Source organism: Rhinopithecus roxellana, chromosome 7 (genome assembly GCF_007565055.1).
Source record: "Rhinopithecus roxellana isolate Shanxi Qingling chromosome 7, ASM756505v1, whole genome shotgun sequence".
NCBI classification, from domain to species: Eukaryota; Metazoa; Chordata; class Mammalia; order Primates; family Cercopithecidae; genus Rhinopithecus; species Rhinopithecus roxellana.
In genome coordinates, this window is record NC_044555.1 from 101950907 (window position 1) to 102022995 (window position 72089).

A 72089-nucleotide genomic window follows, 5' to 3' on the forward strand; every position below is an offset into this window, starting at 1 on the left:
CAAGGATTTGAATTTCATCTTTGTCTTATTGTTCAAACAATCCTTTAGGCTGTCAGAAATTTCGTCATGTTTCCTCAAATGACAGACCTAAAGAGCAAGGCTCACAGTTGGATTACTTTCTGCATGATCAATGCCTTAAAAAGGCATCGACACACCAATTCGCAGTTTGACTGCCCTGAACCCCAAGTCGTGAGCTGGGCCTGCAGTACAAGTGGGTTTTCAGAGAGGAGGGGACACCCGTTTTCTCCTGAGTTATTAGACCGCATGTCTTTGCAAGTTCCCTTTACGTGGTAGAACCAACCAAACAGGCCAGTGCACATCGAGGCCCTTCTGGGAGTCTGCGCAAGGTGGGTGGGAGAGGGATGGGTGAGGTTTTGTGTGCTGTCTAACTCTGTTTTTGCCCCAGTTGTCTTGTGGGCTACTTCACTGGACTCTGAGAGAAGGGTCAGACCCTTCTGCTTCAACCCCAAGTTACCTCGTCAGACCTGTTCAGACATCTGCTTGCTCAAAGATTATCCCAACCAATGTTTTCAACTGGGAAGTTATGGAGCTTCTTTTCCCCTACAAAATGTTCCCCAGAAGAGAAAGGGAGAAGGAAGGAAAGGCAAAGTGCTCTGACCTGAAATAGGACAGTAATCCTCCTCCACATATGTCTGTTCAGGATAGCCTGGCCGTTAGCCTTAGGAGAGCCTAGTACCTGCTGCAGACTGGAGTGGAGGGACAAAGTCAGAAGTGTTGCTCGGGCCAACCCTTTAACATCCTGTCTGAGCACCATCCTCTGAGGGCTGGGGGGAGGATTTATCCTCTCGTAAAACTGGTTCTGGTGAACCTGGAACTTTATCTCACTCCAGTTAGAATTCCAGTTCGACCAGCACCTATCAGGCTGCCATCACCTTGAAGAATGGTCTGGAGACATGAAGATTCCCTGAAAATGACATCATATAGTGAAAAAATAGAAACAGAAGAAAGCCAAGGGTGCAGGGTTGGCTCAATTGTTTTTTTGAGATGATTACTAAAAGATAATTTTGAATTTATTTCTGATACATTTTACTCATACTGGGAGGAGGCAATGCATGGCTAAACATGCTGTTCACTCAATAAAAAGGCATCTTATGTTACATTCGTCCCCCTAGCTTTTTATCTTGTCTTTCTTTGTTAACAGGAACCTTATACATTTTTTGTATAGATGTGTCCATCTTTTCCTTTAAAAATTCATACTTAAAACAATAAATGCTTATAGGCCTTCTATTTCCTGAATGTCAGCAAGCATTCACCAAGATTTCCTGCCAATTATTATGTACTTAATATTTGTAATAATGAAAAGCATATTGTATTACTAGTGGTTCTCATTCTTCAATCCGTATCATTATCACCTGCAGGAGTTTGCAAGCTATAATTTTACAGCCTACCTCCAGAAAATGTGGGTCAGTGGGCCTTATGTGGGGCCCAGACATCAGCATTTTCAAGATACTCCCCAGCAGATTCTGATGCAGGTGATTATGTGAGATACTTTGATAATAAAACATTTAGAGTACGATCTATTCTCTACCCTGTTTCTTCTTGGAATTGCTTGTCATAACTCTAGAGAAATAAAAATACTTGTAGATTATTCAGCGAGTAATCTGATTTGGACAAACCTGCTAGCTCTTAGTAGCAATCAAAAAATCAATTAAATATTAAAACACAATGTGCCAGTTAAACACCTACAAGTATCCATATGTGGGATACCAAGAGGAAGAGGTAGTCTTTGCTTGTTCTACAGGGGAAATATAATCTCTAACATTTATATAATAGTATTCTACTTCAAGTATATTTATAAGGTTCTTACCAACTTTGAAAGTTTTTTTTAACCACAGGTCAACAGGAGAAGAGATGGAATTAAGGGGACTGTTCCTTAGATCTGTTCCCTGCATCACTTTGTGCAATTTATATATGTTCCCCAACAGTCTTCTGAACTAGTAAGGCCTGCCCAGGAGCCTTCAGGAAGAGATCATCCCAAGAGGACAAATCCATTCCTTAGACTTAGAGCAAAAACTGTGATTACAACATGATGTCTTTGACTCAAACTTATACCCCAGTCCAAATCCCAAATGGAGTCATCACATCTGACTCCTGTGGAGAGGAAGGGTCTTGTGATTGAAAACAGAAGGGGTTGTTTTGCTAAGGGCTCCTAAGGACGTTGTGGCCCAAGCAACCCTAGAGAGGTCCCACCTGTGTTAAGTATCACTATAAAGCAGAGAGAAGCTTTAGAAGACAGTGAGAGTTCAACCCACTGAGGACTCCAGGGAACTCGGTGGAGTTTTGGCCCCCAAGGACTGCAGTGCATCAGCAGGAGTGGGGCCAGCAGAGAGCACAGCACTCAGCAGAAGAGGCAGCAATGTTGAGCAGGCATGGCAGGACCCAAGGGAGGAGACAGGGTTCACTAGCAGAGGACTGATAGGGAAGCCCCCACCTCTGCCTACTGGACTTGTTCCTGAGTACAAGTCACGTCATGCCAGGCCCTCCCTTAAATATTGGTGCTTCTATAGTGGGTTGGGATTCCGTATGCATGGATGGGAACGAGATCCCACTGAGCACAGCTGTTACTGCCTCATTTCTTCCCCACTGCAGCCCCGTGAAGCAAATATTTTCCCCATGAAAAGACTGAGTCTTAAACGTGTGTATCTGTAATAATTGCCAGTTTATTCCTCTGGCTAAGAGATCCAGAGGTAATTTGAGGTTTACATTTCTTTTTTATTGTTCTTTCATCAAGAGTTTGGATGCCCCCATTGCCCTCATAAGCTGGTTGCAAATTATTTGACTCTTACTTGTAAAAAAAAATCCTTAATTCTTTTTGTGTGTGAGACACGTGTTCATTAAAAAGCACATATAAGCAAAAAGAATAAAAAGAAGAAAACAAAATTTCACACCACACAGAAATAAGCTTGGTTAAGTTTTTGATATATGTTATATGGATGTATGTATACACACACGCACACACACAAAGTTTGGAATTTTATCCTATATATGTGAGCTGATATTAAATATGCTGCTTTGCCATAACCTGTTATGTTTTACTTTACAACATGGAATGAACACATTCCCATGCAAATGTGTGAAAGTTTCCAATTGAAAAATAGACCTGGAAAATGGGTCAAAATCCAAAATCCAATGAGATGCTGGTACCAAGAAACTATCTAAAACAAAATTTCATCAGATTATTAAAAGTAAAATGGAGGTCAAAGATACATCAGAAAATGCTAACAGAAAGAAAGCTGGGGCCAGATTTTAATATTAGGCAAAAATGAATTCAAGGCCTAAAGCACACAGGATAAGGACGGCTGCGTGAATGTCTTTGCTTCCAATGCATCATCACAAACTTGTTTCTTACTCTTCTTATCTCTTCCCTAAGCCTTTCAAGCTCATCTACTCCTCTTATCATTTCTTCAGGGTTCAAATGCCTAACGGGTGTGTCCTCTTTAAATCCCTGGCCAGGCTGATTCGGCTCTCCTCTGGGGTTTCCTTCTGCCTCCTGGCTTATACCTTCTTCAGAAGGTTGAGGATTTCCTTCTGCCTCCTGTGGTACATCCTCCAAAGGGCGATCTTCCTCGGCCTTTGGCATGTTCTGTGGTTTTCCCTCATTTTCTTCACAAGACTTTTGCATATTGAGTATTTTTAATTTCCTTTTTGAATAAATTAATCCTAGAAAACAAGGAAACAAAACTACTAGATTCCAGGCAAACAGACCAGCAGCCAGAGTACGGGGTCCCCTAGCGACTGGCCTTTTCTGACTCAGTACCCTAATTGTCAAAAGTTTTCCAACTAGAGAAAGCTGGATCCTCAGGCTCGGAACTCCCCTGACTCCACCTCCCTTCCCGCCCCCTTTCGTTCCAGCTCCATCTTTCTCCTCCTGCTCCTGCCCACCATCTTCCCAGCAGGCCCTGCTACAAGCCTCTCCTAATACTGAAATGGGAGCAGTACGGAAGCAATTAACCCTTCTCCCGCCTCTGGTCTCCAACACTCCCGCCCTTCAGACTTTCCCAAGCCCTCTCAACCTCCAGCCTCTCACCTGAGACGGTTGGTCCAGTCTCTGGTCTCCCCTCCCAGTTCAGCGTCTCTTAAACCTCCCCCTCCCCCGCCTCATTTCCGCTGCAGGCTCGGCACCGGCCTCCGGCGCTTAATCCGGATGGGGAGGGGCTGCTGCGACCCCGGGATGTGCTTTGGTGTCACTCACACTTCCACCCCCACCCAAAGAGACACGAAGCAATTGCACCTTTACAAAAACTGACCTGCAGGGATTCAGGGGATTTTCCTCTCTCTTCCCTCACCTCGATTTGTGTCGCGCCCAAAAAACCAAATATCCTGCAGACAGACGGGAGTGTTTGGTGAGCAGGCTAGTACCTGGATCACGGGTCTCTTTCATGATTCTAGGCTTTGTTGGTGTAAAGTTTCCCACGTCCTCATCCTCGCCCTCCTTTTATGGCAACCCCGCCCTCATCCGTGCCCACCGTTTTTCTGCAAGCAGGGAATAGGAAAAGCAAGTTTCTTCCAAACAGTTTCTATGCCTCTCTCAGGACCCTTAATTAACTACCCTTCTCTCTCTCCACCCGCCATCCCCCACCAAACAGCCCCAAATTTCCTGCACAAAATGGGAGTTTGGCGGAACAGCAGTGAGGAAAGCAGTGCCGGCTTCGCTTGCTTTCTGCTCTCGGCCTCCTCGACCCCAGGGTCTCCAGGTCAGCACCCACCTTTATACTAACCTGAAAGGATCTTGGGCACTTTTCTCCTTCTCCAGCAATAGGGAGCTGCTACAGGGAAACAGGCCCTGGACTATAAGGACTTCTGCACACGTCGACTCCTGGTCACGTGAGAGTCGCGTCATCACTGAGCTCGAGTCCCCAGTTACCCCTCCCATTAACACTGCAGCCCGCCCGCTGCGTTCCCTCCACTTGATACTGTCAATCTTTTTTCGTATTTGCCAATCAGAGACAATAAACTGTTATCTTCTCCCTGGAGTATTTATTCGCCTTTCTCAGATTACCAGGAGGATCAGCCTTTTAGGGGTAATCGATCATTTCTCCTTCTTTGGGGAATCATCTCTTTCTCCTGCTCCCAATACTCCCACCTCCCCTCCTCCAAGACCCCTACAGTCCACCATTTCCCCTGGAATCCTATCCAGCATTGAAATGGACAAAGGTGGTAGATCGGGAAGCGGGGCTGGAAAAGAATCTAAGGTTGAAAGTAGAGGATTTGACTAGTCCTCTTGAATAGCTTTCTGTTGTGTTCTATGTTTTCAGCAATCAGCGTACTTTTAAAAATGGCAACAGAAAACGGATGCCTCATAAGCAATATGTAACACTTAATATGGAGGATAAATTAGTTATATCAATGTGTAAGACTTTGGAAAAGTTTTCTAATGGCTGGAAATGAAATGACAGTATTCACAACATATTGATGTGTTAGAATTTTTTAAAATCTTACAAAATGGCACTTAAAAAATTGACTCCCAAATTAATGTGTGGAAGGAGGCCCAGTTTTCTCTTGTTGGCAATTTTGTATAGGTAATCTACTACTCTTTCTATTTCTGGCAGAACTCAAGTTATCAAGTGTTCGATGTCTGATCTTTTTCATTGATGACCGCTGGTGGCATCCACTAAGGTTTCACTTGGAGGCTTCAGACAGACTTCCTCCCCATTTCCTCTGTAGGATTCAGTATCTTGTTAATCAGATAAGTCCACAGAAAAGCTTGCTTTCCACTGAGTAAAATTATTTTGGAACTCAAAGAAATATGTTTCTTGGAAAACATTTTGTTGTTGGGAAATATATACTCATGAAACACTCAGAAAAGAAAGAATTCCCTGTATCTCACCATCAGGCATGAGGCTTCTTTGCATGGCATTTTCATTCATTCATGGCACTCTTGAGATAGTCTGGTATCATCCACTGTGTCCCATTAAAAGAACTATTGACATGCATAATTGTTATGATTAGAAAGCAAAGAGAACAACCTTGCTGTAAAAACTAATATTAAACAGGAAACTGATATCCCTGCAACTCAGAATCCACTGGTACTTGGAAGGATGGTGGTTCCTGGAGTGGCATTCTGGCCAACGGAGCCAGCTGGAGAGTCAGAAGAAGGCAGAGGGGGTCTTTTGTCTAGGGTGGTCACAGCAGGATACCTCAGTCAACAATAACACCCACCAGAGAAGAGAAAGGAAGGGTTGGAAAAAATAAATATTTTTTGGACTTAATGATTCATAGTTGAAGCATGACAAATTTCTTCCACACTTGAGGGATAAATGTTCTATTGTTTGAGAGAGAGCTTTTTAATATAAATATAACTAGCAAATTATAAAGATTTAATCATTACCTGTCACCAAATGTTTCCACTCTTTTAAATGTAACCAATTTAGTGAGGAACAACTCTGATCTTTTAAAAGAAAAATTATCAGCAGCAAAATGGACTTTGTGTGTGTGTACACTTCTGTGAAGTTTAACCAATGTATAGATTTGTTTAACCACCACTGCAATCAGATTACAGTTCAATCACCCCCAGAAACTCCTGCATGCTGTCTCTCGTAGTCCTGTTTTACTGCCTTCCCTAAACTCTGGCAACCACTAATATATTCCCCATTACTATACTTTTGTCTTATTCAGAATATTATGTAAATGATTTCATTTTCAAATTTCTGTGCACTGGCTTCTTTTGGGATTGGCTTCTTTCACTCAGCATAATGCCCTGAACATTCATTTAAGTTGTTGCATGTATCAATAGTTTATTCTTCTCTTTCTGCTGAGTAGTATTCTGTTATTTAGCTATTCCACAGTTTGCTTATTCATTCACCTGCTGAAGGACATTTGAGTTGTACCCAGCTCTAAGCAATTATGAAAAGAACTGCTATAAACATCCATGTACAGATTTAGCCCCTTATTGCTTCACTTCTGGACTTCCTGCCTCCAGTGCCTCCCTCTCTCACTTTAATCCACCTTACACATTACCTTGTCCCTGCTTTCAGTGGTCATTCTCCTGCTCAGTGACCCTGGATGGTAACCTCACCACTCACCACATAAATCCTACACTCCTTATCTTGACATTCAGCCTCCATCAGAATTGAGCCTCAGGACATGTTTCTAGCTTCATCATCTCCTTCTCTGCCCCATCCAAAATAAACCCTTACTTCAGTGTCTACAGAAACGGTGAGATCAAATTAAAAATTTTTTAAATAATAGTATTAAACCCTTAGTCACTGTGCCCAAGCATGCCTTATACTTTTCTTTGTCATTGTTTGCCATTTTCTTCTTCCTGATTGCCCTCCTCTTCCTCCTAGATCCTGGTCCTGCTTGTTCTTAGAGACCAAGACCTAATCATCCAGCCTCTGAAGCTGGAAGTGATCTCTCCCTCCTCTGTCATTGCTGCACATGAGATCTGCACCTTTCATGTAACCCTTAACAAAGGTTACCTTGTGCCTTTCCGTGTGTGTGTGTGTGTGTTGGGAGTGGAGGGTATCTAACCAGGAAGATGGTCAGATGTGAGTTGAGGGTAGGGAGCAAGGATCAGGCTCCAGCTATTATGCTTCTTTGGTGGTTCTAGTACTGTTAAACACTGGGTCTCTCAGGCATCTCAGGGTCTCAGAAAGAGCTATTTGCCATTTGGCTCACAGACAAACTTCATTTTGCCTGCACAAAATTGAAGCAGAAGTTTTATTGTACTCTCTTTTACTTATTCTGCTTTACACATAGCCACAGCAATACTAATACCATGTTTATGGAGCTATTGGCAAAGGTTATTGACCTTGTCTTCCTAAATACTCACAGTAGAGATTAGTTAGCTCACTGGTACACACCTGACAAAGAGTCAGGTGATACAGGCCTTCACCTTCATCCTTGTTGCTGCGCAATTTCAGTGTGTCAATATAACACTCAGCTACCTTTGAAATTAAGTCAATCGAAGTAGATTTCAAATATAAGTAAATTTTTGAAAATAGCATTCTACTGAAGTAAAAACTGTATCTTTTTAAAAAGGAAAGAAAAAGGTGTACACATTAATTTTAACAATAAGGGTATGAGTTCTGGAGAGTAGAAACCCTGGGCCTCTGAGCCAATCAATGTCCTGTTTTTGTGCACCAAGAGAGCACTAGAAATAGTTCCAAAGTCCAAAGTCCTCCAGGTTATGTGAGAGGAGGAGAAAGCAGTCAGCATTTTACCATTCGAGTATCCAGAAAGCTCTTATATAAGACCACAGTATCCAGAATAGTGTTTTCTATGTTCCTTCCATAGTCTTGCGTTCTGATACTCTATATTTACCAACTCCTCCTGCATATTTTTTTCATTGCTGTTTCAAGGCTCATCCCATAGAACTTGAGCTGACCATTCTCATCTATCACTTCTTTAGCATGATCTGTATGGCTTGAAAGTATCACTCCTTACATGGCAAAATCTTCCCCAGATCCAAAGCTTTAGCTACCAGATCCTAAGGTGTGCACTCCAGCAGCCTCCATCTGAGATGATTTGCCCCTTCAGAATGAAGGCAGATTCAGTACATTCCATCACTTTGCACAACCAAGGGTAGCCACGTTTTGGTGCAACTGGTACACACAGAGCCTGGGCTTATTTCTACTTAGATTGTGCTCCAGAAAGAAGAAACTCTTCTGCTATCCCCCATCACCACATTCCCTGATATAATGGTATGTTTTTCAAGTTTGGCAACAATACATTTCACAAATTCTGCAAAATATCCAGAAAAGTCATTGGCCACATTTAGGTAAGTGAATATAACTTGAAGCACAGCTTTTATGATACTTACGATCTTTTCCACATGATTCTGCACACTGTCTGAACTCACAGCTAAATGCTGCATACATTGTAGATGATTGTGGCAAGAAGTTTCTAGTTATCCAGAGCATAATGCTTATGAATTGCTATGAACCTAAAGTGCTGTGTTGTAACTACTGCCATTTCAAATATCCCTGAGTGGGTTTGCTTACACTTATTTTTCTGAGACAGATTTTCCCTCTGTTGCCCAAGCTGTAATGCAGTGGCATAACAACTCGCTGCAGCCTTAACCTGCTGGGTTCAAGCCATCCTCACGCTCGGCCTCCCAAAGTGCTGGAATCACAGGCCTGACCATCATGCCTGACTGCTTAGACTTTTAATATGTAACAGCATGCTCAAGATCCACCTCAGCAAGATTTTTGAGATTGCTTTTCTTAAGGCTTGAGGTCTGCATCTGTGTAGAGGATCATGCTGGGTTGGTGGAGAAGCACATCTCAGCTGGCCAGGCAACTCTTTCCTGTGGCAGAAGCACAGTTGTGGGGGAGAGTGTGCTGTTGCTGCAAATCAGGTGCTTCTAAAAATTCAATTTATAATGCAAAGAAAGCTTTGCTGACCTCTTGATTCTGCATTAGTTGCCAGTGCCACATGACTCTTTAGACCCCGTATTTACCCATCCTAATACTTCCACCCTGTTTTGTTGGCTTTCTACTGTGTATCCCTCACTAGTCTCGAAGTGCCACAAGGACAAAAACTATATCTGGTTCAACTTTGTAAACCATTCCAATGTGGAAATGTCATGTTGGTGGAAAAAATTAAAATTTCCATTAATATGGGAATTGTTAAATAAATTAGAGTGTGGAAATTTTTCAGATATAAAAAGGAGTAAAATTATGCACATGTAGTGACATGAAATTTTATTAAAGCTATATTTTTTAGTGAAAAAAGTGGCAGAACAGTATTTAGAGAATAGTTCCATGCATATATACATATAACACATACATATTAGTAAGTAGTTCCAATTTTTGATATAAATATGGAATTGTTTCATTTTTTTCTAGAAATTGCTGTCAAGTGTGATCTGTCAAACCCCCCTTTCTCACTAGATAATAAGTTTCTTTAATGACATGTTCATGTTCACTTACTTCCTCAACTATTAGGTCACTTTCTTTCATTTAGAGTTTTATTTTGAGTTCTTAAGATTCAGTCTGTACCAAAGGCACCCAAAGAGAAGGAAAAAAAAGTCTGGTCTGTTTTTTGAACGTTTCATTTTGAAATAACTTTAGCTATAAGGAATGCCGCAATTTCCATATACCTTACACCCAACTTTGCCCAGTAATTATGATACATTTATAAAAACTAAGAAGTTACTGTTTGTGCACTGCTATTAAATAAAAATGATTCATTCACCAGGTTTTCTACTAATGTCCTTTTTCTGTTCCAGGATTCAATTCAGGAAACAGTGTTGCATTTAGCTAATATGTCTATTTAGTCTACCCTGTGCCAGTTTCTTAGTCTTTCCTTGTTTTTCATTACCTTGACACACTTTAAGAGTCAGGTATTTTGTAAAATGTTCCTCAGTTTGGGTTTTCTGATATTTTCTTATGATTAGATTGGGATTTTTGATTTTGAGAAAGAATACTACAGAGGTAAAGTGCCCTTTTCATCTAATGTCAGGATTATATGATATTAGAACGAATTATCACTGGTGATGTTAACTTTGATCATTTGGTTAAGGTTCCCTTCTGGGTTTCTCCACTTGTAAAGTTACTACTTTTCCCTTTTCATACTACTCTTATTTGTTAGAAGCTAGTTTCTAAATGTAACCCATACTAAAAAGGTGGGGAATTAAACTCTACCTCCTGGAGAGAGGAGTGTCAATGAATTTGTGAATACATGCTTGAAAACAACTACAGTAATCAATAAATATTTGGGGGCAGATAATTTAAGACTACGCAACTATACTGTGAATTTTGCCTGCAGCAATTACTACTATGATGTGCTGATGGTGATTTTTTAAAATATCCCTCATTCCTTTTACATTTAATATTTCAAATTACCCTGTAAGAAGACTTTCCCATTCTCCCCCGCCCCACTTATTTATTGATACAATTATTTCTTTCTGTTAGTATGACTCACGGATTTGTAAAAATTCTTTGGGCTATAATCCAATACTATCATTTGTTATTGCTATTGCTGTTCAAATTGTTTGAGCCTTGGCCATTGGGAGCTCTTTCAGGTGGGCTTTCTTTCATTGTTTTTCTGTCTCCTTGCCTTCTGGCACTGCAAGATGTACCAGATTCATCTTTTATCTTCCTTTTCCCAGCCCCATGATCAACCATTTATCCAGGGAGTCTTAGTTACTTTAATTGGATAATCATATCTAGTAATTAAGATCTGGGCATTGATTGTGCTGGTTACTATTGGGGTGTCATTGATTCTAGGACTTCTCAGTTGATAGAACAAGTAGATACATGTGTACATGTATACTAAACAGTTTATACACACATACTTGCACATATATTAATTATATATACACATATATAAGCTCATACTGACACACTGACTCTAATCCATTACCACAAGTATTCATTTAGCTTTCTCATCTCTTGCTTATTTTCACCTTCTATCTCTGGCAGTGAGAAACCTGGTTCTTCTTGTCTGTCATTTATTTACTTATTTAATTCTAGTGTATAAAGTAGTTTAAAATGGCTATCATGTACCCCATGAGAAATAAAATTCCCAACCAGAATACAACATTATGTACAGTTTTTTTCTTGAGCTTTACAGTATGCAGTCAAAACAGTGGTTTCCAAAGCAAATTAGGTCAGCTCCTTTTTCCCACACCCTTTTTAGTGAAGTTATGTCATACATCTGTGATACAGTGAGATTCATGTGCCACAGTATGCTTTCCATTTTGAGTTCCCCCTACATTTTTAATTGACATAAAGCAAAAGTCACCTTTCATGTTTTGGCGGTTCTGTGGAATTCAACACATTCACAAAGTCATGCATCTACCACCATAGTATCTATACAGAAGAGTTTTAGTATCCTGAAATTTCCCTTGTGTGGTGCTTTTGTAGTCAACCCATCTTCCCAACTCTACCCCTGACAGCCTCTGTTTTGCATCCCTATAAATTAGCCTTTTCATAATGTCATGTAAATGAAATTGTACAATACACATCCTTTTGAATCTGGCTTCTTTCACTTAGCAATATACATTTGAGATGCATATTTGAATCAGTAGTTTGTTCGTCGTAATTACTGAATAGTATTCCATTGTACAGATATACCACAATTTGTTTATATTTTCACCAGCTATAGAACACCTGGGATATTTCCAGTTTGGAGAAATTATGAATAAAGCTGCTATGAACATTTCGGTACAGGTTTTTATATGAACATACATTTTAATTTCACTTGGGTAAATACCTTGAAGTGGCATTGCTGGATTGTATGGCAATTGTATGTATAACTTTATAACAAATTGTCAAAATGATCTTTAAACTGGCTGTAACATTTTGCATTCCAAAGAGCAATGAATGAGAATTTCTTTTGTTCCACAGCCTCACTAGAATTTGTTATTTTTTCATTTGAGGATTTTCATTTGTTTGTTGACTTTATAGCATCCTAAGTGTACAGTAGTATCTGTCTGTGGTTTTAATATGTATTTCCCTCATTACTCACGATGCTAAGCATCTTTTCACATGCATATTTGTTGTCTGAATATATACTTTAATGAAGTCTCTGTTCATATCTTTACTTCCCATACCCCTTTTTGGGGTTCGCTTTTCTTTTATTGGGTTTTAAGAGTCATTTATTTCTTCTGGATAAAAATCTTTTATCAGATATGTAATGTGCAAATATTTTATTCTAGTGAGTGGCTTGTATTTTCATTCTCATAACAGTGTCTTTCATGGAGCAAAAGTTCTTAATTTTTATGATATCCAGTTTTTAAAGTTGTTAGCTTTTGGTATTATATCAAAAAACTCATCACCACACCTAAGATCATATAGATTTTCTCCAATATTTTCTTCTAGACATGTTATAATTTTACATTTTACATTTAGGTCTTTGATATATTTGATTTAATTTTTGTGCAAGATATTATGTATGAGATAAGGTTCATTTTTTTTTTCAGACAGATGTTTAGTTGTTTCAGTGTCATTTGCTGAAAAGACAATTCTTTCTTCATTGAATTACCCTTGTGCATTTGTCAAATATTAGTAGACTGTATTTGTATGGGTTTATTTCTGAGCTGTCTCGTTTCATTGACCCATGTACCTATTATTTTTCTGTTTGCAAACCATCTTGCTTAATGTAGCTTTATAGAAAGTATTGAAATTGGTTAGCGTGTGTCCTCCAATTTTGTCCTTCTTTTTCTGTATGTTTTGGTTATTCTATTTCCTTTGACATTTCATTTCAATTTTGCAACTAACTTGTTGATATCTACAAAAATGCTTGCTCTAATCCCATTACTGGGTATATACCCAAAGGAATATAAATCATCCTACTGTAACAACACATGCACACGTATGTTCATTGCAGCACTATTTACAATAGCAAACACATGGAACCAACCCAACTACTCATCAATGATAGACTGGATAAATAAAATGTGGCACATACACACCAGGGAATACTGTACAGCCATAAAAAAGAATGAAACCATGTCCTTTGCAGGGACATGGATGAAGCTGGAAGCCATCATCCTCAGCAAACTAACACAGGATCAGAAAACCAAACACCACATGTTCTCACTCATAAGTGAGAGTTGAACAATTAGAACACATGGACACAGGGAGGGGAACAACACACACTGGGGCCAATTGTAGGGTGGGGGCAAGGGAAGGGAGAGCATTAGGGCAAATAGTGACGCATGCGGGGCTTAAAACCTAAATGATGTATGTTGATAGGTGATGCAGACCACCATGGCACATGTATACCTATGTAACAAACCTGTACCTTCTGCACATGTATCCCGGAATTTAAAGTAAAATAAAATAAAATAAATAAAAATTAATTTAAAAAAGAAATACTTGCTCTGATTTTCATTGGGATATACACCAAATTGAGAAGCACTGACTTTTTAATAATGCTGACTCCTCCAATCTATAAACACAATGTTTCCCTCTTAAAATGTCTTCTTTAATTTCTTTTGATCAGTGTTTTATTGTTTTCAGTAAATAGGTCCTGCACACACTTAGTTAGATTTACACCTAAGTGATCCATTTTTTGGTGCTATTGTAAATGGCATTTAAAATTTTTTTTAATTCTAATTTTTCATTTTTTGTATATAGGGATAAAATTGACAGGTTGACCTCATATCCTGTAGCCTTGCTAAACTCACCTAAGAGTTCTAGAATTTTTCAAGAATTCTTTAGGATTTTCTACTAGATAATCATGTTGTCTGTGAATCCGGTTTTATTTCTTCTTTTCCCATTTGTATGTTTTTTATTTGTTTTTTCTTGCCTTACTTCATGGACTGGAACTTAGATTACTGTACTAAATAAAAGTAGTGGGAAATTTTTAAAAATCCAGATGGGAAAGAAAGAAGAAAGATGATATCTGTTTGGAAATTATATGGTCTTGTATATAGATAATAATAAGGAATACACTAAATTTATTGATCTATAGATTCAATGCAATCCCTATCAGAACCCCAACTGGAATTTTTTTAAAAGAATTTGACAAGCTAATTCTAAAATTCGCATGCCATTGCAAGGAACCCTGAATATCAGAAAGTTTTCAAAATAAACAAAACAAGAAGAAACAAAGCAGCAAAGTTAGAAAGAGTCACACTTCTGATTTCAAACTTACTACAAAGCACAACAATCAAGACAATGCAGTACTGGCATAAGGATGGACACTTAGATCAATGGAATAGAATGTAACCTGTAGATCAATGGAAAGTATTAGTATTTTAAAAATATTAAATCTCCCATCCTTAAACATAAGTTACCTTTCCTTTTATTTAGATCTTTAATTTCTTTCAACAGTGCTTTGTAGTTTTCAAGTTACAAATTTTGCACTTCTTTTATGAATTTCATACCTAAATATTTTATTCTTTTTGATGCTATGGTAAATTGAATTGTATTCTTAATTGCATTTTCAGTCCAATTATTGATTCCATATACAAACACAATTGGTTTCTGTGTGTTGATTTTGTATGCTACAACATGCTAAACTTGTATATTAATTTTAATAGTTTATTAGTTTATCCTTACTGTTTTCTAAATATTAATACAAGATCATGTCATCTCCAAATAGAAATGTTTTCATCTTCTTTTCCTATCTGAATGCTTTTTCTTTCCATTTTTTGCCTGATTGCCCTGTCTAGAACCTCCAGTATGATGTTGAATAGTCATAAGAGCAGATATTCTTGTCTTTTTCCATATTTTAGGGGGAAGCATCCAATGTTTCACCACTAAGTATGATATTAGCAGTGGGATTTTTGTAGATGCCCTTAATCAAGTTGAGAAACTTTTCTTCTATTCACAATTTGTTGCGTGGTTGTTGCAATCATGAGAGGGTGTTGGATTTTGTTGAACTATTTTCTGCATTTTTGGAGAACAGTGTGGATTGTTTTTATTCTATTGATATAGTTAGCTTACAGTATTTTTTCAGTGTTCAAATTTTATTTTTAATCTTGTGATTAGTTGTTCTATTCATTATTGGAGAATATTGAACTCTCCAATTACTGTGGATAAATTGTCTTTTTTTTTTTCCTGTAAATTCTGTCACTTTTTGCTTCATTCATTTTGGGACCCAGTTGCTAATTGCATATGTGTGTAATATTCTTGCATCTTTCTGATAGATTGCATCGTATTTCTGATTAAATACATCTTATCACCATAAAATATCACTCTTTATCTCTAGTAATTTTTTATTTTAAATTCCATTTTGTCAGATAATAGTATATCTACTCCAGCTTTATTTTTGTTGTTTACAGTATATATGTATATATGTGTGTGTATGTATATATGTGTGTGTGTATATATATCCTTTTACTTTTAACCTATTTGTGTCTTTGAATCTAAAGTGTGTCTTCTGTAGACAGCATATAGTTGGATCTTTTTAAAAATCCAGTCTGACAATCTCTGCCTCTTGTTTGAATTGTTTAATCCTTCACATTTAATGTTATTATTAATATAATTGGATTTATGTCTGCCAACTTACCTTTTGTCTGTCGTATGTCTTCTGTCTTTCTTGTTTCTCTTTTGCTTTTTTCCTGCTTTTTTCTTGCATTAAGTGACTATGTTTTGAGGAAGCATTTTAATTTCTTTAATAATTTTTTCATTATATTTTTGGAATTTTTTTTAGTGGCTTCCCTAGGATTTGGCATATACGTATTAACTTATCAGAATCTACTTCAGATTGATACTAATTAACTCTAGTGAGATATAGAAACCTCACTTCTATATAGCTCTATTCCCATTTCCCACTTTTTGTGGTATTATTGTTTTCATATTATGTCTATGAATGTTATAATGTATACATATTATAAATACAACCATTATCATCATTATTACTTTATATAATTTCATCTTGCATGGAAGATGAAAAAAGAAAAGAAAGCAAGTATGTGTTTATAGACTATGTTTTCCCCCACACTCCTGCTGTGTAAAGCCTGTTACATCACTCTTCACAGGGCACAGCCTTAAGTCTGTCCACAGTCAATCTGGGTTTTTGCAATTTTGTCTTTCACCATCTCTTTCCCTGGATACACCTGGCTGTTGAGCTACACTAATTGCTGGTTGATCGCTCTATTGTTTTCGACAATGCACTAGGGCATAGAATGCTCCACAGGTTCATGCTATTAAATTTGGAGTTCTTTGCAGAGATAGCTTTTCTTTTTTTTATTTATTTATTTATTTATTTATTTATTTATTTATTTATTTTTTAATTTTAAACAGAGTCTTGCTCTGTCACCCGTGCTGGAGTGCAATGGTGCAATTTCGGCTCACTGCAACCTTCACCTCCCGGGTTCAAGCGATTCTCGTGCCTCAGCCTTCCCTGTAGCTGGGATTACAGGTGTGTGCCACCATACCCGGATAATTTTTGTATTTTTAGTAGAGACAGGGTTTAGCTATATTGGCCAGGCTGGTCTTGAACTCCTGGCCTCAAGTGACCTGCCTGCCTTGGCCTCCCAAAGTGGTGGGATTACAGGCATAAGCCTCCGTACCCGGCCTGCAGAGGTAGTTTTTGAGGTGAGTGTTTGAGATCTGCTTTGACCCCAAGAGCACTCTACTTAGCTGTGTCTTTCCCTGGTTCTCTCTGGTCAACTAGCTGGTCTAACATTTAGCTTGCATCTCTCCTGAATCTACCGACTTCCTCTTAATTGCTTTTCACTACATCCTCCATTTTTATAGCACCTTAGCCTTCAGTTTCTCCACACTGAGTGACAAATGAAATCAGTTCTTTTGGAAAGAGATTTAGAGCTCTGAGTTTTAAAGCATGACTCTCTCCCTGGCCAAAAACTCTTACACAAGGCTCTGGAGCTGGGGATGGGAATGGTGGCACAATTCTCTCTGAATAGAACTTCTGCTTTAGGAGCTGGGCACTTGACTGTGAGTGGGCATTACCTTCATTTCTTCTTAGCTTGCCCCTCCCAGGCAATTGGTGCCCCAATGTTCTCAGCACGTTATGCTGGAAGTAAAGCCACCTTCTAATGAGTGGGGCCTGGGCAGAAGGAAGCCCTCACCTGTCAGCTGCACTCTTCCAGGATTTAGCTTCTGCAACAGATAGCTCAAGGCAGGATGAGAACTTATATCTGTCTGGGAAAAATAGCGTGATCGTCCAAGTATGAGCTGGTGGGAGAGAGTGAGACCTGTGTTTTTGGCTGCACCCTTCTGGAGTGTTTTCATGATGCTGAATTGGAAGTGAGAAGACAAGAAGAGAATCTTGGTTCAAATGCCACAGATTTCGTTGTTCTTATTAAGTTTAGTGGATATTCTTGAAGAAATGTTTCTTTATTTGCCGTTAGGACCATTTCCAAAGAGTTTAAATAGTTATATTCTTTCACCAGTTTCACTGAGGAGTATATCCTCAGACCTCATGTTGCCATGGCAGTGGATCATCAATCATAGTTATTTTAAATTATTGGTCTTATTGTTCCAAAATCTGTGTCATATCTGATTCTAGTTCTGGAGATTAATTTGTTTGTTCAGAATGTTTTATTTTCTTGTCTTTTTTTATTTTTCATAATTTTTACTTGAAAGCTGGGTTATGTATAAGGCAGTAATCACCGAGGTAAATAGATTTTATGCTTGGGTATGTCTATATCTTTCCTTCTGCTATGTTTTAGGTGGAAGGTTTGCTTAAATCTACTCAGAAGTTGGGCTGAGTTTGACAGTTTGTTTCCCATATATATCTAGTTCTTTCCACCTGGCTTTGCATTTTCCCTTTCTACTACTCCCTAGGAAGGATATGTCCCTTGCTGTCATTCACTATATTTTTACTCAGTATTTGTTAGCATGGTTCTGGAGAGCAGAAAGGGCATTCTCTGATGTTCTGATCACATCTTCATCTTTGGTAAGCACTGAGAGCCTGAGTTTTGGTGGTGTAGACTTCACATGTGTTCATGCCTCTCTTCCACATGTAATGCTGGACCTAGCACACATGCCTGCACCCTCCCCTTCATATAGCTTTTGTTTTCCTGTTTGCTTTCCTCAGCTGCAGTGGATTTCCACCAGTAACTTCATGATATGGGTTTTGTTGTCCTTCTTCCTGCAGATCAAGACTTTTGTTTACTAAGAGAGATGGATCTAGTTGAAATGTCAGCAAGGACTGCTATTTCCCTCTCTTAGCTGGCGCTAGAGGGCAACCTTTTTTGGATTCCCACTGATCTTCACTGGGAACATCTAGTGGACTTTCTAGAGTTAAGCCTGAAGGAAGGTGCAAGTTCCTTTGTGTCTGTGACCCTCGGAGACTTCACATACTCTCATGCTGGTCCTCACTTAGTCTTTAGAAATCAATTGACAATTTCTAGCTCAATTTTCTTTAACTGACCTACGTGGCATTTGATGTTATCTATTTCAGGTAAGGAAATGCTTGGTTACTACTATTTCTCCCACCAAGTGTCTTTCTCTAGATTTGAGGATGATCATTTGCCCTGTGACCTGAGTTCTCTGGTGGTTTTAAGAAAAAATGTTGTATTGCAGTTTATCCAACTTTTCCCCCTATTGTAGATGTGTAAGTTATATTGTTTTCTGCTCTCCGTTTGGAGCTGAAACTGGCAATTGTGTTGTTCATTTTACAACATAATAGTATATTCAATTTAAGGTTCCCTCTGGTTCCCATAAACAACATATACCCTTTTGCTCTAGGAGCTTGTAGCGGACAGACAGTTGGAATCTATTTTAAGAGCATTTTTCTACTTATCCCAAAAACACTTCCTAGGTTTGGGAGAGAAGTGAGGGAGAAGTAAAGTTCATATCCTCTATTAAATGGTTGTGCTTAGCAACATTGGCCATTTTCTATTGGCTTGAATGAACTGGTGATAAATTCAACACAAAGCAGTGTTAAGAACTGCTTTCATTTTTCTGTTATAAAGCTTCGATTTTTTCCCTGTCCTCTTTCCTTTTGGGGTGTGAAGGACACTTCTGTAGGGATGGATATAAAACTTTACAGCATAAAAAATTTAAGGTATTTGTCCTTGTCACAGCCAACTGCAATCTGAATTTGACCAGATAATTTGGGGTTAAGGTAGGAGGGTTGAACCATTCTCTCAGAGTGCAGTGAAACAGCCCCTAGAACAGTTTGGGTAGCTATGTAGTTGGAAAAATAATCCCAATCTATTTTGCTCAGACTCTCAGAAGAGCCTTGATTGTGCCTAGACCTGTTTTGGTGTTTATGAGGTGATTTCAGTTCTGTGTTTGCTTGGAACAATGCTTCTAGTGTTTGAGTCAACTCAGGCCCCAAAATTTAAGGAACCCCAAGCAAAAAGACCTTGCCTGTAGGAGCATGTGTTCCTACAATTCAAAAGAAAAGGGATGCTACCACCTGTCTGAACACCCACATTCACTGCAGAAACAGTTCGCAATTTGGGGGGCAGTACGGTAAAGCTGTGAATTGGTGTGAAAATGCCTCTCTAAGGCATTGATGACAGAGGCAGCAATGCCACTGTGAGCCTTGTTCTTTAGGTTTGTCATCCAAGGAAACATCACTTTGCTGACATCCTAAAGGACTGGTTGGACAATAAAGTGAAAATGAAAATGAAATCCTTGGTTTAGGAAAGGAAACTGGCTGGGCATGGTGGCTCACACCTGAAATCCCAGCACTTTGGGAGGCCGAGGCGGGTGGATCACTTGAGGTCAGGAGTTCAAGACCAGCCTGACCAACATGATGAAACCCGGTCTTTGCTAAAAGTACAAAAATTAGCCAGGCACAGTGGCATGTGTCTGTAATCCCAGCTACTCAGGAGGCTGAGACAGGAGAATCGCTTGAACCCAGGAGGCGGAGGTTGTAGTGAGCCGAGATTGCACCACTCCACTCCAGTCTGGGTGACAGAGCAAGGAACCATCTAAAAAAAAAAAAAAAGTAAAGGAAAGGAAACTAGCTAAGAATTATTGCATTAGAGCCAGATAAACCTGGATTTCAATCTGGGCTCTTCTCTTTATTGGAATGGAACACTGAATAAATCATTTTCCTCTTTGAACCTCAGTTCAATCACCTATATAGAGGGCATAAATAACAGCTCTCTCAGAAATCAATCTCCTATGTAGAGGGCATAAATAACAGCTCTCTGAGAAATCTTGTCAGAATTAAAGGAGCTAGAAATATGAAGAAGTGGGCTATGAATAGTGGTGATTTTTGTCACTTCTAGACCACAGTGTAGAAAAGTGACTGAGATCCTCATACACGCTCTCTCTTTGCTGCAATGGATCCTGACAGACTATGAGGAGCAGAGCTTCTCTATCCCCAACCTTCATGAAGTTTGAGAAACCTTTGCTGTGTTAAGCCACTGAGGTTTGGGAGCTGTTAGCTACTTCAGCATAAGCTTAGCCTAACCTGACAAACACAAATGGTCCTCCAAGTTAAGCAACAGAGTCACTGGGATGCTTGCTAAAATAAACATTGTATGTGGTAAAGCCATATTGGGGGTAGGCAATAGATAATGGGGTTATGATGGTAAGAAAGAATTACTCCATTATCATATCAGAAAATCTTAATGACTAAAATAAACAAGTCAAGAAATAGCAGTTGCAAGTCATACATCTGATAAGGGACTTATGTTCAGAATAAACAAAGAACTTTTACAACTCATCAATAAGAAAACAATCCAATTTAGAAAGAGACAAAAGATCTGAATACATATTTCTCCAAAGAAGAGATGCAAATGGCTAATAAGCACATAAAAAGATGATGAACATCATTAGCAATTAGAAAAATGCCAATTAAAACCACAATATGATGCCACTTCATATCCACTAAGACAGTTTAAATCAAAAATACAGGCAATAACAAGTGTTGGTGAGGATATGGATAAATTGGGAACTTCCTACACTGCTGGTGGGATTGTCAAATACCATAGTTGCTTTGGAAAACAGTTTGGAAGTTCCTCAAAATCTAAACAGAGTTATCATTACTTTGCAATTCCACTTCTAGGTGTATACATAAGAGAATCAAAAATATATCTACACACAAAATATGTATACAAAGTTTAGTAATGATATGTGCTACAATATGAATGAACCTTGAAAATATGGCAAGTGAAAGAAGCAAGACACAAGAGGCCAAATATTGTATTATTCAATTAATACAAAATGTCCAGGATAGGCAAATCCATAGAGAAAGAAAGGAGGTCAGTGCTTGCCAGATGCTAGGAGAACAGGGGAGTGGGCATGACATTATGTGCTAATGGATATGGGATTTCTTCTTAAGGTGATGAAAATATCCTGGAACCAGATAGTGATAATGACTTCAGAAGTCTGCTAATATACTAAACACCACTGAATTGTATACTGTAAAAGGGTGAATGTTATGGTATGTGAATTACCTTTTAATAAAGCTGTTAAAAAATAAATAGCAGCATATACATATTATTCAGAAATGTGGAGGTAAATGTCAGATTAAAACAAAATTATGGTAGTTGCCTATGGTAGTAGCCTCTGGGGAGTGGGAATGTGGAATGGCAAGGAAAACTGCAGTTTTTAATAATTAAAAAAACTCTTGTACTATAGGATTTAAAAAATTTGTGTGTGTATTCATTTGATAAAAATGAAAATGAGCTAAAAGCAAAAGGCACATGCAGACACACACACACAAACACACACACACACACACACACACATTGTGGAGACAAATCAGAAGAGATTCTGACACATTGGGTCTGAGGTGGGAGCCAGGAACCTGCATTTTCAACAAGATATTTAGGTGATTTTGATGCAAGAGGTCTGCTAGTAAGTAGCAAACTTTGAAAAACACTACTATATCCAATGTTAAAATCATTTAAAAATGAATTTTGATATAATCCATCTCCCGCTGTGTTCCTTTTGATGTGGCAAGTATCAGTTGCTAAAGAATAACATTACAGTTTCAAGGCTATGTATTCAATCGGGCAGAACTGGGCCAAGAACTGAGGCCTTCTGACTCAATAACTAACATAGTTACTTTTTAAGCTTCTATTATGTGCTATGAAGTAACAAAATGAGTAAGATAAACTCTGCTTTAAAGGGCAAGTCTAGTAAGGTAATTGTAATGCCTGACAAATATATTAGTTAAGATTTTATGAAGCATTTTTCCCACATTTCACATCAGTATTAACATAACTATAAAGAGAAAAGAGGGACATTTTCCACAGAAGGGAACCTATTGGGGATTCAATTCACCACCTTGAAGACTCTAGCCAACCAGCAACAATGGGGGCCTTAGAGGGTGCAGGATCCTGGAGAGGGGGCACAATACCCAACAAATGTGGCATCACCCAGGGGAAAGTGGCACCTATCTCTCAGCTTCCTGTACCTATTTTTAGGCACAGGTGAGATCTCCCTCAGCAACACTCCACACCCTCACCAACTGTCTGACTTGGTACTATTAGTGCAGGGGAGAGGGCAGGAGCCAGCCTAACATAGGTCACAGACTCAAGCGTCACATCTGATCTACTCCACAGTCCTGGGAGGTAAGTTTTAGCCCCATTTCACACAAGGCTGTCTCTTACAGCAATGAATCTGTAGTAACTGCCAGGTTGATTCCTCCAACTTCAAGTCCCAGGGGTAATGTGAGTTTTACCTACCATTTTGTGTTCCAACAAGAATTGTAAGTGTCTCCACTGCCTTCATATGATCAATGAATAGTTCTTTTGATTGCTTAGTATTTACTGTTTTCCTATTTTGTTTACCTTTTATTACTTCCTTTAAAACAAAAATAGCCTGTGTTTTTTAGATTAGAAAAAAGTACATATGAGAAAAAGAATAATTTTCAGTCCCACCACACAAAGAAAATCATTATTTCTCTTTGGTCTACTCAATTGCATAGTGTCCCCCATGTATGGATGTATTATGTAAACATTTTATTTTTTCAGAAATGGACTGATACTGTATACATGGTTCTGAAAACTCTTTTTTATTGTTATTTTACAATGTACCATGAACATTTATTCCATGCACATGGGTGAAAATCCTCTACTAAAAGACAGAGCACTGTAGGTAGGTCAAAAGTCTGCTGGTAACAAGAGTGACACCTAAAGGAAAGTATCAGCTTAAGGTTAAAGCACATAGCCCGGCAAATGCCTGCCAGGAAAAGCAGGACTGGCAATATTCCCATTAGAGAAATCAGAATTAAAGGCCAAAGACATTAAACATATGGGACATCTTCTAAGTCTTTCTGGCCCCTACCTCCACCCCTCACTCCCCTTACACCCCGTTGGCCCCTTGGGGCAAATGGATCCTGTACATCTCTTTGCATCCAATGAAAACCACCCATTTTCTGCTTTTTCCTTAGCTCCTCCTGAGCCCTTGACACATCACCACATTCTCTCATCATCTCCTCACTGCTCAGATGCCTTTCTTGTAAGTCCTCCTGAGAGTCCCTGGGGGAATCGTCCGTCCCCCTGTCTGTTTTTCTTTTTGCTTTCCGGGGCACATAATCTTCAGCCGGGCGCTTTTCGGCGGCCCGCGGCTGGCTCTCTGGCTTTGCCTGGGAGGCTGGCTTATCCTCACTTTGTGGCTTGCCCTCACCTTCGGACTTGCCCTGCTTTTCCTGGCTTCCCTCATCTTCCGGTTGTCCCTCATCACCTGGCTCTCCCTCATCCTCTCGCTTTCCCTCACATTCTGTCTTCCCCTCCATGTCCGGCTTTTCTTCCTCATCTGACTTTGCTTCATCTTCTGTACTTCCTTCATCTTCTGGCTTTCCCTCACTTTCTAGGTTTCTTTCATTCTCTGGCTTTCCTTCATTTTCTTTGTAGAGCTTTTCCATGTTGAGATGTTCCCTTCTTTGCCTTTCCTAGGAGACAAAAAGAAAACACAGGACACTAGGGCTTTGGGAGTTGAACACAGGTCCTGATAGTACTTGCCTTTCTTAACTTAAGGTTTTCCTGACCCTATCCCATCTTCCAGGTACACTCCCACCCTTACATTCCTTCCTTTCCTTTTCACTTTACAAATGTTCACATGAGCCAGTCTTACAGAAACTTCCACAGGTGCTTCTCCCTACATTTAAAGAGGATGTCCTGAGAAATGCATAGGAGCATATTGGCCCTTAAACTTTGCTCTGGCCTTGGCTATGCCTACCCATACCAATTTTAACTGAGTAGTTCCAATTTACACTGACCTGCAGAAATCCTGGGCAGTTTTCTTCTTTTTCCCCTTACAAGCAGTTGTAAGACTTATAAAACTGCAGACAGAACAGAACCATAGCCAGTTCTCAGATTTCAGGGCTACTCTTATATCCTCAAGGGGCATCACAGATGCTACATCTCCATTCTCTTACTTTCTTATTCTCCCCTCTATCCTCACCAGCCATAGATCACCATATTCCCTAAGGGTCTTGACAGCAGTCATGTATCCCGAAACTGCAAGAGGGAGGATTGGAGGAGGGGTGGCAGGCAGTGGGCTCCCCAACTTCTGTTCTGGCTTAAGTCACTCCTACTCCCAAGGGTCCTGGTGCAGTAGCCCTCTCCCACTGACCTGCACTGATACTGCAGGTCTTTCCTTTTCTTGTCTGGGTTAGTGTCCACAACCACAGACCTGAAGACCTGCAGAAAGACAAGAAACAGGTGGGTGAATGAGAAATTGAGAAAGTGAATGACTGGTAACTTGGACACTGGTTCTTTGGGACCTTATTTGTCAAAACTTTCCCAGCTCCTATCACCTCCTTGCCCTTTCCCTTGCCTTCTCTGATTCCCCTTCCGCAGCTCCTTCTTAAGAGCCTCCATTGTTCTACTTCTGGGAAACAGGCGAGAAAGATTATTTCCAAAGCGTTTCAATGTTTCTGAATCTTCCTCCCAAATTTTTATCTCACTTTTCTGGCACGAAAATGAGTGGGGTTAGAGACAAGAATGTTCTGAAGACAGAGTGTTCTGCTGCACTCAGATCTCTACATTCCAAATCCCTCACCTCAGGGTAGCCAAATAGCAGAGCCCACCACTTCTCTGAAAATGGTGGTGACAGAGACAGGGGGCCAGGCAGAAATGTCCAAAACACCCCTGCCACCTCCTTCCTCCCCACATACACAGAAAGCCCACATTTTCCTGCAATGCAAGAGACAAATTATTTCCAAACCCGGTAACATTTTTGGTCTTGCTGCTACCTCATCTCAATCCTCCTAGTTCAGAAGCCACTCCTCCTGGATAGGGAGCTGATCCCCAGATCAAACCTCTGTCTCCCTTTTTCTACAGCACCTCCTTCCCCTGACCCCCTTAGCCCACCATTTCCGTCTCCAAAATGGAAGGAGGATGGAGAAAAGACACCGGGAACTCAGGCCTGGACCCGTTGCAGGGTCCGCCCTCCGCAGCCTGGGGTCACTGACTGCGCCCGCCTCCCGCTGCCTTGCAGGGATCAGGCTGTTTTCTCGCCGTTTCATCGCTGTTCTCTTCCCTGGTCCTCCTCCTCCTCCATCAGACATCGCCGGTCGCCCGCCTCCTAGGAGTTCCCAACTGGTACCCAATTCACAACCCTTGACCTCTCTCGAGTTCCGCCCCCCTCCCTCCTCCCCGCCCCGCACCAAGCCCTCCATTTCTTGCACCAAATGAGTGAGCGTCGGGAAAGGAGTGGAGAGAATCCAGTCCTGGACCCGCTCTGGTCTTTGCCCTCTGCCATCCCAACCACAGGGATCCACAGGAGGCTATGGATTCGTAGCCATCTCGGGAAAATGACTCTTTCTCACATTTCCTTCTGCCAGAAGCCTGCACTTCTCCAGGGAAATAAAAGCTGGTACCCATACCTCTTGCCCAACACAAAAAAATTTCTGCGCCAAAATGAATGGGGGTGGAACGGGGCGGTATCTAGAAAGCAGATCCGATCCTCTGTAGCCTATGTCCATTGCCATCCCTACCTCAGGGGTCCCCGACTTGTACCGACCTGCAGGGCTGTAGGGCAGTTGCCTTCTCTGTCCCTCAGTCTGAAGTCTGCCTTCCTCCACGGAAACAGAGAGCTGGTACCTGGAGGAGAGGGACTTCTGCACACGTCGGCTTCAGATCACGTGAGAAAAACGTCACCAGTGGGCTCGGGTCCCTAGTTCCCCTCCCACCCGCAGAAAGTGCGTCAGGAGCCAGCCCACTTCTTCCCTTCACTAGTCTCTCCGTCTGAGCGCCCTCCGCACCCCCGACCCCCGCTTAGCCCTCTCTCTTGCCCCACAGCACGGGGCCCTGTCACTAATTTTGGTCTTTGCTAATCCCAGAAGTCAAATGTGGCCCTTTCTCTGTGTGGTATGTATTTATTCTTCCGTGGTTATCAGGGAGGGGCTGCACCTTCTTCTAGAGCTATTGGCCATTGGTACATCTCGGAGGAATTTTTTTTCTTTCTCTCCTGTTATCCTAAGACACCTACTCGATCTAATTCTACACGCAGCCACTGATGTTCATTCTGCCTGTGGACCAGGTCTTCTCATAATGGGTACAAGGTGGATTGTCAAGTAGGGATACAAGTAGTCAAAATAGGGGTTTTATTTTTTTAATATTTTTGGTCTTATTTAATTCACTCTCCTCAGCATGGATTATTCTTATAAGCACAAAATTAAATAAAGCAATTTCATTTATGAGAAAGTGTTTAAGAGAGAGAAAAACTTAAAAGATTTCAAAATTTTTTACTCAGAAGAGAGACCAAATTAAATTCATAATATTATCTTTTGCCATGTACACAAGGAATTCAATTGGCAACAAGCAAAATATACAATAAAAAAATTTCATAAATAGCTGGTTCTCTCACGTTCTATTTAAAACACACACACACACACACACACAACTTAATGTTCCCAAACGATTACTGAGTGCTAAATAGACTTGCTGGAATCTGATGGTTGACAGAAAATTCAAAAATGTCTCTTTAAAAAATTTGGCCCATGGCTATTTTCATTCAAAGGTTTAGCTCTAGGCAAAGGGAAGAGCTGTGAGACCAAGGCAGCAGGAGATGTGAAGGATGCAGAAATGGTCCTATCCTCCCTGCTCTGCCAAGATCAGGGGAAGGTGTTGTCCTCCACCCCCTCATATTCTAGAATTTCTCATCCCCTGCATTCAGGCACATGACTCTGTTGCTCACTCCAAGAATATACCTGGACAGGTGACCAAGGTGGTGATATGAGTAAATGCCTTTGACTCCTTCCCTCCTCCCTGCCTCTAATTCCCACAGGGATAACCCAGCCCCAGCAGAGAGTGGAGCATTGTTCATGCCACTAAAAAAACCAGAACAGATCTCTTCTAGACCCTTGCAGCTGAGGGCCTTCATGAGGCCTGAAGAAGTGATTGCTGGGGTAGAGTCCCCTGCAACCTGCCTGTTCTCTGCCCTTATTCATAGTGCCTGAGTGAAAACCTCCCTAGACCCTGTCTGCTGCCTCCTGCCTAGCCTAAAAGGTGCAGTCTGGTGCAGTCTGGTGGGCCTCTCACCCCCAAACTCTGTGTCTCCAGGGAACCCAGAGGGAGCCTAACCTTGCTGCAGGGTTGCTGCCTGTCAGTCCATACTAAACTATGACTGTCTGAGCAAATTTAGGCCAGTGTCTAAGGAGTTCCGCCATGCTGTCCATATTGACCTAGACCAAGTATTCCCAATTGATGAAGTCTGTGGGCCACCTGGAATGGTATGTAAAATTGCATATGTTTAGGAAGTAGTGGAGTATGCACACTCTTGTGAGAAGATCTGTACCCTAGGAACCTGAATAATGTTTTGTTCTATGTGCACACCCCATTCTGATTATCCATCATGTTGATGAATATTTGGGTCATTTTCATCTTTTAGCTGTTGTAAATAATGCTGCCATATACAATCATGTATAAGCTTTTGTGTGGATGTATGTTTTTATTTTATATAAGCAAGTTGACATCATGAAAAAGAGGAAACCATAAGGTAAGGACAGAAAGAAGAAGCAGCTGCCTGACAAAGAGATAAGAAGGGGAAGACACAAATAGCAGCTGAGCCATGTTAAAGAGAGCTCATCTATTCCTTGGGTTCAGGCATTATTAACCAATGAACCCCTAAAACTTATGTTCGAACTTTTGTGTGTGTGTGTGTGTGTGTGTGTGTGTGTGTGTGTGTGTGGTGGTGGTTTCACTCTGTTGTCCAGGCTAGAGTTCAGTGGTGCAATTATAGTTCACTGTAGCCTCAAACTCCTGGGCTCAAGGGATCTTCTCCCCTCAACCTTCCGAGTAACTGGGACTACAGGTGCACGTCACAACTCCCAGCTAATTTCTTTAAATTTTTGTACAAACAGTGTCTCCCTACATTGCCGAGGTTGGTCTCCAATTCTTGATCTCGAGTGAGACCCCTGCCTCAGCCTCCCGAAGCACTGGGATTACAGGCATGAGCCACCGCACCTAGGCTGGATATATACATTTTTATTGTATGTGCACATTTGCTGAGAATAGCATCCATTGCTCTCATTAGATGTTCAAAGGGGTATGTAATATTAAAAGGATGAAGGCCATTGACCCAAAGAATATACGTCTGTATACATTTTTTTCCAAATCGTGCTATCTTTATTCTCTTTTTAAAAGAGAAATTCACGTAACATAGAATTAACCATTTTAAAGTGTACAGTTCAGTGATATGTATAGTACACTCAAAATATTGTGTAACCATCACCTCTATTTAGTTTCAAAACAGTTTCATCAATCTGAAAAGAGACCCCATACCCATTAAGCAGTCATTCTCAATTCCCTTTTCCCCCTAGTCCCTAGCAATGACTTATCTGCTTTCTATCTTTATGAATTTACCTATTCTAGATATTTCCCATAAATGGAATTGTACAATATGTGACCTTTTGTGTCTGGCTTCTTTCACTTAGCATAATGTTTTCAAGGTTCATCTACACTGTAGCATGTGCAATACTTCATTCCTTTTTATGAATTAATATTTCATTTTATGTGCATACCACATTCTGTTTATCCAATATACGTTGATAGATATTTGGATTGTTTTTGCCTTTTGGCTGTTGTGAATAATGCTACCAGAAACAATTATGTATAAGTTTTTTTTTTTTTTTTTTTTTTGAGACAGAGTCTTGCTCTGTCGCCCAGGCTGGAGTGCAGTGGCCTGATCTCAGCTCACTGCAAGCTCCGCCTCCCAGATTTACGCCATTCTCCTGCCTCAGCCTTCTGAGTAGCTGGGACTACAGGCGCCCGCCACCTCGCCCGGCTAGTTTTTTGTATTTTTTAGTAGAGACGGGTTTTCACCGTGTTAGCCAGGATGGTCTCGATCTCCTGACCTTGTGATCCGCCCGTCTCGGCCTCCCAAAGTGCTGGGATTACAGGCTTGAGCCACCGCGCCCGGCTTATGTATAAGTTATTGTGTGGGTGTATGTCTTTATTTCTCTTGCATATATAGCTAGGAGTGTAATCATTGGGTCATATGGTAATTCTATGTTTAAATTTTTGAGAAACTGCCAAACTGTGTTCCACAGTAGCTGCAACATTTTGCATTCCTATCAGCAAGATTCCAATTTTACCATATCCTTGCAAACAATTGTTAATTTCTATTTTTTATATTTATCATCCTAGTGGGAGAGAAGTGGTTTTGATTTGCATTTTCTTAATGACCCATGATGTTGAGTATGTTTTCTTGGGTTTGTTGGATATTCATATATTTCCTTTGGAAATCTATTCGAGTGCTTTGCCAATTTTTATTTTTTATTTTTTAACTTTTATGTCAGGTTTGGGGGCACATGTGCAGCTTTGTTTCATAGGTAAACTGCATGTCACAGGGACTTGGTATACAGATTGTTTCATCAGTCAAATAATAATCATGGTACCTAGTATGTAGTTTTTTAATCCTCATCCTCCTCCTATCCTCCACCCTCAAGTAGGTCCCAATATCTGCTGTTGCCTTCTTTGTGTTCATGAGTTCTCATCATTTAGCTTCCACTTGTAAGTGAGAACATTTGGTATTTGGTTTTCTGTTCCTGCATTAGTTTGCTGAGGATAATAACCTCCAGTTCCATCTATATTCCTGCAAAATACATGATCTTGTTCTTTTTTTATGGTTGCACAGTATTCTGTGGTGTATATGTACTACATTTTCTTTATCCAATCTGTCATTGATGGACATTTAGGTTGATTCCATGTCTTTGCTATTGTGAATAGTGCTGCAGTGAACATTCGTGTGCATGTGCCTTTATGGTAGAATGATTTACATTCCTCTGGGTATATACTCAGTAATGGAATTGCTGGGTCAAATGGTAGTTCTGTTTTTAGCTCTTAGAAGAATCAACACACTGCTTTCCACAGTGATACTGAGCATGCATGTATGTCTTCTTTTGAAAAGTGTCTGTTCATGTCCTTTGCCCACTTTTTAATGGGGTTGTTTTGTAAATTTGTTTAAGTCCCTTATAGATGCTTGATATTAGACCTTTGTCAGATGCATACTTTGCAAATATTTTCTCCCATTTTGTAGGTCGTCTGTTTATTCTGTTGATAGTTTCTTTTGCCATATACAAGCTCCTATGTTTAATTAAATCTCGTTTGTCAATTTTTGCTTTTGATGCAATTGCTTTTTGTGTCTTTGTCATGAAACCTATGCCCATTTCTATATCCAGGATGGTGTTGTCCATGTTGTCTTCCAGGGTTTTTATAGTTTTGGGTTTTACATATAAGTCTTTAATCCATCTTGAGTTGATTTTTGTATATGTTGTAAGGAAGTGGGGATTCAGTCTCAATCTTCTGCATATCCTTACTCCTTTTTTAATTAGGTTGTTTGGCTTTTTGTTGTTGAGTTGTAATAGTTCTTTATATATTCTGGACATTAGTTCCTTATTAGATATATGGTTTGTAAATATTTCCTCCCATTCTATAGGTTCTCTTTCACCTTTTTTTTTTTTTTTTTTTTTTTGAGGTGGAGTCTCGCTCTGTCGCCCGGACTGGAGTGCAGTGGCCAGATCTCAGCTCACTGCAAACTCCGCCTCCCGGGTTTACGCCATTCTCCTGCCTCAGCCTCCCGAGTAGCTGGGACTACAGGCGCCCGCCACCTCGCCCGGCTAGTTTTTGTATTTTTAGTAGAGACGGGGTTTCACCGTGTTAGCCAGGATGGTCTCGATCTCCTGACCTCGTGATCCGCCCGTCTTGGCCTCCCAAAGTGCTGGGATTACAGGCTTGAGCCACCGCGCCCGGCCTCACTTTCTTAATAGTGTCCTTTTATGCACAAAAGTTTTTCATTTTGAAGAAGGCCAATTAACCTATTTTTCTTTTGTTGTTCATGGTTTTGGTGTTATATCTAAAAATTTATTGCCAAATCCAAGGTCATGAAGATTTACCCCTTTGCTTTCTTCTAAGGGTTTCATAGTTTTAGCTCTTACATTTAGGTTTTTGATTCATTTTGAATTAATTTTTTATGTGGTGCAATTTAGTGTTTTTTTAAATAAGATTTTAAGATTATTTTGATGGCAGGACACAACGCACGGTCACTTGGAAAAATGAGAGGCAGAACTTTTGTCACTTACGGCTCCAAACTAGAGAAGGCTACAAGGCAAGACCACATGGGGGTTGCATCTGGGTAACAGCAAATTGGAGCTGTAAGGAGCAGCTTACTTATGGCAAGTGGGGTGGGATTAGCTAGGTTTCACTGGTTCCCTGAGTATTGGCTAATTTGAATAATTTCTCAGGCTCCAGAGTATAAGGGCTGTCCCTAGCTGTCTATACCTGGCCCCTAGGTGGTTAGGGCTAGTTTGAAGTGGCCCAGAGCGTGAACACCTGATAAGGGAAGTGATTAGAGTGTGGAGTTAATCAGCAGCCCAAGAAGGGGAACTGACAGGTCTCTAACCAGGGCCTCAACAATAGGCCACGACAGCACTAATATAAAAAATACATTACAATTTACTCCTTGATGTCTTGACCTCCATTTCGAGCTCAATTATTTGGGGCATTTGAGTGGCCTGAAGTATAGAGGAGATGTTCAGAGATTAGGGCAAAAGTTGCCCTAAACAGCATAAAAAATTTTTTATTATGAGAGTACAAAGGAGGAAAATATGTGGAAGTATAAGAAGTTTTTGTCAGCCAGTCATAACCAAGTTTCCTATTTATATGCCAGTAGGCAAGAAAATAGATCTGAAATTTTCAGGATCCCTAACAACATCTTTAATGGCATCATAAAGTGTGCTTTAAGCATAAATTATATTTTTTATTATAATAATAGTTTGGTGTATTAATTAGGTCAAGGTGACAGGGCCAGTAATGTTGTTGGAGGATATGAACTAATAGTTTAGTAAAATATCTGTAAAGGTTAGTGATATTGTTTGTAACCAAATAAAAGGCATAGATGGTCATGGTTGAAAATGTAGGGCAGAAGGTAGTGATAGAAAGTTGGACAGGGGAGGCCCGGTGTGGTGAATCCTGCCATAATCCCAGCACTTTGGGAGGCCAAGGCAGGAGCATCACTTGAGGCCAGGAGTTCAAGACCAGCCTGAGCAACATAGCAAGACACTATCTCTACACAAATTTTTAAAACTTTACTGAATTCATTTGTCAGTTCCAGGAGCCTTTTGGCAGAGTCTTTTGGGTTTTCTATGTATAGAATCATATAGATGGCAAAAGAGATAGTTTGACTTCTTCTTTTCCTATTCGGATGGCTTTTATTTCTCTCTCCTGCCTGATTGCTCTGGCTAGGACTTCCAGTATTATGTTGAATAAGAGTGGTGAAAGTGGGCATACTTGTCTTAGTCCAGTTCTTAAAGAGAATAGTTCCAGCTATTGCCCATTCAGTATGATTTTCTTTGCTCATTTTAAAATTAGATTTCACGCTTTTTGTTGTTGTTGTTTAGTTGGAGGAGTTCTTAATATATTCTGGATATTAACCCTTTATCAGATATAAGATTTGTAAATATTTTCTTTTATTTTGTGCATTGCCTTTATGCCATGTTGATAGCTTCCTTTAATGCACAAATGTTTTTAATTTTAGAGCTGTCCGATTTATCTATTTTTTGTTGTTGCCTGTGTTTTGGGTGGCATATTCAAGAAATCATTGCCAAATTTAATGCCATGAAGTTTTCTTCCTGTATTTCCTTTTAAGAGTTCTACACTTTTAACTCTTACATTTAGGTCTTTGATCCATTTTGAGTTATTTTTTGTATATGGTATAAGGCAGTGGTCCAGCTTCATGTTTTTGCATGTGGATATTTAGAGGGTTTTTTTTTTTTAAACCACCATTTGTTGAAGAGACTGCCCTTTCCTTATTGAATGGTCTTAGCACCTTTGTCAAAAATCATTTGACCATATATGTGAGGGTTAATTTCTGTGCTCTCAGTTCCACTCCATTGGTCTTTCTGTTTGTCTTTCTGCCAGTACCACCCACACTGTTTTGATTACTGCAAGTCTTATGGACTGAATGTTTATGTTCACCCAAAATTCATGTATTGAAGCTCTAATCCCCAGTGTAGCTGTATTTAGAGTAAGAAGGTAATTAATGGTAAATTAGGTCATAAGAGTGGGGCCTTGATCCTATAGAATTAGCGCCCTTATAAGAAGAAACATGAAAGCATTCTCATATGTCCTCTCTCCTCCCCCCACCCCCTTCCAGCATGCACACAAAAAGGAGGTCCTGTGAGCACACAGCAAGAAGGCAGCCATCTGCAGCACAAAGCGAGAACCCTCACCAAACACCAAGTTTGCTTGCACCTTGATGTTGAACTTCCAGTCTTCAGAACTGTAAGAAAATAAATTTCTGTTGTTTAGGCCACCCAGTCCATGGTGTTTTGTTATGGTAGTCCAAGTAGACAAATACAGTAGCTTTGTAGTAATTTTTGAAATCAGAAAGTGTAAGACTTCCAACTTTGTTCTTTTTCAAGATTATTTTGATTATTCAGGCTCTTTTAGATTGATTTTTTATTAATTTTAGGAAAGATTATTCTATTTCTTTAAAAAGTGTTTGATTTTTGGTAGGGATTGCACTGAATCTGTATATCATTTTGGGTAGTATTCACATCCTAACAGTATTAAAATATTCCTATTAGGTCCAACCTCCAACAACACTTGAAATCAAATTTCAACATGAGATTTATTGGGGTCAAAGAAACCAAACTACATCACCTAGTATGTTGATTTTTTTTTTTAATCAAGAATGTGTGTTGAATTTTGTCAAATGCTTATCCTGCATGAATTTAGATAATCATGTGTTTTTTCTTCATTCTGTTAATGTGGTATATTACATCAATTGGTTTTCATATGTTGAACAATCCTTGAACCACAGAATAAAGCCCACATTGTCATAGTGTATAATCCTTTTAATATGCTACTTAATTTGATTCAGTAGTATTTTGTTGAGTATCGATGCATCAATATTCACATGGGATATTGGTATGTATTTTTCTTTTCTCATTTTAGAGAAAAGTCTTCATCTGGCTTTGATATCAGGGTAATGCTAGCCTGATAGAGTGAGTTAGGAAATATTCCTTCTTCAATTTTTTGGAAGCGTTTGAGAAGGATTGGTGTTAATTATTCTTCAAATGTCTGGTAGAATTTACCAGTGAAGCCTTTGGTCCAAATCTTCCTTGTTGGAAGGTTTTTGATTATGGATTCAATATCTGTATTAGTTATAGATCTATTCACATTTTCTATTTCTTTATGATTTATTCTTGGTAGGCTTTGCATTTCTAGGAATTTTTTCATTTCATCTAGTTTATCCAATTTTTTGGTGTACAATTATTCATTGTACTCTTATTATTCTTGTCATTTCTATAAATTCAACAGTAATGCTCCACCTTCAATTCTGATTTTAGTAATTTGAGTCTTCTTTTTCTTAGTCAACCTATCTACACATTGTCAATTTTCTTGGTCTTTTCTAAGAAGTAACTCTTGGTTTGGTTTATTTTCTCTATTGTTTTTCTATTCTATTTTATTTACATCTGCTCTAATCTTATTTTCTTCTTTATGCTAACTTTGACTTTAGATTGTTCTTTTTTTTCTAGTTCCTTAAGTTGTAAGGTTAGTTTGCTAACTTGAGATCTTGCAGATATTTTGTAAGTCGGGGGGCTTTTTGGATGTACAAGTAGCAAAAGTGATGTCAGTATCCACAATACTGTTGTAATTGGAGTAAAGTTCTAGAATTTGACTGAAACAAATAAAGCCCTAATTGAGGATGACTAAATCTCAAAGCTCCCAACAGTCCAAGGTTTTGCCCAGATGGTTGATGAGAGAGTTTCTGCTGTAAAAAGACTTTAAATCATATGGCTTGATTTGGGAGCATGTTGTTAATATGGCGTCAGGTTGTTTGCCAATTAAAATATCTTTGGCCACGGTTGGAATTTCAACATTAGTCTGTAGTCAGTCCCTACCATTTAACCAATGACAACTGCCTCAGTTGTCAGTTCAGTTGGTGAAGGAAAAGCCAGTGAGGTGTTTGGGCTGTAGGGCTTGCATTAGCCAATCCTGACGGCATGTGGGCCTCAGTATTTGCCAGGTTTAGTTGAAACAATGAATTATTTTCGAGTTTTGGCCTCTGGACTGCAAACCATCAAAAGCATCCAGACCGATAGTAATAAGATCAATATCCAATAAAATGGTGTGTAGCTGTATATGACAGACTTTTGTTTCTTGATGTTGATTCTCTCCTTCCTTCACATGTGTTATTATCAAGGAGGGGTTGTCTGGTTTTGTCATTAGGAGATTTGGTGTTGATTCCATTACCCTCTCCAAATGTGATTTTTATTTGCTAAGAGGAGTTTTCTATCTCCTTTCTTGGTAGTCTATACTGTCTGTGGGATTCTTGAGCAATGTTTGTTGTTAGCTCTTGAGCACTAATTTTAATTTTCTGGAGGGGAGCAGAGGTAGATCTCAGATTAATTATCCATGCTTTATAACCCAAATGTTAATAATGGTTTTGGAGCGGTAGAAGTTTAGTCACAAATGGTTCTCATGTAAGATGGGCAAGTGCCTGACCCATGGGACAATCTATGGTTAACAGATCTTAGGAGAGCATGCACCCTTGACCTGGCCTCCAGCATTTATGGGATGGTGCAGGATTAAAAATCCATAAAGATAAGAGGAGACAATATTAAAGAGCTGCACATATATAATGAACTTTTATAAGCATGGAGATGACACATATCCCTCTTTGAATAGACAAAAGGGTGATGCAAAGGTTTTCTTTTTTTAATGTTGTGAGGTGTGAGTTGGCCAAAGATCTTAAATTAAGAGAGATTAAGGCCTGGAGTAACAGCAAAACCCACTTAGTGGTCCATATGCCAGACTGGAGTTTTAAAATGAGTTGTTTGTGGAAACCATTAGATCTCTTTTGATAAAACTGGCTAGCCGGGACCCATCAGGGAGTCAAAAGTTCTATTGAATGCCTTTTCCAAGAGCCCAGCATTATGTATTTTGAGATATGAAATGTGTACTTTGGTTACTATCAGTAATGTCTGAAACTCCAAAGAAGATAAGGAGTGCCCTGGTGAGACCTTGTATTGTGGCCTTAGTATATGTAGAGACATGTGGGATTTTCATTCATATTTTGGGTGTCTGTGAGGCTAGAGATTCCCAAAGTTCTTTACCTTTAAGGGAAAACCTCTTGGGCCGTTGCCCATGTTTGTAAAAATGTGGAGATCATTTGCTAACCAGGGCATCCAGTGCTAAGATGACTGCCTGTAGTTTCGCCAATTGTGCTGATCCTTGGTTCACATTCTTTATCAGGAAATTCCTGTTAAGGGATGAAAAGCAGACCCGTTCCACTGAGCTCCATAACTTATGATAGTGGCAACGCCTTCCCTATAGTCTATTAACTCCCATTGTATTTCATTCAGTTAATCCTAAGGGGGTCGCCAGGTAGCTAAGGGGTTTGGAGAGGGGTGACCTCCATGAACATAGCATCTGGCAACGGACTGAGGACAGGGGATACCATCCCCTCCTACAAGTGGAATATATCAGAGGACCCAGGTTTGGCTCTGTCCTGTATCAAGGAGGCCTCCATCACTGTGCCAAGCTTGTGATGTGCTGTTTCCATTATCCAAGGCATATTCAGCAACTGGGTACAAAAGATCACAGGCTCAAGGTCTATGAGAGCCTCTGTTTTCAGAGAAGCCTGGTATATGCCCAGCAAATTTTTACTCTCATGGTGTCTAGCACAGAGCTGAGAAAGGCAATTTTTCATATCAGAAGGCTATGGGGAATTTATGGCCATTATAGGTGGTTCAGAGATATCAGGAGGCATGAGAAGAAGTTGAAGTTGGTGAAGTCTTTCCAGTGAAGGAGTCTCTGAGGGCATTAATGGAAGTGTCTGTTGATTTTAATCTAGACAGATTTTAGAGCCTTCTGTTCAAGAATATCTCATTTAGATTGGGCTGATTTGTAAGTGGCAGCATCAGTGAGATTAAGTAAAATTTGCAAATGAGGAATATGTTGCTTCCAGAACCCCAAAATAACTTAAGGATGTTGGATTGTATGTCCTTAATAAGTATGTCAAATGAATCTCCTAGGAAGAAGATGTTATCAATGTAATGCCATAGCTGTATTCCTGGAGAAAGCTGGGTGCAGATAAGATCTTGTCTGTAAAAATTGTGCACGATGACAAAGCTATTGAGGTACCTCATGAGAAGCTTAATAAAGGTGTATCATATCTCTTTGAAAGGGAAGGCAAACTGCAGCTGAGAGACTGCTGAAACAGTCACTGAATAGAACATGCTAGTAAAAGCTATAATGGCAAAATATTTACCGCTTGCTGATTAGATGGAGTTAGTAGTTTTAATAATATCGACTATTGGATTTGGGGGCCTTAATGGATAGGACCACCGCATTAGGGTTATAGTAATCACCATGAAGTACTATTCATTTTTCTTTAGGTTTAAGAACAGGCAAGATTGGGCTACAAATGGAGAAGCAGTGGAGATAATTACCCACTAATTAATTATGTCTTATACAATAAGTTTTAATCCTTGAAGGCCCTGTTTTAGTTTATATTGGACCATCTTAGCTATTTTGACTGAGGAGTGCATGGGGTCCCATTTTTTCAAGTCGCTTTGTAAATACGAAAGATTTAATTTAAATTTAATGTATTATTCATTGTTTCATAATATCTATGTCCACTATGGGATATATTAGGACAATGGATTTTATTACTATGGGAATTTTTTTGAGGGAGAGTCTCACTCTGTCACCCAGGCTGAGTGCAGTGGCACAATCAAGGCTCACTGCAGCCTCAACTTCCCGGGCTCAAGCTCCTACCTCAGACTCCTGAGTAGCTGGGGCTACAGGCACGTGCCACTATGCCCAGCTAATTTCTTATTTTATGTGAAAATGGAGTCTCGCTATGTTGCCCAGGCTGGTCTTGAACTCCTGGACTCAGGTAATCCTCCCATCTCAGTTTCTCAAAGTGCTGGGATTACAGGTGTGAGCAACAGCACCTAATGCTGGCCTACTGTGGAAAATTTTGGCAAAGTCATAGTTAAAATGAGGCATACCTATTTTTCATTATCTTATATTTAGTTACTTTCATAAGATTATAAGGAATGCCATGTTTCAATTTAGTGGGATCCCCAGGAATAACTGTCTTTTGAACATCAGTACTAAGTCCATGAAGTTCTGTCAACTGATGCACTTTACAAAATGTTAAAGTTAATTCAGAATCTATGTTGTAAGCACACACACACAAATACTTGTGATTGCATATGAATTCTAGTACTGGCTTTTCCACTCTAGTTTCTGTTTATTTTCTATTTCCATTTTTCTACCTTATATTTTCTTTCTTTTCTGTTTCTGCAAAAAAAAAAAAAGGGGGGGTGGGCATTGGGAATTTGATAGGAATTACATTGAATCTGCTGATTGATTTGGAAAGCATGTCATTTTAATGGTATTAGGTCTACTAATCCATAAATACTGGATGTCTTTCCATTTATTTAGGATCTTTTAAATATCTTTCAAGAATCTTTTATAGTTTACAGTACATAAGCTTATACCTCCTTGGCTAAGTTTATTCCTGAGTATTTTATTGTTTTTGATGTTTTGTAAGTGGAGGTGCTTTTAAATTTCCTTTTTGGATTGTTCATTACAGGTTTATAGAAACACAACATATTTTTTGTATTTATATTTTATCCTGTAATTTTGCTGAATTCATAATTACTGATTCAATCTCTCTACTTATTGCAGGTCTATTCAGGTCTTCTATTTTTTTTCTAATTATTGTTTTATATATTTGTCTTTTAAGTCATATAGAAAAAAAGAGCAATTCCATACCAAAATTACAATAACACTGATTTTTATATTTGCCCATGTCTTCTCATTTCAACCTGAAAGACTCTCTTTAGCATTTTCTTGTAGTGTTGATATAATGTTAATGAACTCCCTCAGATTTTGTTTCTTTGGAATATCTTGATTTGTTTCTCATTTTAAAAAATCCTTGGGAAAAATGTCTGCTCTGTTACCTCTAAATCCAGATATCCACATTAGAAATGTAGGGCGCTATTTTCAAGACCACCACTGCACTAGCAAGTAGGTTGAGGCAGGGCTAAGTTAAAATGTCACAAAGCTCTTCTATCATGGTTGTTGCCATATTCTTGATTCAACGTTTGCTTATTTCCTATAAACCTTTGACTATTTTCCAGAGTTCTGGTAAAATTTATTCTTACTGCTTTTGTTTCTAGTGTTTCCATGAAGGGACAGGCCCTTGGAGTTTTCTATTCTGTCATTTTCACTGACTCGGTTTATTTTCTTTTGACATTGAAGGTCATGCACAGTTATTGTGAAATATATCTAAACAGTGCACAAATGTATTCATTCATTATCTTAGAAAAATATGTGCTAGCCACAAGAAAAAAGCAAACAATCCCATCAAAAAAGTAGGCAAAGGATGTGAACAGACACTTCTCAAAAGAAGACATTTATGCAGCCAAAAGACAGATGAAAAAATGCTTATCATCACTAGCCATCAGAGAAATGCAAATCAAATCAAAACCACAATGAGATACCATCTCAGACCAGTTAGAATGGCAATCATTAAAAACTCAGGTGCTGGAGAGGACGTGGAGAAATAGGAACACTTTTACACTGTTGGTGGGACTGTAAACTAGTTCAACCATTGTGGAAGACAGTGTGGCGATTCCTCAAGGATCTAGAACCAGAAATACCATTTGACCCAGCCATCCCATTTCTGGGTATATACCCCAAGGATTATAAATCATGCTGCTATAAAGACACATGCACACGAATGTTTATTGCGGCACTATTCTCAATAACAAAGACTTGGAACCAACCCAAATGTCCATCAATGACAGACTGGATTAAGAAAATGTGGCACATATACACCATGGAATACTATGCAGCCATAAAAAAGGATGAGTTCATGTCCTTTATAGGGACATGGATGCAGCTGGAAACCATCATTCTCAGCAAACTATCGCAAGAACAGAAAACCAAGCACTGCATGTTCTCACTCATAGGTGGGAACTGAACAATGAGAACACTTGGACACAGCAAAGGGAACATCACATACCGGGGCCTGTTGTGGGGTCGGAGGAGGGGGAAGGGATAGCACTAGGAGATATACCCAATGTAAATGACGAATTAATGGGTGCAGCACACCAACATGGCACATGTATACATATGTAACAAACCTGCATGTTGTGCACATGTACCCTAGAACATAAAGTATAATAAAATAAAATAAAATAAACCAATAATGTAAAAAAAAAAGAAAAATATGTGCCAGCCATCTAAAAAGTGTCACTGTATAAACAACACAAGGGGAAATCCAGACAAATACACACTTTATTAATAAAACATATCTCAGAGTCCCTGTGGTTCCCCCACCTTGGTGAGTTTTGGTCTCAGAGTCCCTGTGGTTCCCCCGCCTTGGTGAGCTGAGTGAAACAGTTACAAAGGAATAGCATTCAGCATTGAACATGCTCTTATAAAAACTTAATGCTTTTATTGATTAGCTAACCTATAGCAGTCTTCATGCTAACATAAGAAATGTTTATGGCTCACTAGAACTACAAGTTATGAAACCCATACTCTGTAATCTTTTCTATAAATAAATATTTTCATGGAATCGTGAAAAGTATCCTATAATGTATGGTCAATAACTATGTTTTTGTCACAAATTAGAAAAATGAGGCACAAATAGTTTGAAAGATTTGCCTGGGATCACAGGGCTAGTAAAGGACAGAGAAGGGGTTTGGACCTGGCTGCATGTGACAGATTGAACTTGTACTCTTAGCACATGAGCTATGTTGTTTCCCTAAATGGTGGAATTCTCGGTCTCCATCTTCGCTGACTGATCTCACCCACTTCAGTAGTTTTTACTATCATTCTAGCAATGACGACTTCCAACCCCTTATCTCCAGCCCATACTTCTTTCTCCAGGACCCCAGACAGTTATCCAGTTCTCTGATGGACCTCTTGTGGTTGTCACAAGTGTACTTCAACATCAAAAGGTTCAAAATTGGCATATCCCTTTAAAAAATCTCTTCTTTCCCAGCCTCCAGCATGTTCCCTTATCTTGCATTTGCTCTACCAGTGAATGGCACAAGCATCATTCTGCTGTCAAAATCTAGAAAACTTACTAGATTTTACTCCCAACATCCAATCAATTGCCAAAGCCTATTATCAGCTGCTTCTTAATATCTCTTCAATACACTTTTCTCCATCCTCACTATGTCTCCCCAGGTTTAGGTTACCATCATATACTTATCTTCTGTAGTCCCATAATAGCCTGCTTATTGGTCATCCTGCCTAAAGTTTTGATTTTTTTTTTCACAGAGAATGATCATTTCCACATTCTAAAATATGATTATGTAACCACTCTGCATTTTCTCATTTACTCCTCAAAATAGCCCCTATGTATTAGGAATAGCTTAAAGGAAGTTGTTTTTTATTTTTCAGAAACCAAAAACATTTCCAAAATAAAATGATCTTTGTCCTTAACGTGTAGTTGTAGGAAGATATAGAAAATCAAATCATCAGGATAATATAGGGAGAAAAGTGAAATGATGGGAAGGGCTTGAGTTAGCTCACAGAATGGAGGGGTAATCTGAAGAACCAGACCCAGTAAAGCCAGGAATCCAAGTAGCAGGAATTAACAGAGAACATCTTCCAGCTATCACTCTTGATCTGCATCAGAACCAGCTCTTGTGGTGTTAAGATTTTTAGTTCCCTTAATATCCAGGGAGTAGGATTGTTCTATCCTGGATTCCATTTGGGATGATGAAAAACTTCTGGAGATATATAGCGGTGATAATTGTGATGCAGGGCAGACAAGCCCCAAACCGGGGCTTAGACGAGGAGGGTTCTTGGTTTTACTCAGGAAAAAAATTCAAGGGTAAGCAGGTGGTATTAGCAAATTTTATTGAAGCAGTAATGTACAGTAGCAGAAGAGGTACTGCTCCTTGTGGAACAGCACTACCTGATAGGCAGTGTTACCAGAGTAGCAGCTCAAAGGCAGTTCTGTAGTCATATCTATACCCACTTTTAAATATATACAAATTACGGAGTGGATATGCAAAAATTTCTAGAAAAAGTGTGGTAATATCCGAGCCATCAGGTCATTGACATGAAAAGGGACAGCAACTTCCGGGTGTTGCCATGGTAATGGTAAACTGACATGGCCCACTGTTTGGCATGTCTTATGGAAAGCTGCTTCTACTGTCCCTGTTTTAGCTAGTCCTCAATTTGGTCTGATGTCTGAGCCCCACCTCTGGAGTTGAATCTTGCCTTCTACCTGATTCTTCCCTCAGAGATTAATATTCCTTCTTAATCTTAAAGGGGCTGCAGAAGGATGGAGGCCTATCTTCTGTAACTGCTTCCTGCTGAGTTTATGGGCATATACCCTGCCTAGCACTGGAGGAGAAAAAATCTCTGGATACCTGATCCAAGGAGCACAGAGGAGGACACTTTTATTCTCTAGGTCAGTAGACGGAATGAACTGGAAGCCTTGTGCCAGCATTGTTTTTATCTAGAACTGTTGTAATCTAGAAGACACAAACTTTACACAGAGGTTGAACAAGCAACAGTCAAAAACTAGTAACAACATGATAGCTATCAAAGGTCTTAGGAAAGGTGAAAACCAGGTGAAACTTGCCAAGGCATTTTTGATAGTCTACCAAATATAATTGGAGTCAGTGTCCTGGTTATATGTACGTAACCAAGTGGCTTGCTCATATATCTTTTGAATGTCAATGTCAACTTGTCCAGATTTGTTAATATATGTGCAGCAGGTTATTAATAACTGCACAGACACCATCTTGTTCAACTAGTAAATAATCTAATGCTAGTCTGTTATTGAGAATTACATTTGCCAAAGAGTCTAGGGACTCTTGAATTCTCTTTAGTGCCCAATCTCTGTTGGTGGCTCAGGATTCTAGGGCTTGAGTCAAGTTCTTTAGAATTGACTGTGGTCAGCAAACCTGCCCCATAGTGCTGCTAGTCCTACTGCTGCCCCAATTCGCACCAGAATTAACCCAATTGCTCATTTACTTCTGGTGTTCGTGGGTGTTATGGGGTTACAGACTGTGATCCCTGGAGGGGTGAGGGGGACCAAAGTATATTTACCTCTGTTTTAAGTTGTTTATATATAAGGGCAAGCTATTCCTTTTTTTTTTTTTTTTTTTTTTTTTTGAGACAGAGTCTTGCTCTGTCGCCCAGGCTGGAGTGCAGTGGCGCAGTCTCTACTCACTGCAAGCTCCGCCTCCCGGGTTCACGCCATTCTGCCTCAGCCTCCCGTGTAGCTGGGACTACAGGTGCCCGCCACTGCGCCCGGCTAATTTTTTGTATTTTTAGTAGAGATGGGGTTTCACCGTGTTAGCCAGGATGGTCTCGATCTCCTGACCTTGTGATCCGCCCGCCTCGGCCTCCCAAAGTGCTGAGATTACAGGCATGAGCCACTGTGCCCGGCCATGGGCAAGCTATTCCTAAAAGAACAAGTGACACCCTGGAGAGTCAGGAGTAGTTATGAGGTGTGACTTTTCCCCATTTATGACCACAAACAATGAGCCCAGTTGGGACACAAACAGAGGCTCTATGGGGTGTGATGTTTATTCTTGCTGCCAAGTTAGGTCTATAGAGATATTTTTCCCCTGTTCTAATGGGGGTGGTTGAACAATCTTTGTTTTCCAAAAGGGGGCAGTACTCCCACCTTCCCAGATTAGGCGGTTGTGTTCCCTTCCCCCCACCGTCCCCTATGTTCTGATCAGGAGAAGGCACCATATATGGTTTCCTTGCTCAGAAGTGGAATCCCATTACCTTGCTGCAGCCTTAAGAACATGGCAACTAGAGTTGGATCAGATCATTGTAGGGAGACTTCTGCTTTTTTGTCATTAACACCAACAGTGAGTGCAAAAGATAGAATCATTAGTGCACTGGAGATATAGATAATCAACTTCCCAGGTCCAGGTAATAGTGGTGGGGGTGATTCAGGTGGAATCCATTAAGTTGGGAGAGAGTTCTACTTGACAAGTTGGGATTTGGGTACTTTGGGATCACTATGGTTAGTTAGGAGGTCTGGGGACATGGTTGTGAGATTTTCTGGATAGGCCAGAAGCTGGAACTCTCTATACTGGGGATATTGATGACAAATCTAGCAACCATGAAGATGATTCTCTGATGCTATACTTTTTGAAATATTTACTATAGAGTTTTGTTCCCACCCACACTAGAAGAGAAAACAAGATTAACAATGATAGCATGGTGTCTGGTTGGACCTTAGAGTGGCCTCTAAACTCAACAAGGACAAAAGAGATGGTTCCCAGGAGAAGGCGACTGACTAAAGCCACAGAAAATAAGTGTTATAGTAAAGGAGAGAAAAATTAATGCTCCTGTTCCCACCCACAGCATCATGTTACCACTTCTGGCTGAGTGTTGATTCCTTTAAATTGTTAGTGGAGGTCTTCCGAAGGCCTATAGATGTCCTATATGTATCCTATTAGTTCTGTCCTTCTAGAGAACCCTAATACAGACAGCAAATTTTATTGAAGCAGCAGTGTACAGCAGCAGCAGAGGAACTGCTCCTTGTGGAGCAGGGCTACCCCATATGCAGTGTGCCCAGAGTAGCAGCCCAAAAGCAGTTCTGTAGTCATATTTGTACCCACTTTTACATATATACAAATTAAGGAGTGGATTATGCAGAAATTTCTAGAGAAAGGGTGATAACTTCTGGTTCATTGGGTCACTGCCATAGAAAAGGGTGATAACCTCCAGGTGTTGCCATGACAATGGTAAACTGACAAGGTACACTGGTTAGCATGTCTTACTGAAAACTGCTTCCACCCTGTCTTTGTTTTAACTGGTCTTCAATTTGGTCCAGTGTCTGAGCCATGCCTCCAGAGTTGAGTCCCACCTCCTACTTAGTTGCACAACAATATGAATGTACTTAATGCCACTGAACTATGTACTTAAAAATTGCTAAAATGGTAAAAGTTATGTTATGTATATTTTACCAATATAAAAGCAAAACAAAACTAAAAATACCCAACAAAATATGTTGCAAAGGATCTGAATATTCAGCTCTAAAAAGAAGACATACCAATGATGAATAAGTCAATGAAAAATTGACTTATTGTATGAGTCCATGCATATGTAATGTCCAGAATTGACAAATCCACAGAGAAAGAAAGTAGATTAGTAGTCAGTTAGGACTTTAGGGTTGAAAGAGGTAGGGGTCATACCTACAGAGCATGGGGTTTATTTTTGATGTGATGAAAATATTTTAAAACTTTTTGTGATGTTGATTGTACGTATCTGTGATTATACAAAAAGTATTAAATTATACACCTTATATGAATAAATATTATAATATATGCCTTATACCTTAATAAAGCTATTACTAAACAAAAAGGAATAATATAGAGATAGCCACCGTACCATTTGTCCAGTTTCCCTCAAATGTAACATTTTCATAGCTATAGCACAATATCACAACCAGAAAATTGACATAGCTACAATCCATCGACCTTATGCGGATTGTACCACTTTTACATGCACTCATTTGCATGTGTATGTATATATTTAGTTTTATGCAATTTTGTCATGTATTAATTTGTATGACCACCACTACAGGCAAGATACATCACAGACATTCCTTGTCCTACCCTTTTATAACCAAAATCACCTTCCCTTCCTTCTCTCCTGCTAACTTTTGCCAACCGCAAAACTGCTCTCCATCTCTATAACAGTGTCATTTCAAGAATGTTATATAGATGAAATTATACTGTACCATTTGGGATTTTTCTTGATAGCATAAACATATCCAAAAATGTTTTTTGTTAAATAACCTTTTTCTCTGTACTTGGCTAGAGGAAACAGGTTTCTCTTGAAGCTTTTCATGTTCATGACTGTTGGATGCTCCTGATGGGAGGCTTTCCCAGAGTCCTGTTCATTATATATAGGAGACAATAAGGAAATCAAGGGAACCCGCTGCTATGTTGTTCTTTAAGTTCCAAGGTCCTTTAGGCAGTCTGACTACCTCTTCCTACCTTTCAGTCGTCCTACCTTTCAGAGTCTTCCTATGCATGTTTGTTGTGTTGTGTCTACGGTTCTTTTAGTTGTAATAGGGAAGCTTGGAGGGATGGGGCTGTGTAGAGCTAGAAGCATGAAGGTCGGGTTTTTGCTGTACAATAAGTTCTAGTCCAGCTCAGGTCTCACTGTGGACTTGCAGCTTCTCAACTGTGTGGCTTTCAAGCAAGTCTCTTGTACTCTGGTAGTGTGTGTCTTTATTTATGTTGTAGGGAGGGGGCTTGGAATTCCTACCAATTTGTCTCTATCCTTCTCAGAGAATCAATAGTATCTTTTGAAAAGAAAAAAATATTAAGGTTTGGTAAAAATCTAACATATTGATCTGATCTGTTCTTGTTAGAGCCTGTGTTTTTTAGTTCTAATTTAAAATTTCTATCAACAAAAGGTCACTGGGAGTTTCTCCTGTTTTCTTCTAGAAGCTTTATGTTTTACTTCTTAAATTTAGGTCTATTATACAGTTTGACCCAAGTTTTCCATATGATGTGAGATAAAGTTCTTGTAAGTATTGCTATTATTGAAAATGGCTATCCAGTTGTTCCAACACCAATTGTTGAAAAGAGTGTCTGTTCCTCATGGAATTACCTTAGTATCTTTGTCAAAAATCAGTTGGAGGACCAGGCAAAGTGGCACACGATTATAATTCCAGCACTTTGGGAAGCTGACCCGGGAGGATCACTTGAGACTGGGAGTTTTGAGACCAGCTGGGCAATCCCATCTCTACAAAAATTAAAAAATCAGTGGGCTGTGATGGCATGCACATGTAATCCTAGCTACTTTGAAGGATGAGGCTGGAGGATTACTTCAGCCCAGTAGTTCAAGGTTACAGTGAGCTATGATTGCATCGCTGCACTCCAGCCTGGGCAACACAGTGAGACTCTGTTACTATTTAAAAAAAAAATCAACTGGCATATATGTGTGAGTCTATTTCTTCACTCACTATCCCATTCCACTGATCAAGTTGTCTATATTTATGCTGATAAATACTGTAGGATTGCAATGCTCTATGCAAAGTGTTTTGATTACTGTACCTTTGTAATAAGTCTTACAATAAAATAGTGAAACTCCTCCAAAATGTTTGTCTTTTCAATGTTGTTTTGACTTTCTTAGTCTTTTAGACTTTTTAATATACACTTTAGAATCAGGTTGTCAATTTTTACAAAAAAATGCTAGGATTTAATTTATATCATCAATGTTTGGTACTTTTCAGTGTGCAGGCCTTGTACATCTTTTGTCAAATTTATCCCAAAGTATTTTATATTTTTAGTGCTATTGTAAATTATATTTTTTTAAAATTTTAGTCTGGTTATTCACCGTTTGTAATGTTTTGAATATTTTCCCCCAAAATCCATATCCACCCAGAACCTGAGAATGGGACTTTATTTCGAAATAGGATATTTGCAGATGTAATTAATTAAGGGTTGAAATGAGATCATACAGGCCGGGTGTGGTGGCTCACGCCTGTAATCCCAACACTTTGGGAGGCTGAGGCGGGCGGATCACGAGGTCAGGAGATCAAGACCATCTTGGCTAACACAGTGAAATCTTGTCTCTACTGAATATACAAAAAATTAGCCGGGCGTGGTGGCGGGTGCCTGTAGTCCCAGCTACTCTGGAGGCTGAGGCAGGAAAATGGCGTGAGCCCGGGAGGTGGAGCTTGCAGTCAGTCGAGATGGTGCCATTGCACTCCAGCCTGGGTGACAGAGCGAGACTCCTTCTCAAAAAAAAAAAAAAAAGAAAGAAAAAGAAATGAGATCATACTAGATTAGGGTGGGTCTTAAATTCAGTGAGTACATCCTTATAAGAGACAGAAAGAACACACAGAGACACAGAGAGGAGAAGCAGAGATGAGAGCCTTGCTGCCACAAAGAAATGTCTGGGGTCACTAGAAGCTGGAAGGGATAAGGAAGAATTCTTTCCAAGACCCATCAGAGAGAACATGGCCCTGGTGACACCTTGACTTTGGAGTTCTGGCCTACAAAACTGTGAGATAATAAATTCCTAGGTTTTTCTGAAGCCACCAAGTTTGTGGTAATTTGTTGAGGGAGTCTCAGGAAACTTAATACATTGCTATATATAGAGGTACAACTAAATTTGTATATTGTGGATTGTATCCTGCAACTTCTCTAAATTCACATTATTAGCTCTAGTAGTTTTTTGTATACTATTTAGGAGTTTCTTCATAGGCAATTATGTTTTCTATGAATAAAAATTGTTTTACTTCATCCTTTGCAATAGGTAATACTTTTATTTCTTTTTCTTGTCTTACCGCCCTGGCTAGAACTTCTAATACAATATTGAGTCAATTTTGTGACAGTGTCCATTTTTCCCTTGTTTCCCATCTTGGGGGGAAAGCATTTAGTCTTTATGTACACATCATTATGTATGCTTTTGTAGATGCATTTTACTGGGTTGAGGTATTTTATCTATACCTGACTACTCAGTATTTTAATCAGTAGTGAATATTGGAATTCTGGCAACTGTTTTTTTTTTTCATTATCCATTGAGATGATCATAACTTTTTTTTACTATGTTAATGTGGTAAATTATAATTTTTTTCTAATATTAACCCTACCTTGATTCCCTAGCATAAAAACTACTTTTGGTCATGGTGTATTGTATTTTTTATATATCACTGGATTCAATTTTACTAACATTTCGTTGAGAATTTTTGCATATATGTTCATGAGGGATATTGGCTTATAGTTATATTTCCTTGTAATATAATTATCTGGTTTAGTTGTCTGGACAATTCTAATGTCATGGGGTGACTTGGAAAGTATTTCCTCAGCTTCAATTTTCTGGAAGATTTTGCATAGAATTGGTGTTATGTCATCCTTAGATGTTTGACAGAATTGCCAGTAAAGCCATCTCAACCTAGAGATTTTTATGGAGGGATGATTTTAAATAAAACTTTCATTATTTAATAATTGTAGGGCTTTATTTTATCCAAATATATATATTTAGTGCTATAAATTTCCCCCATGTACTTCTTTTGCCACATTCCGCAAATTATCATATGTTGAGTTTTCACTTTCACTCACTTCAGGGTACCTTCTAATTTCTCTTTTGATTTCTTCTTTGGGCCATGGGTTACTTAAACATGTGTTATTTTGTGCTAATTTAAATATTTGAGGATTTTGCAGAGATCTTTCTGTTATTGGTTTCTCATTTAACTCCATTGTGCTTAGAAAACATAGGTTTTATTATTTGAATCCTGTCAACATTACTGAGATTAATTTTATAGCTCTGAATATGGACTACCTTGGTAAATGTTCCACGTGCATGTGAAACAAACGTATAAACTACCGTTATTGGTGGTAAGTTCTATGCTGTTGTTCAAGTCTTATAGACACTTGCTGAGTTTCCATTTTATCAAATTTTTAGAGAAGGTTTTGAAATCCCTGTAACTGTGAATTTGTCTATTCCTCCTTGCAGTTCTATGTTTTTGTTTCATGTATTTTGAAGCACTGTAATACAAGAATGCTTAGAATTGTTATGTCCTCTTGATATATATGCCACTTAAAATTATATAATGACCTCCTTTATTCCTTGTATTATTCTTGGCTCTGAAATTTATTGTATCTGATATCAATACAGTCATTCAAGCATCGTTTTGATTTGTAATAAAATTATTCATCTTTTCCATCCTTTTACTTGTAAACAATTTGTATCTTTAAATTCAAAATAAGGTTCCTATAGGCAGCATATATTTGTGAGTTTCTTTTTTTCACATACTTTTTATTATTTTTATTATACTTTAAGTTCTGGGGTACATGTGCAGAATGTGTAGTTTTGTTACATAGGTATACACGCGCTATGTTGGTTTGCTGCACCCGTCAACCCATCACCTACATTAGGTATTTCTCCTAATGCTATCCCTCTCCTAGCCCTATAAAGACACATGCACACTTATGTTTATTGCGGCACTATCCACAATAGCAAAGACTTGGAACCAATCCAAATGTCCATCAATGATAGACTGGATAAAGAAAATGTGGCACATATACACCATGGAACACTATGCAGCCATAGAAAAGAATGAGTTCATGTCCTTTGCAGGGACATGGATGAAGCTGGAAACCATCATTCTCAGCAAACTATCACAAGAACAGAAAACCAAACACTGCATGTTCTCACTCATAAGTGGGAGTTGAACAAGGAGAACACATGGACACATGGAGGTGAGTTTCTTTTCTATTCAATCTGACCATCTCTGCTTTATGATTGAGGTGTTTAAACCACTTACATTAATGTGATTATTGATATTTGAGTTTAAGTCAACCATCTTGTTATCTTGTTATTTGTTTTCATTTGTCCTGTCCTTTGTTCTCTTTTTTTGAATTTCTTTCAATTATTTTGAGGATTCCATTTTACCTCATATGTTGGCTTATTAGTTATAACTTTACTGGTTGATTTAAGGTTTATAGTAAACACCTGTAATGTATCAGAATCTATAGTCAAGTGACATTAATATATAGAATAAGAACCTTAAAACTGTGTACTTTCATTTTTCTTTTTCTGGTCTTTTTGTTATTATTTCCCCCCTCTTCTGGCTTTTGTGCTAAAACATACATTTTAATTCTAATATCCAGTAAGTCAGAGACAATCATAAGGCTCATGTTACTTATTTACCGTCTATCAGATAACTTTGCCCTCCACTCTCTGATAGATGATAAGTGACTGAAAAGTGTTGTTTCATATATTCTGTCCAAGATTTAGTTGTTTCAGTTAGGGAGGTAAATCCAGTCCCTGTTACTCTATTTTCATTAAAAGCATAAATGCGGATTAGTGTTTTACATGACGGTTAATCACGAAGGCTTTATTTTACTTCTAACCAAAGTGTGCTTCCTATGCTATCTAGAATTCCTGGAAGAGTCCAGTGTCTGTGTCCCTTCTTGCCCCACCCTGGACTAGAATATTCAAATTGCAGCACTTCCTTTGGTCATACAATAGCCTTTAAGTTTACTTTCTACATTTCCTTCAACGGACTTGAATTTTTTAAGAAAAAAAACCAGTAACTGTTTTATTAGAAAGTTATGAGATATTATCCACATTATCTCAATTTTGTTAGAAATACGTTAAGGATACAAAAATGTATTAATTGTTACTATTTGCTGAATATCACTAAATCTATATTTCTTTTGTTCAGTTTTTCATTCATTCATTCAACAAGTATTTACTGGATGTACATGATGTGCTAAATCCAAATGGTCTAATCCATATCTACATCTCAAACATCCTTTTTGAACATCCTTTTTCTTGGAGAACCAAGGCACACTCTCTAAGCTCCCTGTCTGCTCTTTGTCAGAATTTGTAGGCTTTTATGGGAAGAATTTACACATTTTGTGAAGAATGGCCGCAGTAAAGGAGAAAAGGAGGCTCACCAAATAACGTATAGAAATGATATATAGGCAATGCCTTAGGAACCTTAGACATAGTTGCTCCCCTTGAGGGAATGTTATGCTCTGCTCTCTATTGCCTTTTGCTCACTTTCTGCTAGTTGCTGTTAGTTGCTTGAGCATTTTATATGGAGCCTGGCCACTCACATGCTACTGCCTCAACTGCCTCTTCAGACAGAAACACTCTGTGAAGAGCCAAGAGAAAGTGGTTAGCAGAAGACTCTCTTCAGAGAGTAGAATCTCAAACTCAACTTTCTCTGAGAAACTGACAGGCAACTTCAATCTGCCTAGACATAGAAGAGAGATGCATTTTTCTGGGCATATGTGTGTCGCACCTTCTATCATGGATATGATATCAGTTCACAAATGAATTTAATTTCTCCTCATGAACACTTTTTTCTTCCATTGAAGCTGGTGCCAACACTGACAATCAAGAGTAAAAAGTCTGGTAGGACATAAGCGTCTCTGTTTATCAATTTTCCTGACCTTTCAACTCTAGCCTCTCTATAATCTTCTGTCTTGTGTCTTAAGTGCCTGCAGAAGGAGAAAGAGCTTTGAAATTACTTAGGCATCTGATTCATGATGTCTGGGGTTTGTGATGTTATGTGACATTTTCCTCTGCCTATCACTTTTCCCCTTTGGTTTCACAAGTTCCATTGCAATGTTATATTCTAGAACAGGAGTGGCAAACTTTTTCTGTTAGGACCAGATAAAAAATATGTAGTCATTGTAAGCTAGCTATACTATCTCTTTCACAACTACTCAACTCTGCCACTGTAGTACAAAAATAGCCACAGATAACATGTAAATGAATAAGCAGGCCATTGTTTCAATAAAAATTTATGGACACCAAAACTTGAATTTCATAGTTTTGGTGTAATATCCTCAAGTTTTTCAACCTTTAAAAATGTAAACATCATTCTTATAGGCCAAATAATAGGCAGTGGGCCAGATTTGGGTTATTTGCCAACCCCTGTTTTGGAATCCTGACTTTAAGTTTATAAGACTGTCTTCATACATAAAATGTGTGTATTTCATCTAATTAGCACAAATTGAGGGGGATTTTATTTCCCTAGTTCTGCTGGGACACTTAACCCCAATTGTCTTCCCATAGACTTCTCATAAAGATCTCATTTGTGTATCCATTGATTCACTAAGTGATTTCCTGATGTCCAACTCAGTATAGATAACAAAATTCTGTACATTCATGGATTTCAGGTGAATGTGAGCTGGTATGAGGTGGGACTATCTCAGATTGAAAGTGGGCTCTGTTTCCTCACACATCTTACATAGTCTGCTATACTGAGGAGGAGGTTTCCTGGGAGAGAACTACCTGTAAGGAAAGAACTACACAATGTTTTTCCATGAAACAAAGCAGGGAGAGGGGATTTGTCCACTCTTTTGTAGAGTAGAGCAAGGATTCAATCCACTGGAAATTCCAGAGAAATTGGTGGGACTTTCTCACGTTGAGGATTCCTGAACATCTGCAGTGGAAGGAGCCAGTATAGGGAGCAAAACCTAGAAAACAGAGTAATACCCAGGGGAGATGAGGAGAATAGCGCACAGCAGCAGAGGAATGAAAGTACCTACTCCTTAGCCCACTGGACTTGTGAATACAGGGAAGACCTCACCTTGGAGATTTCCTCTAATAACAGAAGGGAATATCTAAAGGGTTGGGTCATGCATGTCAGTAAGAACAAGAACTTGGGAGAAAGCTCACAACCTCATTACCTTTTCTGGTCCATACAATAAGCCTGGGAGGTGATTGTCTTCATCTTACTGATAAATATTATGATCTTCAAAGAGATGTGTCTCTTACATTTCTAAAAAGAGATCCCAGAAGCAAGTTAAAATTGAGATTCTGTCATAAGTGTTTATTAAGTGCTCACATTGCTTTTATAAGGTGGTCACATTGCTTTTTTTTTTTTTTTTTTGAGACGGAGTCTCGCTCTGTCGCCCAGGCTGGAGTGCAGTGGCCCGATCTCAGCTCACTGCAAGCTCCGCCTCCCGGGTTTACGCCATTCTCCTGCCTCAGCCTCCAGAGTAGCTGGGACTACAGGCGCCCGCCACCTTGCCCGGCTAGTTTTTTTTTGTATTTTTTAGTAGAGACGGGGTTTCACCATGTTAGCCAGGATGGTCTCGATCTCCTGACCTCGTGATCCGCCCGTCTCGGCCTCCCAAAGTGCTGGGATTACAGGCTTGAGCCACCGCTCCCGGCCGGTCACATTGCTTTTTATAAGTAATACGTGTTCCATTTTGAAAAATAAGAAATTATGGATAAGCAAGAATAAACTCCCTCTTAATTCTACCACAAAGATAAACACGATTTTCTATATATGTGTGTATATATGTGTATATATATGACTGTTTATGTTCATATTTAAGATTTAAAGTAAAAAAGAATGCAGAGAATGGTTTTTAAAACTGTTTTATTAACTTCACAATATATAATGAGCATCTTTCCATGCAGTAGGTAAAACTCCCCTGCTGACAGAAACTTACAAACTGGGTCAAAACAACATTCAGTTAGAAGCTGGTAATAGCAGACCCACAAGAAATAGGTAACATCAAAAGGTTTACGACAAAGGTACAACACAAATGTGTAAATTTAGGAAGCAGGGGTCTCCCTATTAACTTCAGGGAAACCATCAGGATTCAGGGCATAAGGCAAAACTCATCGTGATGGTCATGGTGAGGGGGGTCAGTGCTGACTGCCCGCAGACTATGACTCAACTGTTTTTCCCTCAGCTTTTCCATCAGCTGTCTCACCTCCTCCCCAATCCTTTCCATATTCTCCTCTCTCATCCTTGCCTGTGGCTCTCCAAGCCTATGCATTATATCCCATCTATACTGCAGGGTGGGCTGCCTAACGCGGAACCGCCTACGATTTCCTCTGGGCACACAGTATTCACCAACATTCAAAGGGAGGGCCAAGGGCTCTCCTTTATTAGCAACTTGCTCCTTTTCATCTTTTTCATCATTTTCCTGGTTGACATTTTCCACGTTGAGATTGTTTAACGCTCGTTCCTCTTTGGACTCCATTACTCCTAGGAGACAGAGAGAAAATGGACTCAATTCTTGGTGAACTGATCAGCACCGAGGACAGAGGCCCGACTACCCACCTTTCAAAATTCAGAGCACTGGATTTCAAAGGCCTTTTTTAAATTTCATTTTTTTTCCACCAGAGAGGCCCCGTGTACCCTCGGGGTGGGGGGGGAGGCAGTCCGCGCCCCTCTCTCCCGCAAAGCCCACCATCTTCTCTGCAGATCCATCTCCAGGCCTCTGCAGGCGCCAAAATGGAGGACGAAGAAGGGGTGGGGGTGGGGGATTGCGAAGCGTGGCGGTGAAGGCACGGATTGGGGTCCTAGACTGGGCTTTCCTCATGTTCTGACCCCCGCCCCCCCGCCGTCCCTCGCACCGACCTGGGCCTATCCTTGCAGTCTCCTCCTCCTCCCGATTCTCGACGTGAGGTGCGTCGCCTCGACACTTAGCCTCGCAGACCTGCAGACGGCCGGGGTGGGAAGAGTGGAGGCTGCTGCAGCGGAACACTAGCGAGGACCCGCCGCCACCCGGCCCCTTCCCCGCGCCGGGCCGGGCCCTCCTCGCCGCCCTCTCCCCGCGCCTCAGCCGCCCCGCCCCCCGAGCTGACCACCATTTTCTGCATCAAGAAGGGCGGAGCAAGGATGTCAGAAAAGATTGCGCTGGTGGCGGAGGCAGGTGCTTCAGAACGGCCGAAGCCTCAGGACCGCCGGCTCCCGCGGGGCCAGGCACCCTTCCGCTCACGAAAGGCTCGCGGTCCCGCAGCGGGGCCCCGGGGCTACATCGTGCACCGGCTGCGTCTCTGCGCGGCTCCCCGGGGGTGGGGCATCCGCAGGCCGGCGCCGCTCCCCCACACCAACCCCAGGGACCCCCTCCGGCTCCCTTACCTGCTCCCCCTCCGCTTCCTGCTTTCGGGGCCGCACCTGGCCCGCACGTCCTCAGGGCCACCGGGAACAGGTACCACAGCCTTGAAAGGAGCGAGCGACGGCGGCTCTGACGCCAGAGCGAGGCAAGACTCAGTGTTGGCCGATCACGTGGGGCTGTTGTCATCGCCAGCGGCTCCGCCCCCCGTCCCACGCTCCCTCCTGCAGCCTGGAGTCAGGTGGGACTTTCGGGCCCGCCCCCATCCTCAGCGTGAGTCCCTTTTAACATCCCCAGCGTGGGCCCTGCCACTCTCCCTTCTCTGTGTATTCTTGAGACTTCCCTTGCCTGCCCAGGAAGGACGGAAGGTATCTATCTTCTCAGGGAGCTGTTGGCCATTCCCACTTCTCTGGGGACTTGCCTCTCTCTGCCCTTGGCTCCCAGGATTCACCTCCTTCTGCCTGTCTACCTCCTTCTGTCCTCTCTCCTACTAATATTCTCCGTTTTCCCTCCACTAAAATGAGTGGAAGAGGTGTATCAGGAAAGGAGCCCAAGAGAGTAGGCGTTTCTCATTCTTAATACCTTTCTGTATTATTTCTTTTGTATGAAACAAAAAATTAATATACTTATTTAAAAAGGAAAAAAAGTTATTTTTTTATTACTTTTACTTGAAAAATGGGATTAAAGTTGGGCAAAACATCCCAACCACCTGTCCTGTTAAATCATTATATAAATATAGACGCTACAGGCAGCTGTTTTTTTAGAACTTGGAAAAGAACAGGGCAGCTGATGGCTCCCCTTTTGAGGGGCCCTGGACACATGAGGCCCTTCTATGGGATGAGCTAGTGAATTGTAGTGCTGCAGAGCCTTGTTGGGTTTTCATAATTAAAAGAAAAAAAAAGACCTTTTTCACAAATTTCTGGTTCAAACGATAAGTATGTCTTTATTTAAAGATCAAATAATCATGTATTTAGGAAATCCAAAGAGATCTACGGTAAACCTACTATAGGAGTATGAATTGATTTTAAGAAGATTGCAGTTACAAGATAAATATTACAAACGTACTCATAAATGTATTTGAAAATGCAAAGGACCTAGAATAGACAAATATATTTTTAAAAATATCCTACAAATCTTGAGCGTTACATTATATTATTTCAAGACTTAAGGTGTAATAATAAAGTTAGTGTAGTAGTAAACATAGACCTGTAGATCAATAGAACAGAATAGAGAGTCCAGAAATAGACCCATACTTATGTTGTTAATTAATTTTTGACAAAGGTGTCAAAGTAATTCGATATGGAAAGTGTAGTCTTTTAAACAAATGGTGCTGAAATAACAGAATTCTTAAAGGAAAAACAGGAGCCTTGCCTTCTATCTATACTATACACAAATTAATTCAAAATGGATCATAGACCTAAATGTAAAAACTCAAATTAGAAAACTTCTAGAATAAAACATAGAGAAAAACTTTATAATCTTTGAGAAAACGATTCCTTAGGACAGAAAACGAACAGATCACAAAAGAAAAAATGAGAAATTGGATTTATCAAAATTAAAAACTTCTACCATTTAAACCACATGGTTAAGAAAATGAAGTGAGAAGCTGGGAGTAAATATTCACAATATGTGTATCTGACAGTGGGTTTGAATTCAGAGCATATATAAAGAACTTCAAAAACTCAAAATAAGAAGGCAAATAATGCATTAAAAATGATCAAAAGATTTGAATAAACATTTCACAAAACTACATACACAAATTACCAATGAGCTCATGAAAAGATGCTCAACCTCATTAACTATCAGGGAAATATAAAATAAAGCCAGAATGAAAAACCACTGCACACCCATTATAATTGCTGAACTTAAAATGACTGACAGTCCCAAGCACTTTTGAAAATACTAAACAATAGAAACTCTCATTGATTGTTGGTGAGAGGTTCAACCACTCTAAGACTTGGTGGAAGTTTCTTAAAAAGTTAAACTTAGACTTACCATATGTCCTAGAAATTCCACTTTTTGGAATTTTCCCAACAGAATTTAAAACATATTTTCTCAAAAATATTTGCATAGGAAAGTTCATAGAAATTTCCTTTATGATAGCCCCAAAGTTGATAAAAATCTAAATGTCCAACAAGTGAACTGATAAACAAATTGTGATGTATTCATACATTTTAAAGCTGCTAAGAAATAAAAAAGTGACAAGCTACTGATACAAACAGTAACATAGATGAATCTTTAAAAAATGAAAAAAAAAATGTATATATAAAGACACCAGCCACAATTGAGTGTTTTCTGCATGATTGCATTTATATAAGTTCTAAAACAGGCAAAACTAATCTGTACTGATATAAGTTGAATCAAATCAGTTTTTGCCTGACTTGAAAGTTGGGGTTTTTCTGATTCCAAAGAGGCATAATGGAACTCTCTCAGCTGAGGAAAACATTCTGTATCTTAATGAGGTAGTGACTCCATTGACAAATACATTTGTTGAAATCACTGAACTATATAGTTAAAAGGTGTGTATCTTATTGTATGTAAATTATAGCCCAATAAGTTTTGCTAAAAATCAAATATCTAGGAATAAATTTAATTAAATACTTTCAAGACCTCTACACTGAAAATTATAAAATAGTTTCAAGAACATTAAAGAATAACTAAGTATAGGTATTAACATGATCATGGATTGAAACACTCAATATTTTAAGGATGTCAATTATACCCAAATTCATCTATGAATTCAGTGCAATCCATATGGAAATCTCAACAGCTCACTTTCTGTTGATGAGCAGACTTCAAATATGTGTATGAAAATACAAAGAGGTGGGTGGGGTGCAGTGGCTCACGCCTGTAATCCCAGCACTTTGGGAGGCCGAGGCGGGCCAATCACGAGGTCAGGAGATCCAGACCACCCTGGCTAACACGGTGAAATCCCATCTCTACTAAAAATACAAAAATTAGCCGGGCGCAATGGCAGGCGGCTGTAGTCCCAGTTATTTGGGAGGCTGAGGCAGGAGAATCGCTTGAACCCGGGCGGCAGAGGTTGCAGTGAGCCGAGATTGCGCCACTGCACTCCAGCCTGGGCGACAGAGTGAGACTCTGTCTCAAAAAAAAAAAAAAAAAAGAAAAAAAATACAAAGAGCCAAATATAGCTAAGACAGCCTTTTAGATGAAGAAAGCTCCAAAACGTCCACTACTAGATATCAAAATTTAATACAATTATATGAGTATGATATTGTCTCAAAGATTAAAATGTGCCTGTGTTTGTGTGTGTGTGTCTATCTTATATGGACCTGTGAAACATACCTACCTACACAGTTACCTAATTTATGATAAAGGTGACAGTTCAATGAAGTGGAGGAAGCATTTTTCTTTTCAAAAAGTGGTTTTGAAAAGATTAGTTGGATATCCATACGGGGAAAAGATGTATATTGATTCCACCTTACATAATACATTAAAAAAAAAAAAACTCAGTGGATTGCAGACCCAAATGGGAAAGGTAAAAATGTAATCCTAATGTAAAAAAACACAGGGGATCATCTTCATGACTTTGGAGTAAGCAGTTTTCTTAAACAGGACACAGAAAGCACTAAGCATGAAGGAAAAACATTATAGGTTGCACTTTATTCATATATATAAAAAAAAAACCAACTTCTAGGCCTGGTGCGGTGGCTCATGCCTGTAATCCCAGCACTTTGGGAGGCTGAGGCGGGCAGATCACCTGAGGTCAAGAGTTCAACACCAGCCTGGCCAACATGGTGAAAGCCTGTCTCTGCAAAAATACAAAAAATTAGACAGACATGATGGCAGATGCCTGTAATCCCAGGTACTCGGGAGGCTGAGGCAGGGTAATCGCCTGAACCCAGGAGGTGGAGGTTGCAGTGAGCCGAGATTGTGCCACTGAACCCCAACCTGGGCGACAGAGTGAGACTCTGTCTCAAAAAAACAAAATTGTTTATCATACAACACCATTAAAAGAATGAGAAAGCAACCTGCAAACTGGGAGAAGATATTTGCAACAAATATATCTAACAAATGACTCGTGTCCATAATGTATTATATAAAGAACTCTTAAAAATAAGTAAGAAAAGGAAAGATAATACAATGGAAAAATGGGAAAATATCTTTAAAAAACACTTCACAAAACAGAACATTTAATAAAATAAATGTTCAATAATTTTTGAAAAGATGTTCAACTTCATTACTTTTTAAGAGAAATGCAAATTACAGCCAAAATGTGATGTCACTGAACACCACCCAGACAGTCTAAAATAATAAAGACAGAGGCTGGGCGCGGTGGCTCAAGCCTGTAATCCCAGCACTTTGGGAGGCCGAGACGGGCGGATCACGAGGTCAGGAGATCGAGACCATCCTGTCTAACACGGTGAAACCCCGTCTCTACTAAAAAAATACAAAAAATTATCCGGGCGTGGTGGCAGGCGCCTGTAGTCCCAGCTACTCCGGAGGCTGAGGCAAGAGAATGGCGTGAACCTGGGAGGCGGAGCTTGCAGTGAGCCCAGATCAGGCCACTGCACTCCAGCCTGGGCGACATAGCAAGACTCCTTCTCAATAATAATAATAATAAAGACAGAAAACAAGTATTTTACAAGAATGTGGTAAAACTAGAGCTGGTACTACGGATTTGGAAAACTGACAGAACATGGTCAAAATCAACATATGTATACTCTAAGGCCGAACAATTTCGCTCTAGATGTCCTATACTAATCGTGTTCATTGGTCTACCAAACAGCACTTACACATATATCTGTAACAGCACTTTAAAAATTGCCAACAATTGGCCGGGCGCGGTGGCTCAAGCCTGTAATCCCAGCACTTTGGGAGGCCGAGACAGGCGGATCACGAGGTCAGGAGATCGAGACCATCCTGGTTAACACGGTGAAACCCCATCTCTACTAAAAAATACAAAAAACTAGCCGGGCGAGGTGGCGGGCGCCTATGGTCCCAGCTACTCGGGAGGCTGAGGCAGGAGAATGGCGTAAACCCGGGAGGCGGAGCTTGCAGTGAGCTGAGATCTGGCCACTGCACTCCAGCCTGGATCAAATACCCAAATTTTTTTTTTTTATCAGAGAAATGTATAAATTATATATTTACATGGTGGAATATTATTCAACAATGAAAATGTACAAGTTGCAACTGCAAGCAATATAGATAGGCCTCACAAGTATAATGTTAATAAAAAGAAGTCAGAGAGAAAAAAAGAGTATTTAATGTATAACTCCATTTATATGAGCTTAAATACAGGCAAAACTAATCTATGATGTTAGAATTCTTGGTAGTAGCAGTCTTTAGTAAACACTGGAATGAGGATTTTACAGTGTTGGTAATGTTCTATTTTTCTTTGTTGTTTTGTTTTAAATGCTGGTTCAACGGTTTTACTTTGTGAAACTTCATTGAGCTATAAATTTATAATTTGGGCACATTTACATATGTATTTATACTTTATTGACTAAATGCAAAACAAATATTCTTCTTGTCATAGTAAATTGTTAAATCTAAAACAATTTTCACACTATAGGTGGGAATGTAATTTGGTACATTCTTTATAGAAGGCAATTTGACAGGAATTATTAGAAATTTTAGAAATATTTGTACTATTTGACATAGTTATTTCACTATTTACATTCTATTCTACAAAAATAAATGTGTGAAAATGTTTATGCATAAAGATATTCATGGCAGTAAAACAAATATAACAGTAAAACAACAGGAAAAACAAAATATGCCAATATTGATTAATTGCCTTAAATAAGTTATTACCTATTCATATCATTGAGTTCCATAAAATGATAAAAATATGCTATAAAGGGATATTTAATGATAAAGAAAACTTTTCATTATTTATACTTTAAATAATAAATTAGATTAGAAAAAGCATGATCAATGGGGTTCTAATACTTATACATACATATGTATAAACATGGTTTGTACTAGATAAAATATAATCATTCCTTATTTCTGAATATACTTATGTAATAGGATATTAAAACAATTTCTACATATAAAACCACCAGAAACAAAAATATAAGTAAATACAAACTAGGAAAAATGTGCAGAACATATATCATGAATTCATTTTAACCTCATTGTTCCATGTCAGAAAAAAATGATGATCAATTTCTATTACTTCTTTCACAAGTGTACTTACGATACAGGATAAGCTACTATAATATAGAGGCCCCAAACATACAATGGTTCAAACCAGAGCATTTCTTCTCTCAAACAAAAGTGTAGTTTTCTCACACAAAATAGTCCAGAGATAAAAAGGGTGTTTGGGGCCGGGCGCGGTGGCTCACTCCTGTAATCCCAGCACTTTGGCAGGCTGAGGCAGGCGGATCACGAGGTCAGGAGATCCAGACGATCCTGGCTAACACGGTGAAATCCCGTCTCTACTAAAAACACAAAAAATTAGCCAGGCGTGGTGGTGGGCGCCTGTAGTCCCAGCTACTCGGGAGGCTGAGGCAGGAGAATGGCATGAACCCGGGAGGCGGAGCTTGCAGTGAGCCGAGATTGCGCCACTGCACTCCAGCCTGGGCGACAGAGCGAGACTGCCTCTCAAACAAAAAAAGAAAGGGAGTTTGGGGCCAGTGGATTTGTCTACTATATGAGGTTAGGTGCCTTCTATTTTGTTGCTGTACGGTCACCTAGACTGTTGATCTTGTATTTCTTCTGAGTTTTAGAACCCAGGAGGGAGGAAAGAGGAAGTAGAAAGCAAACAATTCTCTTTTGAAGAAATGACACAGAAGTTGTACACCACACATCTACTCACATTCCATTGCAAATCATTTGGACATGTAGACATACTTGGTTTCAAAGGATGCTGGGAAATGTTCGTTTCTTTTTTTTTTTTTTTTTTTTTTTTTTTTTTTTTTTTTGAGTTGGAGCCTCGCTCTGTCGCCCAGGCTGGAGTGCAGTGGCCGGATCTCAGCTCACTGCAAGCTCCGCCTCCCGGGTTTACACCATTCTCCTGCCTCAGCCTCCCGAGTAGCTGGGATTACAGGCGCCCGCCACCTCGCCCGGCTAGTTTTTTGTATTTTTTAGTAGAGACGGGGTTTCACTGTATTAGCCAGGATGGTCTCGATCTCTTGACCTCGTGATCCGCCCGTCTCGGCCTCCCAAAGTGCTGGGATTACAGGCTTGAGCCACCGCGCCCGGCCTGGAAATGTTAGTTTCTAGTTGAGTGATCAAGAGTTTTTCTAGGCGAGGTGGCTCAAGCCTGTAATCCCACTACTTTGTGAGGCTGAGGTCAGGAGTTTGAGACTAGCCTAGGCAACATAGTGGGACGTTGTCTCTACAAAAAATTAGCCAGGCGTAGTGGCTCGCGCCTGTAGACCCAGCTACTAGGGCGACTGAGGTGGAAGAATCGCCTGAGCCTGGGCAGTCGAGGCTGCAGTCAGCCGTGAGCATGCCACTGCACTCCAGCCTGGGTGACAGAGGGATATCCTCTCTCAAACAGAAACAAAGCCAAGAGCTCTTCTAAAACTTTGTGGAGCAAAGTTCTATTACCTAAAGGAAGGTGGAATACATTATCCCTGGGGACAATTAGTGCTCTTGGCTAAAATGAGTGATGCAATAAGGTTACAATCAGCAACCAAACTTTGGCAAAGTTTATAATATGGAATATATCCACACAAAACTCAATATAGTGTAAAACATAAGGTTTTTCTCTATTTTTAGCTAAGAATAGCAGTATAGTATAAAGCAACCCTGATCAACCATATTCACTATAACTTTGTTGTAGTTAAATTTTATAAGTATCATTGATTATGGATATCTAGGAATGGATTTGTGGGCTCAAGGTAGATGTATATTTTTAATGCATTTGTCTAAGTTCTATACAGAAAGATTGAAAAATTCCGATTTCATGACTTGAAAATAGGCAAGAAAGGCCTTACGAGAGTGCAGAACATAGATTTTCTGACTTCATGTCATAAACTGCTTGTAGTGAACCACTTTTCGACAATAGACATCATCCACAGAGACTTCTAAAGAAGGAGAAGGTGGACTTCAATCCACAAGCAGCATGAAACAGGACAAGGCAACAAATGGTAGGGATGCTGTGCCTGGGTCCCTTCAGATAGGTCTCTTTCCTTCTTCCCATCCTAATTCTACACCCTGCCCATCCTCTGAGACTCAGGTCAAAGTACTTTTCCTCCTTGAGGCTTTTTCTATTTGGGGCCAATCTGGCATTGCCTTCCCCTAGAACCTATTGGCCTGACAGTCAACCCCTCCTTTTAGCCCTTTCTCCATTTGGCCTCATATGAAGGGATATTCAGCCCACCCAGAGAAAGTAGATTTCTCACCAGTGTAGACCCTTCCTCTGAGACCCATCCCTTTACATCCAAAGTACACAGGGCAGTTCTGGGCATCTGGGGAGCCTCCAAAATAACTATTGACTCATCAGTGAACAAAGGGTAGGAGGTTGAATGAAGAAGATGGGAGAAAATATAGGGTCGTATTGAGACAGTCCTCACTCTAAAACTGGATTAATTCCCAGGCTTGGCACTAACCAGCTATGTAACCTTGGATATCTTACTTAAACCTCTCTGAAGGAGAGGGGACGAGAATGGAGGGAGGAACACCAGAGAATGGGTTGCCCTAATAGTTCATATGTAAGATGATAAGGGCCTAAACCAGGAGAGTGACAGATTTCAGCCATCAGAGTGAAGAAAGACAGGGACTTGTTGCCTAGGGAAGGGGTAAAAATCAAACAAGGCTCTGAGATTTCAAGACAGAGTGACCAGAAAAATTAATATGACAGGTAGGAATAATTTACATTAAGAGCATTTGGGGTTTTACATTACTTTGGGTTTAATATCCTTTCATTCTCTTGCTCAAAGATGACTATGAAATAGCAACAAAGGACTGAAAAGTAAAGTTAGCACCCATACATCTGTAGTTACCAAATTGTATCATCCGGACAAAGGCAAACTCTTTGTTGTAGTCAATGTTTAGAACCCTGTACCTTGATATCTCTATGAGTGTGTCTGTGTCTTAATTAAAAATCTACATATGTACCTATGTATCATGTATGTATGTATACATATGTATATGTGAGTACATATATAATTTTAAAATTAAGTCTTTGGTGTTTATAGAAACTGCATTGCAAGAAGTGTCAGGGGGGAACTCATTAGCTGGTTGCTGGAGGCTACCACACCGCATTTTCTTAAGCACATTACAATTACAGGCTTTCCTTTGATAGCATTAAACATCAATGGCTGATAAAAACCAAAAAGAGCATTTATTTCTTTGTGAAAGAAACCAATACAGCTTATTAATCCAAAGCGATCATATCCAAGTCTAATAAAACCCCTGAATACGATTGCCAATTTTTAGGAAAGAGGGTCAGGTTGGACTACACCATTAGTAGACAGCAAAATCCAGTATTGTGGGAAACTGTACAAGTCAAATAGCTCAGGTTATTCCACAAATAATTTGTAAGGAAAAGCAAGAGAAAGACAGAAAATCTGTAGATTAATACTTTAAGTAACCATAAAAAATTTAAAATGAGCAAGACTAAACTCTAAACTATAGTGTCCAGCTATGCAATGAACACTTGGGAGATAAAACCACAAAGAAGCCAAAGAAAGTGATGACTATAAATGTCAAAATAGTAGTTACTTTTGCGGAAAAGGGAAGGAGTACATGGAAGGGCTTCTGAGGTGGCTGGGAAAATTTCATTTTTTATCTGAGTGATGGTAACAAGAGTGTTCACCTTATACTATTTCACTAACCTACACACTTTTTAACGCAATTACTTCCTTATTTTTTATTTTTTAATTTTGTGGGTACATAGTAGGTGTATATATTTATGAGTTATATGAGATATTTCAATGAAGGCATGCAAAATGAAATAATCACATCAGGGAAAATAGGGTATCCATCACCTCATTCATTTATCCTTTGTGTTTCAAACAACCCAATTATATTCTTTTAATTATTTTAAAATGAACAATCAAATCATTTTTTACTGTAGTTTTATTCTTTCTATTTTTCTGTACCCTTTAACTATCCCTCTTTCCCACCCCCAACCCCTGAATACCCTTCCCAGCCTCTGGCAATCATCCTTCTATTTTCTATCTCCATGAGTTCAATTGTTTTAATTTTTAGCTCCCACAAAAGAGAGAGAACATGCAATATTTGACTTTCTGTGCTTGGCTTGTTTCACTTAACATCATGACCTTCAGTTCCATCCATATTGTTGCAAATGAGAGGATTTTATTCTTTTTATGGCTGAATAGTACTCCATTGTGTATACGTACACTTTCTTTATCCACTCATCTGTTGATTGACACTTAGGTTATTTCCAAATCTTGACTATTGGTGAACAGTGCTGCAACAAACATGGGAGTACAGACATCTCTTTGATATACTGATTTCCTTTCTTTTGGGTGCATACCCAGCAGAGGAATTGTTGCATGGTATGGTAGCTCAATTTTTAGTTTTTTTGAGGAACCTCCAAAGTGTTCTCCATAGTGATTGTACTAATTTATATCCCTATCAATGGTGGATGAGGGTTCCCTTTTCTCCACATCCTTGCTACCATTTGGTATTGCCTGTCTTTTGGATGAAAGCCATTTTAGCTGGGGTGAGATTATCCTCATAGTACTTTCGATTTGCATTTTTCTGATGATCAATGATGTTGAGCACCTTTCAATATACCTGTTTGCTATGTGTATGTCTTCTTTTGAGAAGTGTCTATTTAAATCTTTTGCCCATTTTTAAATCAGATTATTAGATTTTTTTCTTTTAGAGTTATTTGAGCTCCTTATGTAGTCTGATTATTAATCCCTTGTCAGATGGGTAGTTTGCAAATATTTTCTCCCATTCAGCGGGTTGTCTCTTCACTTTCTTGATTGTTTCCTTTGCTGTGCAGAAGCTTTTTAATTTGATGTGACCCCATTTGTCCATTTTTCCTTTGGCTGTCTGTGCTTGTGGGGTATTACTCAAGAAATCTTTGCCCAGACCAGTGTACTGGAGGGTTTTCCAGAGGTTTTCACATCAAAGTTTCATAGTTTGTGGTCTTAGATTTAAGTTTTTAATCCATTTTTATTTGTATTTTGTATATGTTGAGAGATAGGAGTCTAGTTTAATTCTTCTACAGATGGATATCCAGTTTTCCGAGAACCATTTATTGAACAGACCATCTTTGCCCCAGTGTAAGCTCTTGGGACCTTTGTCGAAAATGAGTTCACTGTAGGTGTGTGGATTTGTTTCTGGATTCTCTCTTCTATTTCATTGATCTATGTGGCTGTTTTTATGCCAGTACCATGCTGTTTTGGCTAGTATAGCTCTGTAGTAAAGTTGGAAGTCAGGTAATGTGATTCCTCGTGTTTTGTTCTTTTTGCTTAGGATATGCTTGGCTATTCGGGGTCTTTTTTGGTTCCATATAAATTTTAAGATTGTTATTTCTATTTATGTGAAGAATGTCACTGGTATTTTGGTAAGGATTGCATTGAATCTGTAGATTGCTTTGGGTAATACGGACATTTTAACAATATTGAAGTTTTGGTGTCCTCTTCAGTTTCTTTCATCAGTGTTTTATAGTTTTCATTATAGAGATGTTTTACTCCTTTGGTTAAGTTTATTCCTAGGCATTTTATTTTGTGTGTGGCTCTTGTAAATGGGATTACTTTTCTGTATCTTTTTTCAGATTGTTCCCTGTTGGCATACAGAAGTGCTACAGATTTTTGTGTGTTGATTTTTTTTTTTTTTTTTTTTTGATTTGTGAATCATTTTATTTCCAGATGAGTCCCTTGGTTGAATAGAAGACAGTGTGTTGATTTTTTATCCTGCAACTTTACTGAGTTTGTTTATCAGCTCTAATAGGTTTCTTGTGGAGTCTTCATGTTTTTCCAAATATAAGATCATATCATCTGCAAACAAGGATAACTTGACTTCTTCCTTTGCAATTTGGATGCCCTTTATTTGTTTCTCTTGTCTGATTGCTCTAGCTAGAACTTCCAGTACTATGTCTCATAACAGTGGTGAAAGTGGACATGGCATCCTTGTCTTGTTCCAGTTCTTACAGGAAAGGCTTTCAGTTTTTCCCCATTCAGTATGATACTAGCTGTAGGTCTGTTGTATACGGCTTTTATTATGTTGAGGTATGTTCCTTCTATACCCAGTTTTTTGTAGGGCATTTAACATGAAGGGATGTTGAATTTTATTAAATGCTTTTTCAGCATCAATTGAAATGATCACATGGTTTTTGTGCTTCATTCTGTTAATATGACGCATCATAATGATTGATTTGTGTATGTTGAACCATTTTTGCACCCCTGGGATAAAACCCACTTGGACATAATGAATGGATCTTTTTAATGTATCATAGAATATGGTTTGCTAGTATTTTGTTAAGGTGTATTTGTATCAATATTCATCAAAGATATTGGCTTACAGTTTTCTTTTTTTGACGTGTCTTGTGTCTGGTTTTGATATCAAGGTAATACTGACTTTGTAGAATGAGTTTGGAAGTAGTCCCCCCTCTGGTTTTGGAATAGTTTCCATAGGATTTGTATGATGAGGTTTCACCATATTGGCCAGGCTGGTCTTGAACTCCTGACCTCAAGTGATCTGCCTGCCTCGGCCTCCCAAAGTGCTGGGATTACAGGCGTAAGCAACCACGCCCGGCCCTCCTGCTTGGATTTTGATTGTGATTGCATTTAATCTGAAGATCACTTGGGAAAGGAGAACTGACAACAATATTAAGTCTCCTCAAAAATGTCCATAAATACTGATATATTTCTATATTCATTTATTTGCTTTATTCTATTTACTTTGGGTTTAACATCCTTTTATTTTCTAGCTTTTGTACATAAAAATTTAGATAATCGATGTTAGACTGCTCTTTTTTTCTAATATAAGCGTTTAAAATTACAAATTTCTCCCCAAACACCACTTTAACAGCATCTCCAAAATTTGATATGTTATCGTTGAGTTTGAAATATTTCTGTTTTTTCTGTAATTTATTTATTTATTTAACCTATCGTTTTACAATATTTGTAGCTTTTTCTAGATATTTAATGTTTCTGTTTTTTAATTAAGTACATTTTTGGTATTCAGAGAACACACTCTGTAAGTCCTATTCAAGTGAGTCCAGATAGTATGAAAGTGCACTCTGGTTAGAGAGGAAAAAATGCTTTCATGATTAACTTGAATTTAAAACGTTAAGCTAACAAAATAAGTTACCTTTTCCTATTTGTTCCTTTGAAGTGGTAAGCCCTACTATTGGCTGAAACATTATTCTGGATGTTTCTGTGAGGGTATTTTCTGGATGAGATTAACATTTAAACTTGTGGACTTTGAGTAAAGCAGATTGCTCTGTATAATGTGGGTGGGCCTCATCCAATCCAATCCAATCCAAAGGCCTTCTATTGAAGGCCTTAATAGAACTAAAGACTGACCTCCTCTGAGCAAGAGGGGATTCTGCTGGCACACAGCCTTCAGACTGGCACTGCAACATCAACTCTCCTTGGGTCTGCAGGCCGCCTGCCGACCCTGCAGATTTTGGGCTTGTCAGTCTCCATAATTGCATGAATCTATTCCATGAGCCTACACACACACACACACACACACACACACACACACACACACACACATACCCTATTGGTTCTATTTCTCTGGAGAACCTTGACTAATTCAGACATCTAGTTGTGAAAACCATAGACAAAGAGCCCCTCTGCCCCCTTCCCCTAATTCTCCAAATGACTTCAGTGGCCACCTTTTTAAAATATTTGTTTTAAATATTCATATTTTAAAAATTGTAAACATTGCATTTCAAATTGTGCCAGTATCCTGCACACTTTGAGTTACCCATGGGTACTGACTCACTCAGCATCTGTTTTCTTACATAGTTGATAATCACCAGCAGCTGCTAAGAAGCCCAGGTATAAATCCCACAGGAACTGGCTAATACTGAGCCAAATGGGCATGGAGGAGACAACACAGGCAGATGATCTGTTGTGTAACCATAGACAAGCATCAGATTTCTCATGTGTTAAATGTAGAAAAGAATCTTTACCTTATAGGCTGATGAGGGGTTACATGGGATAGTGCACTGGCTTATGCACCTAGCCTATGCTTGGCACATAGCAGAAAACGACCAAAGCTGAGGTTTTCAGAGGTCTCTAGAGGGCAAATACCATGTCTTCATGGGTATCCTTCCCACCTACCCATCCACTCAAAATTGACACAGATCAGTGGACATGCAATCAATTATCGTAACCGCCTTTCATTGAGTTCCACAGGTGTAAGGACCTATTATTTGTCAAATTTCATTATCCAGGGATAAACATGTTTGACAGGGTGGTATATATTTTTATGTATCTGGTATTATTTTCATTTATATTCTTTTTACCATGAACAATGTATCCTGGCAATATTTTACATTAGACATGTTAGATATACCTGATCTTTTCAAATGGCTACATAATATTCTATTATACGGATAACTACATTTTATTGACTATAGATGAACATTTTGGTTGTTTTTAGTTTTTGTTTTCCTTTTCTAAAGGAAGCTTACTTTTCACCAGCAAAGTCCGTGCAAAGATCAGGTACTCAATATATTTTTGCCACCTTATACCACTGATTTTTAGGATCTTCCCTATTAGTTCCTCAGGTAAATCCTTAGATGTGATAAATTTGCCTTCAGAATTATAACACCATTTTCTACCCCCAATAACAGTATAAAGAACTTCCTATTCATCCACACCCACATAAAACTTGTATTTTCATATTCATACATTCTAATTTTTCAATACATTTTCTTGCCTCATCTGTAAGTTAACCTTTCTTTTATTATTCATTCTTAGCTTATTATTGTTTCAATTTTTTAACATCTAAATGTTTAATTCATTCAGATCTCTTTTTAGGATCGGGAAAATTTATATTATCCTAAAGTATTAACCAATTATCTCGACAGTATGTCTTTACTGTTAAATTGTGAGCTATAACACATCTATTAAAAAGTGCAGTAATCGTAAATAAATAATTATAAAACAAACGTCCAGGTAACACATAACCAAACTCAGGTCAAGAAATAGAACTAGGGCCGGGCGTGGTGGCTCACGCCTGTAATCCCAGCACTTTGGGAGGCCGAGGTGGGCGGATCACAAGGTCAGGAGATCGAGACCACGGTGAAACCCTGTCTCTACTAAAAAAAAAATACAAAAAATTAGCCGGGCGCGGTGGCGGGCACCTGTAGTCCCAGCTACTCAGGAGGCTGAGGCAGGAGAATGGCGTGAACCTGGGAGGCGGAGCTTGCAGTGAGCCGAGATCGCAGCACTGCACTCCAGCCTGGAGACAGAGCCAGACTCCTAGATTCCGTCTCAAAAAAAAAAAAAAAAAAAAAAAAAAGAAAGAAGTGGAACTTTACAAGCACCTGTAACCCATCAGGTGATTTTTTTTTTTTACTAATTACAAAATACTACCTTCTTCCCAGAGGTAACCATTATCCTAACTTTTACAATAACTATTTCCTTATTGTTCTTTAGAGTTTTACCACCTATAAATGCCCTTCCAACCATTTACTTTTGCCTGCAGTTTAACTTTATGTAAATTTAATCATACTGCTTTTATTTATTTGGTCTTTATACTACTCAAATTATGTTAGTTATGTCCATCCATGTTTTTATGTATAGATCTAGTTCATTCTCATTGCCATTTACTATATCATTTCATGAATGTAACATATTTATTCATTCTCATCTTTATGGATATTATTTTCAAATTTTTGGTTATTTACAAATAATGTTTCCATTAACATTCATACACATCTCTAATGGGTATTTATTAGAAGTTGGATTGCTGGGTTATAGGTATCCATATCTTCACCTTTAATAGATAATGCCAAAATATTTTCCAAAGTGATTGCATCATTTACACTCCCAACAGAACATTTCTTTCTAGATACTAGTTTTTTGTGAGTTATATCTGACATATATTCAAAAGTAGTT

The 72089-nt window shown here is 39.2% G+C and overlaps 3 protein-coding genes across 4 annotated transcripts; all 3 read right to left on the reverse strand.

Annotated features, from left to right (window-relative positions):
• Window positions 1-2661: 2661 nt before the first annotated feature.
• On the reverse strand, window positions 2662-4857 carry TCEAL8 (transcription elongation factor A like 8). Of its 2 annotated transcripts, XM_010355296.2 has the most exons (3): window positions 4740-4857; window positions 4269-4341; window positions 2662-3681 (listed from the first exon to the last, which is right to left on the reverse strand). In XM_010355296.2, the coding sequence occupies exon 3, from the start codon at window positions 3641-3643 to the stop codon at window positions 3290-3292; it is 354 nt and encodes a 117-aa protein (XP_010353598.1). In that variant the 5' UTR covers window positions 3644-3681; window positions 4269-4341; window positions 4740-4857; the 3' UTR covers window positions 2662-3289. The 2 variants fall into 2 exon arrangements, with proteins under 2 accessions (XP_010353598.1, XP_010353599.1); XM_010355297.2 differs by lacking the exon at window positions 4269-4341 and having other exon boundaries at window positions 4740-4851.
• Window positions 4858-23292: 18435 nt separating this feature from the next.
• Window positions 23293-26375, reverse strand: TCEAL5 (transcription elongation factor A like 5). Its single transcript, XM_010355298.2, has 3 exons — window positions 26268-26375; window positions 24876-24943; window positions 23293-24192 (listed from the first exon to the last, which is right to left on the reverse strand). Exon 3 carries the CDS (start codon window positions 24163-24165, stop codon window positions 23545-23547), a length of 621 nt encoding a protein of 206 aa, XP_010353600.1. The 5' UTR covers window positions 24166-24192; window positions 24876-24943; window positions 26268-26375; the 3' UTR covers window positions 23293-23544.
• Window positions 26376-54624: 28249 nt separating this feature from the next.
• Window positions 54625-56293, reverse strand: BEX2 (brain expressed X-linked 2). The gene is made up of 3 exons (XM_010355301.2): window positions 56136-56293; window positions 55632-55710; window positions 54625-55256 (listed from the first exon to the last, which is right to left on the reverse strand). Exon 3 carries the CDS (start codon window positions 55249-55251, stop codon window positions 54865-54867), a length of 387 nt encoding a protein of 128 aa, XP_010353603.1. The 5' UTR covers window positions 55252-55256; window positions 55632-55710; window positions 56136-56293; the 3' UTR covers window positions 54625-54864.
• Between the last annotated feature and the right edge of the window lie 15796 nt (window positions 56294-72089).

Bases quoted from the DNA above. Each gene is read 5' to 3' on its own strand.
- TCEAL8 (XM_010355296.2), bottom strand. From the start codon at position 3,643: ATGCAAAAGTCTTGTGAAGAAAATGAGGGAAAACCACAGAACATGCCA.
- TCEAL5 (XM_010355298.2), bottom strand. From the start codon at position 24,165: ATGGAAAAGCTCTACAAAGAAAATGAAGGAAAGCCAGAGAATGAAAGA.
- BEX2 (XM_010355301.2), bottom strand. From the start codon at position 55,251: ATGGAGTCCAAAGAGGAACGAGCGTTAAACAATCTCAACGTGGAAAAT.